Source organism: Petaurus breviceps, unplaced genomic scaffold (genome assembly GCF_028583685.1).
Source record: "Petaurus breviceps papuanus isolate PSGF00001 unplaced genomic scaffold, PetGlider_PUasm1.0 90865, whole genome shotgun sequence".
Lineage (NCBI taxonomy): Eukaryota > Metazoa > Chordata > Mammalia > Diprotodontia > Petauridae > Petaurus > Petaurus breviceps.
The window spans coordinates 2314880-2386968 of NW_027187367.1; the positions used below are offsets into that span (position 1 = coordinate 2314880).

Consider the following 72089-nt stretch of genomic DNA (forward strand, 5'->3'; position numbering starts at 1 on the left):
CCCGTTTTTCCCCTATCTACTGCCCCAAAATAGCAGTCTGACAGGATATCCCCTTCTCCAATCTGCTCTCTCCCATATTTTCTCCCATACTGCTTTCAACTTTTCCAGTAGGGCATGGTGGATCTCTAGGCCCAAGTGCCTGTATATCTTATTTCCCAATTACATGTAAAATGGTATAAATAATAGGATATATATTTAAGCATTTGATTTTGAAACTTTGAATTCCAGATTCATTCCCTTCCTTTCTTATCATCCACCCTTACTGGGAAGATAAGCAGTTCAGTATAGGTTGTACATGTGTAGCTAATGCAAAACAATAACATAGTAGATATATTGTAAAAGACTGACTATATTTCCCTCCCTCCTATCCCACCTCCCACTTGTTCTATTCTCTACTTTGATCCTGTCCCTTTTCAAAAGTGCATGCTTCCAACTTCCCTCCCCCCCAGCCTGCTCTCCCTTCCATCATCCCCCCTCTCATCCCCTTCCCCCCACTGTCCTGTAGTGTGAGATACCTGATTTACTGTGTATTTCATTCTGTCCCCAAGCCAAATTCAATGAGAATAAGGTTGACCCCATTCACTTTTGCCTTCCTATACTTCCCCTCCATTGTGACCATTTTCCTTGCCTCTTCTACATGGGATAGTTTACCCCATTCTGTCTCTCCCCATCTCCTCTCATTATATTCCTCTCTCAACTCTTAATTTCACCTTTTAAGTATCATCCCTTCCTATTAAATTGGCCCTGTGCCCTCTACCTATCTATACCTGTAAACATATATACACACATTCACATATGTATTCATTCGCCCATATACTACCCTCTGATATAGACATGTATATATATATACATACATACACACACACACACACATATATATATTCCCTTCAACTATTTTCATACTGAGAAGTTTCATCAGTTACAATTATCATTTTTCCATGTAGGAATGTTAATAGTTCAACTTCGAGAAGTTCCTTATGATTTCTTTTCCCTGTTTACCTTCTCATGCTTCTCTTGCTTCTTGTATCTGAATGTCAAGTTTTCTATTCAACTCTGTTTTTTTCATCAAGAATGCTTGAAAGTGGGGCGGCCAGGTAGCACAGCGAGTAAGAGCACCGGCTCCAGTGTTGGAATGACCTGGAGACCGAATCCCAGGCTCAGACACTCAGCACCACACCCAGAAATTACTGGACATGTAACCTTGAGCAAGTTACTTAACCCCGATTGCTTAAAAAAAAAAAGAATGCTTGAAAGTCCTCTGTTCCACTGAATGACCATATTTTCCCCTGAAACATGATACTCTTTTTTTTTTTTTTTGCTTTTTGGAGGGCATTTGGGGTTAATTAACTTGCCCAAAGTCACATAGTTAGCAAATGTGTCAAGTGTTAGCAAGTGTGTCAAGTATCTGAGGCTGGATTTGAACTCAGGTCCTCCAGACTCCAGGGCCAGTGCTCTATTAACTGTGCAACCTCGCTGCCCCTGTTAGTCTATTTTTTAAGGTGTTCTTTCTTCAGTATTTTTTGCATCTCCTTCAGCAAATTGTTGACTCATTTTTCATGATTTTTTTTTTTTTGCTTTTTGGAGGGCAATTGGGGTTAAGTGACTTGCCCAAGGTCACATGGTTAGTTTTTGTGTTAAATGTCTGAGGCCAGATTTGAGCTCAGGTCCTCCTGACTCCAGGGCCAGTGCTCTATTCACTGCGCCACCTAGCTGCCCCTTTCATGATCTTTTTGCATCACTCTCATTTCTCTTGTCAATTTTTTCTCTGCTTCTCATGCCTGATTTTCAAAATTCTTTTTGAGGTCCTCTGTGGTCTGTGACCAATTCTTATTTTTCTTGGAGACTTTTCATGCAGGAGTTTTGACTTTTTTGTCTTTTTCTGATTCTATGTTTTGATTTTCTTTGTCACCAAAGAAAGACTCTATAGTTTGATTGTTTTCACTCTGTTTTCTCATTTTCCCAACCAATTACTTGACTTTTGAGCTCTTTGTCAAGGCAGAACTCTATTTTTAGAGTGGAAATTTCTCTGTCCCAAATTTCTGTGGTTTTGCACAGCTTTTGTCAGAGATACTTCTAGGCACCTGACTCAGAACTGTGAGGAAGACTCCCTCTCCACTGTCACCACAAGCTCTGCTGCACCAGTGCTCCTCCTCACCCCAGCACAAACACCCAAGACTGAGACCCAGATCCAAGTGGGTCAAAGTAAGAGGAGAATCCTACCTCAATGCCAGCAAAGAGATCCTGGATATTTCCCTCTGATTGGCAGCTAGATCCTTGTATGTCTTCTTTTGTCCTACACTGTTCAGTGTGTGAACAGCTATGTGCCTAGAGTTCTGGAAACAGCCACTCCTGCTGCTGCTGCTGCCACTAATCTAGGACTGGTCCATGCTCTTCTCTCACCTGGATACAACAGAGTTTACCCACTGACTTTTTATATTGTCTTTGTCATTTATGGGTTGAGAAGTCTGGAAATCACCACAGCTGCCAGTAATTCAGTCCTCTGAGACCTGCTCTGGCCTGTTCTCTGCCAGCACGGCCTACTTGGGACTGCACTATGCCCCCAATCAGGTGCCATAAGCCCTTCCTCTTGGTCTGCCAGGCTGCCTTCAGCTGAAGATGTGTTTCACTCTGTCATTTTGTGGATCTTGTAGCTCTAAAATTTGGTTAGAGTCATTTTTACAGGTGTTTAAAAGTAATCGGGGAAAGAGCTCAAGCAAGTTCCTGCTTTAACTCCATCATCTTGGCTCCACCCTAATTATTTCTTGCATTATTGCATCAAGATTCTTTTTTTTTTAATTATAGCTTTCAGGTAGTTCAAATGCTTTTATGTTTTCTCTTCTTGATCTGTTCTCCAGATCAATTTTTTATAAAATATTTCATATTTTCTTGCATTTTTTCATTCTTTATATTTTATTTTATTACTTCTTGTTCTCTTTTAACTTCAATTGCCTTCCCCTTAACTAGTTCTAATTTTCAAAGAGTTGTTTTCTTCCTTAAGATTCTGGATATTTTTTCCAGTTGGCTGACTTTCTTTTCATAATCATCTTGTCTTTCTTTAGGATTTTTCTTACTTTAAATTTTTTCCCACTTAATCTCTCTTATTTGATTTTGAAGTCTTTTTTTGAATTCTATGAGTCATTTTTGGGCATCTTTTTCAGATCATGATGTTATTAAAATTATATGTAGTAAAGGGCCATGGAAAGATAGACTAAAAACTAATTAGAAAATAAATAATCTAATTCTAAAGAAAGAGTGTGTTGATACTTTCAGGGGGCACAGCCAAGATGGTGGAGTAGAAGCAGGACTTCCCCGCTGCTCTGGCTTCCACCTTCCCCAATCCATGTAAAAAGAGGACTCTAAACAAACTTTGGAGCTGCAGAACCCACAAAATGACACAGAGAAGCTAACCTCCCCCTAAGGACAGCCCAGCAAGCCAGCAGGAATCAGCCACCACAGCGCTCTGGGAGCTGAGCCCAGCCCCACACTGAGGCTTTAGCCCCAGGGTGGGCCTGACCAGCCTCTGCCAGAGGGACTCCACATCAGCAGCAGCTGTGGCCATTTCCAGATTTATCAACACACAGATGTGAAGGACAAAGTGAGAGGTCAGGGCAGTCTGGACTTTGGGACCAGTAAATGGGAGTGCATGGCTTTTGCGCCCAGGGTGAGAAGCCACTGAGACTCTGGCACAACCAGCCAGCACCACCTGGCAGCTTCAGCTCCTGGCCTGCAGAGTGTAGGGGGACTAAGAACGAGTCTGAGGGGTAATTGCTCTTGCTTTAACCTGCTTGGATCTGGATTGCAGTCTAAGGTGGAGGTCCTGGAGTGTATGTCCAGCTTGCCAGAGCATGTGGAGACCTCAGAGAGGGTACCCATCTAATACCTCCAGCAACTGAGAAAACCCCAGCATTTGGGACAAAAGCTCCCTTGTCTGGTGGCAGAGTCCTACTGTGGCAAAAAGCCCAGGGGTCAAGTGACTGAGGAGCAACATGACCAGGTAAAGGAAACAAAGCAGACAGAAGATTCCAACATTACACTCCTGTTTTGGGGACAAAAAGGAGCAAAGCATGGAACAGGAGGAAGACAGTGAAGTCAGAACACCTGCACCAAAAGCTTCAAAGGAAAATACAAGCTAGTTACAGGCCATAGAGGACCTTAAGAAGCAGATAAGAGAAGTGGAGGAAAAATTGGGAAGAGAAATGATAACAATGCAAGAAATTTATGAAATGAGAGTTAACAGCCTGACTGAGGAAAATAACACTTTAAAAAACAGACTGACTCAAATGGCAAAAGAGGCTCAAAAAGGCAATGAGGAGAAGAATGCCTTAAAAAGTCGAATTTGCCAGATGGAAAAAAAAATCTCAAAAGCTAAATGAGGAGAATCGTGGCTTCAGAATTAGACTGGAGCAAATGGAAGCTAATGACTTTATGAGAAATCAAGACGCTGTTAAACAAATCCAAACAAATGAAAGAATAAAAGGCAATGTCAAATATCTCATGGGAAAAACCACTGACCTGGAAAATAGATCCAGGAGAGATAATTAAAAATTATGGGACTACCTAAAAGCCATGATCAAAGTAAGAACATAGAAATCATCCTCCAGGAAGTTCTTGAAAACTGCCCTGATGTTTTAGAATCAGAGGGCAAAATAGAGGTTGAAAGAATCCACTGATTACCTGCTGAAAAAGATGCCAAAAAGAAAACTGCTAGGAATATTATAGCCAGGTTCCAGAATTCCCAGATTAAGGAGAGAATATTACAAGCAGCCAGGAAAAAGCAATTTGAATATTGTGGAAACACAATCAGGATAACCCAGGATCTGGCAGCTTCTACACTGAGGGATCGAAGGGCTTAGAATATGATATTCCAGAGGTCAAAGGAGCTGGGATTAAAACCAAGAGTCACCTACCCAGCAAAACCATGTTTCAGGGGAAAATATGGTCATTCAGTGGAACAGAGGACTTTCAAGTATTCTTGCTGAAAAAACAGAGTTGAACAGAAAATTTGACATTCAGATACAAGAAGCAAGAGAAGCATGAGAGGGTTGTAGCAGCAAGCACCCCAAGCGTCCTCAGGGTTTGCAGCTACCACAGGTTCTTGGATCTGCTTTGTTAAAGGAAAGCAACTCAAAATGGGTTAACAAGCTTACTTTAATCAGTCAGACATATATCGTTTACCTTGTTCAGGAGAAAAGGTCAGCACCCTGAACCTCAAAGTATACAGGCATAATTATCAAGACAGAAACATCAAGTAGACAGATTTCCAAACTGTCCAACCATTACATCCATACCCAGTCAACATCTGGGTTTCCACATTCTGGGTTTTTCAAAGCCGGGGGACTCTCAACAACGGCTTCCCAGAATTCAGATCAAATCACAGAACACTTCTCAAAGTGAGTCCCAAAACAAAGCTACACATCAGGACTTATATAGCCTTCTCCTGGCTCAGAGAATGTAACAACCTTATTGACTCACTGGCCAATCAAAAAGTATCTACTGAAAAACAAGCCTCCCTCCCCAGGCTTCTAGTGCACTTTAGCCTAGGGGCAGGGAAGATCTTTAAAATTTACATTCGCATTACAAGGGTAAACAGGGAAAAGAAATCATAAGGAACTTATCAAAGTTGAACTACCAACATTCCTACAGGGAAAAACAATAATTGTAACTTATGAAACTTTTCTCAGTAGTTTGAAGGGAATATATATGCATGTATATGTATATATATATATACACACACACATATATATACATATATGTCTATATATGCGGGTATATGGTCATATGAACACATATGTGAATGTGTGTATATATGTTTACAGGAATCCATAGATAGAGGGCACAGGACCAATTTAACAGGAAGGGATGATACTTAGAAGGTGAAATTAAGAGGTGAGAGAGGAATATAATGAGAGGAGATGGGGAGAGACAGAATGGAGTTAACTATCTCATGCAGAAGAGGCAAGAGAAAATGGTTACAATGGAGGGGAAGAATAGGAAGGCAAAAGGGAATGGGTTAACCTTATTCCCATTGAATTTGGCTTGAGGAGGGAATGAAATATACACTAAATAGGGTATCTCACCCTACAGGATAGTGGGGGGAAGTAGATGAGACGGGGGAAGATGGAAGGGAGGGAAGGTTGGGGGGAGGGAAGTTGGAAGCACCCACTTTTGAAAAGAGATGGGATCAAAGTAGAGAATAGAACAAGTGGGAGATGGGATAGGAGGGAGGGAAATATAATCAGTCTTTTACAATATATCTATTATGTTATTGTTTTGCATTAGCCACACATGTACATCCTATACTGAACTGCTTATCTTCCCAGTAAGGATGGGTGACAAGGGAGGAAGGGAATGAATCTGGAATTCAAAGTTTTAAAATCAAATATTCAAATATGTATGTGTGTGTGTATATATATATATATATATATATATATATATATATATATATGTGTGTGTGTGTATACTATTCTCAATATTATTTTACATGTAATTGGGAAATAAGATATACAGGCACTGGGGCATAGAGATCCATTGGATAAGTCGAAAGTGGTATGGGAGAAAATATGGGAGAGAGCATATTGGAGGAGGGAATATCCTATTGGGCTGTTATTTTGGGGGGAGTGGGTAGGGAAAAAACGGGGAGAAAATTTGTAACTCAAAATCTGGCAGAAATGAATGATGTAAATCAGAAGTTAATAAAGCATTTGAAAAAAAGAAAGATTGTGTCAAACAACAAATCATAGAAGCAATCAATAACTTCATTCAAAAGAATGACAATAATGAGACAATGTACCAAATTTAAGAGATGCAGCAAAGGAGATTCTTAGGTGAATTTTATATCTCTGAATGCTTACGTGAATGAAATAGAGGAAAAGGAGATCAATGAAATGAGCATTCAACTGAAAAAGCTAGAAAAAGAACAAATTGAAAATCCCCAATTTAGTACCAAATTAGAAATACTGAAAACAAAAGGGAGATTAGCAAAATTTAAATTAAGAAAACTATTTAAGTAATAAATAAACTAAGAACTAATTTTATCAAAAATTAATAAATCGATAAACCTTTGTTAATTGGTTTAAAATAAAAAAGAAGAAAACAAAATTAGCATCTCCCTAAAACCATCAGCAAGTATTATATATGAGGATAAACAATAAGCCAAGAAAAAAGAAAACAAAATTATCATTATCAAAAATGAAAGAGGTGAAATCACCTCCAAGGAAGAAGAAATTGAACAATAATTAGGAATTATTTTATCCATTTGTATGTCAACAAATTTGACAGTCTTAGGGAGATAGATGGATATTTAAAAAAATATAAATTTTCCAGATTAACAGAAGAGGAAGAAAAATACTTAAATGACTCTATCACAGAAAAAGATATTGAACAAGCCATCAATGAATTCCCTAGGAAAAACCTCCAGGATCAGATGGATTTACAAGCAAATTCCATCAAACATTTAAAGAGCAATTAATTTCAACACTTTGTAGACTGTTTTAGAAAATTGGTACAATAAGTACAATAAAATTTTTTATAATACAAATATGATACTGATACATAGTTTAAGAAAAGCCAAAACAGAAAAAGATAATTATAGACATATTTCCCTAATGAATATAGATGCAAAAATTTTAAATGAAATGTTAGCAAAAGATTACAGCAGCTTATCATATGTATAATTCACTTTACTCAGGTAGGATTTATTTCAGAAATGCAAGGGTGTTTCAATATTAGGAAAACTATCAGCATAATCGAGCATGTCAACATATCAAAACTAGCACACACTATATGATTATCTCAAAAGAAGCAGAAAAGCTTTTGACAAAATACAACATCCATTCCCATTAATAACACTAGAATGCATAGGAAAAAACTGAGTCTTCCTTAATATGGGAAGTAGCATCTTCCTAAAACCATCAGCAAGTATTATATGTAATGGGGAGAAGCAAGAAGCATTCCAATAAAATTGGGAGTGAAACAAGGTCCACAATCATCCTGTTATTCAATTTGATACTAGAAATACTAGCTGTAGTTATAAGAGAAGAAAAAGAAATTGAAGGAATTAGAATAGCAAAAGATGAGACTAAGTTATCACCCTTTGCAAATGATGATATGAGAGAAACCTAGGGAAACAAGTAAAAAAACTACTTGAAAAAATAAATAACTTCAGCAAAATTGCAGTATATTAAATAAACCCACATAAATTCTCAACATTCCTATACATTTATAAAGAAGACCAACAGGAAGAAATAGAAACAGAAATTCCATTTAAAGTTACTGTGGACATTTTAAAATATCTGGGAATCCGCCTGCCAAAATAAACCCAGGAATTTAATCAACATAATTACAAAACACTTTTCACACAAATAAAGTCATATCTAAATTATTGGGGAAAATATCAGTTGCTCATGGTTAGGTCATGCTAATATAATAAAAATGACAATCTGGAACTCAAAAGTTTTTTTAAATTAATATCAAAATTGTTTTTATATGTAATTTGGGGAAATAGAATATTATTTTTAAAAAGCATAATAAAAAGAAATACGTCTAGGATCTTTTTTTTTAGTGATGACTTCTAGATAGTCCAATAATTCAGATGTTTTCTCTCCTTGATATATTTTTCAGGTCAGTTGTTTTTCTATGGCACATTAAATATATTCTATTCTTTTGCACTCTTTGACTTCGGTTTGTTGTTTCTTGATGTCTAATGTAGTCATTAATTTCCACTTTAACCAATTCTAATTTTTTAAGATGTTATTTTTCTCTTCAATTTTTGTGGGGTACCTCTTTGTCCATTTGGCCAATTTTGTTTTTAGGAATTTACTTTCTACAGTATTTTGAGTCTCTTTTACAACACTGTTAATTCTCTTTTCATAATTTTCTTACATTACTTTCATTTCTTTTTCCAATTTTTCTATCCCTCTCATTTGATTTTAAAAAACCCTTTTATTTGTTCTTAAAGCATTTTTGTTTGCTCTTCAGGAATCCTTGTTGTGCTTGAGTCCAATATGCAAATTGTTTTTCTTTGAGGCTTTGCTTGTAATTGACTTCTCTTGCTTATTGTATCTGAATGTGAAATTTTCTATTCAATTCTGGTTTTTTCATCAAGAATGCTTGAAAGTCATCTGTTTCATTGAATCAATATATTTTCCCCTGAAACATGATACTCACTTTTGTTGGGCAGGGGATTCTTGGTTTTAATCCTAGCTTTTTTGATCTCCAGAATATCATATTCCAAGCCCTTCAGTCCTTTAATGTAGAAGCTGCTATATCCTGTGTTATCCTGATTTGGTTTCCATAATATTTGAATTGCTTCTTCTTGGCTGCTTGTAATATTTTCTCCTTGATCTGGGAACTCCAGAAACTGGCTATAATATTGCTAGGGGTTTTCTTTTTGGGATCTTTTTTAAGAGGTGATGGGTGAGCTTTCAATCTCTATTTTGCAGTCTGGATCTAAAATATCAGAGCAATTTTCCTTGAGAATTACTTGAAGGATGATTTCTAGGTTCTTTCTTTGATCATGGTTTTCAAGTAGTCCAATAATTTTTAAAATTATCTCCCCTGAATTTTTTCCAGTTCAGTGGTTTTTCCAAGGTGAGATATTTCACATTGCCTTCTAATTTTTCATTTGTTTGGATCTGTTTTATAATATCTTGATTTCTCATAAAGTCATTAACTTCCATTTGGTCCAATCTAATTCTGAAGGGATTTTTCTCTTTAATGAGCTTTTGTTATTCTTTTTCCATCTGGCAAATTCAACTTTTTAAGGCATTCTTCTCCTCATTAGCTTTTTGGGCCTCTTTTGCCATTTGATTTAGTCTATTTGTTTTTTGTTTCAGGGGGGGTTTCTTTTTTATTTTTGGAGGGGGGAAAGGTAGGGGAGTTGGGGTTAAGTGACTTGCCCAAGGTGACATGTCTAGTTATTTTTTTAATGTCTGAGACTGAATTTGAACTCAGGTCCTCCTGACTCCAGGGCCGATGCTCTATTCACTGTGCTGCCTAGCTGGCCCAGAGTTAGTCTATTTTTTAAGGTGTTATTTTCTTCAGTCGTGTTGTTGAGTCACCTTTCATGATTTTCAATAGCATATATATATACATACACACGTGTATGTGTGTATATATATGCTATTGCTCTAAATACTTTTATACATGAGGTTCCTTGTCCTCTTTCCTTGATCTCTTTGAGTCAAAGGCCTATCACTGAATCAAAGGATGCTTATAGGTCATTAACTCTTGGGACATAGCTCCAAATTCCTTTCCAGGATGCCTATATGAATTTAACATCCCCCAAATAGTAAATAAGTGTTCCTATTTTCCTACAACCACTACAACATATATCATTTTCTTTTCTTTTTTTAACATATTTTCCAGTTTGATGGTATACGATCAGCTAAGGACTTCATTTCATACTTCACAAAAAAATACTGAGGTCATAACCTAAAAACTTCATTTTATTCCTTTTCTTACATTATTACATCTTTCCCTCTTTTCTAATCCTTCTGCACATGAAAAAGTGGCACTTCTCCTTCCCAATCCAAACCCTTCCACATGAACAATTGATCTCCTCCCCTCCTATCTTCTGAAGCATACTGACTTTGTTACTACTTCTATTCTCTTTAATCTTCAATATCTCCATATCTACTATTTCTTCCCTTCTACCTAAAGCATACCCAGGTCTCTTTCAACTTAAAAAAAACTATCACACATCTTCTGATCATCCCTTTATCCATCCATCTTTAGTATCTAATTATCCTCTACCTCTTCTTCTCTTCTCTTAGTCTCTTTTTCAAAAACATACACATGTACATCTACTTCATTTCTACTCATTCACTTCACTCCCTATTTTATCATTCAACTAAATTTGCTCTCTCCAAAGTAACCAATCATTTAATAGACAAACCTCAAGACATTTTCTCAGTCTTCACATTTCTTGATCTCTCTGAAGACTTTGACATTGTTGATTGCCCTTTTTCTCTTCAATGCCCTCCTCCCAGATTTTGTGAAACTATTTCTTCTGCCTGTCTGATAACTCCTCACTTGTCATTCATATGATACCTGTTAACATCTTTTTCAGCAGGTGATCAGTGGATTCTTTCAACCTCTATTTTGCCCTCTAGTTCTAAAACATCAGGGCAGTTTTCTTTGAGAACTTCCTGGAGGATGATTTCTAGGTTTTTACTTTGATCATGGCTTTCAGGTAGTCCAATAATTTTTAAATTATCTCTCCTGGATCTATTTTCCAGGTCAGTGGTTTTTCCCATGAGATATTTCACATTGCCTTCTATTGTTTCATTTGTTTGGATCTGTTTAACAGCATCGTGATTTCTCATAAAGTCATTAGCTTCCATTCGCTCCAATTTAATTCTGAAGCAATGAAGAAATGATATTAGAATCACTAGAATACCTGAGTCATAATCAAAAGGAGAACCTGGACAGAATCTTGCAGGTAATTATTAACATTAACTGTACTGGAACCACAGGGCAAAATGAGCATCAAAAGAATCCATCAATCACCTTAGAAAAGACATCGCAAAATAAAAACTCCAAGAAGCATTATAGTCAAATTTCAGAACTATCAGGTCAAGGAAAAACACTGCAAGTGGCCAGAAAGAAACAATTCAAATATCAGGGAGCCATAATCTGGCTGAAAAAGCCATAATCAAGATTTCACAGGACTTAGTAGCTGCAACATTAAATTATCAAAGGTCATGGAACCTGATATTCTGGAAGGCAAAGTCATTAGGACTACAACCAAGAATAACTTACCCAGAGAAATAAAGCATAATACATCAAGAGAAAAAAAAGGTCATTCAATCAAATAGAAGGATTTCAAGCTTTCATGAGTATAAGACCAGAATAAACCAAAAATTTGATCTCCAATATCAAGACCCAAAAGAAACATAACTAGATCTCTTGCAATATCTCAGAGTTTAATGTAATCAGCACAATGTTATCCACAAAAGAATCATCCAAAAGAACTTACCATAAACCAAGAAACCGTTTTGAAATTGGACTTTGTGAAGACTCTCTTCCATTTCTGTGGACAACACCTTTATCCAACAAGCTACCCACCATATCACCTCTCTTCCTTGTGAAAATGGACAGCTGAACTCAAGACTCAGGTTTAAGTAGTATTTCGCTTCTCTGTAGCTCAGGCACTGGGACTGTGAGTATCTAAGGTTCTAAGTTGCCTATCATTTGCCAATCTGCATTGGTATGAAGAGTTCACAGGATCCTAGCTCTTAAGGTGGAATGGACCTCAAAGGTCATCTACTCCAACCTCCTCTTCTGAGAGTTGAGGAAACTAAGGCACAGAGAAGTGATACAAGTGACTTTCCCAACTTCACACAGATAAGTATACATCAGAATCAGGATTTTAATTAAAGTCCTCTGAACACAAACCCAATGCAAACTCATTGGGACACTTTTGGCCCCAAATGCTAGACAATGCTACAATGAAGTTCAAACTCAGCTGCTGTTGTATGCTGCCACACACAGTACACCAACCTCTGCTCTATAGAATAATCTTCCCTTTACTGATGGAATGACAAATCCAGAATTATTTCTAAAAGGTTCTTGAACAGGACATAAAATGTAGACCACTGAAATAGTCTAGATTTCCACTCTACTAAATCAAATACTATATATCTTTCAGCATCCAGGTTAATTCCTAAATCTTCAATTAAACCACCTCCAGTTACTGTATCCCATGCTGATCTCCCCCTTCTTTGAATACCTACCTACTGAACTTTGAAGTTGGCACTAGAATTTAATATTATGGAAGAACAAAATGAGGTCAGACACCTGATGCAGTGACTCTCCCATGGTTACATATTAACAGCATGGCTACATAGTAACTATGGTTACTATGTTAAATAGTTACATAGTAACAATAGTAACATGGTTACATAGTGAGCAGCAGAATGGCACTTTTAACTCAAGCCCTTCTTCTGAAGAACCAATGGACTTTCAAATGCAATGTCAGAAAATATTATTCACTTAATAAACAAAAATACACTTAACTACAAACTTCCCTGAAATACATATGAATAAAAGAGAAAAGAAGTATATGAAATGCTCTTTACCTTGCAGAAATGTGGAGAGATAAAACTAACATATACAAAATTCTCTATAGTTTTTCAATCACTTGTTTCCTTCAAAACTCAGTTCACAACTGTAGCAGCAAGCACCCCAAGCACGTCCTCAGGGTTTGCAGCTACCACAGGTTCTTGGATCTGCTTTGTTAAAGGAAAGCAACTCAAAATGGGTTAACAAGCTTACTTTAATCAGTCAGACATATATCGTTTACCTTGTTCAGGGGAAAAAGGTCAGCACCCCGAACTTCAAAGCATACAGGCAGAATTATCAAGACATTAACAGATCAAGTAGACAGCTTTCCAAATTGTCCAACCATTACATCCATACCCAGTCAACATCTGGGTTTCCACATCTGGGTTTTTCAAAGCCGGGCGAAACTGGGGGACTCTCAACAAAGGCTTCCCAGAATTCAGATCAAATCACAGAACACTTCTCAAAGTGAGTCCCAAAACAAAGCTACACATCAGGGCTTATATAGCCTTCTCCTGGCTCAGAGAATGTAACAACCTTATTGACTCACTGGCCAATCAAGAAGTATCTACTGAAAAACAAGCCTCCCATCCCAGGCTTCAGGTGCACTTTAGCCTAGGGGCAGGGAAGATCTTTAAAATTTACATTTGCATTACAACAACCACTTTTGACCTGAAATGTCTCCTGATCCCCTTACTTCAAGTGTCTTCACACCCAAAATTATCTTGAATTTATTAACATCTAGGTAAATATTATCCCCAGTATCTGAATTTCTTGAGGGAAAAACTTTCAATTTTTTTTCCTCTGTAGATCCTGCAAGTAGCATAGTGCCTGGCATACTATAATAACTAACCAATGTTTATTCATTGAATAAATAGATTTTTTTCAGTTAGTTATTGAACAAATAGTTAGGTGACACAGTGGATAGAGTACTGTGTCTGAAGCCAGGAAGACTCATCTTCCTGAGTTCAAATTTGGCCTTAGACACTTACTAGACACCCTAAGCAAGTCACTTAACCCTGTTTACCTCAGTTTTCTCACCTATAAAATGAACTGGAAAAGGAAATGCAAACCACTCCAATATCTTTACAAAGAAAACCTCAATAGGGTCACAAAGAGTCAGCCACAATTGAAAAAATGACTGAACAACAAAATTGAAAACTATTAACAATTAAATCTGTGGTATAGAATGATATAGCAGAAATAGCAAAGGATTAAGAATCAAAGTATTAGTACTCTTGTTCCCAACTTCTACCATTTACCAGGTGAGTAAGATCTTAATAGTAGAAGTCAAAATACTTGACTGAATACCAGCACCTCTGCTATTTATTTCCAGCATGACATTGGCTAAATCACATATTTTATCCATGACTCACTTTCTCATCTGTAAAGGGAAGATATTTTCCCAATATCTGCCCCATGGCTTTGTTATGAAAAAAAGATGTGTAAAAAAATGTGTAAATGCTATATAAATGTGAATGTGAGCTATTATTGTTATTACTAGTATTATTATCACATATGTTATTAGTGAATTGAGCTATTATTATTACTGAGGCTGTGTTCCATTTGTCAGGGAAATGTATTAACACAAAACATAAGCTAAGAGGCAAAAGCCTTTTAATGCATATAAAATTACTGCTCTCCCCTCAATGAATGTTCATGGACCAAAATAACTACACACCATTAAATAAATAAAAAGCACCTATCTGTCTAGAGTTCAAGATTTAATATTTTGTCTCCTAAAATCATATATGAGTTTCTTTAGGTAGTACAAGAAATTAATGTAAAGTTAGTAGATGTTTATTGGGTCAATGAATATCTTAATAATTGTTAACATTTATACTACAATTTAAAGTAAGGCTTGCAAAGCACTTCACAAGTATTATTTAATCCTCATAACTGTATGAGGTAGATGCTATTATTATCCTTATATTATAGATGAAAAAAGCTGAGCCTGAGAGCAATCATGTGATTTGTCCAGGCATACTCAACTAGTAAGTGTCTGAGGAAGAATTTGAAATTGTCTTCCTAAAATCAAATCCATAGTGTTCTATCCACTTGACCATTCTGCCTCTCATTAAAAAAAAACCTTAATAATTATAAACAAAACATTATAAAATGGAAAAGGCTTTGGATTTGTTACTATTGTTTTATTTATTGTTAACTCAACTGTTTATTTTAAAAGCCTACATTTAACTGAGAAATTTCATCTGGTAAAAGAAGAAAGACTATACTTGCAAAAAAAAAAAAACATTTTATGGGGCAGCTAGGTAGAGCAGTGAATAGAGCACTGGCCCTGGAGTCAGGAGGACCTGAGTTCAAATGTGGCTTCAGACACTTAACACTTACTAGCTGTGTGACCTTGGGCAAGTCACTTAACCCTAATTGCCCCACTTTACCCCTCCAAAAAGACAAAAACCTCTCATTTTAAAAATTGCATAAGAATCAAAAGAGATTGATCTCAACTATTTATGGGTTTGCCATTGTCTCAAAAACTTAACCTAGGATCCCAAGCTTAAGAATACAGCTATGGAAAACTAATCAACCTATATAGGAATCAAACCTATGCTAACTTCATTATCATCACATTCTGACCAAATATGGTTATAATAGTATGTTATAAATTCACAAGATAAAAATCACTATTTTCAGTTAAAATAGAATAACATTTTCTAACAAAAAGATATGGGCATTGCCAATGATACTGTACAACTAGAAAGTTAGTCCTACATATGTAAAATGTATTTATTTCCTTCTTTCTTACATCCTTAATTTGGAGCTTCCATTCTTCATTACTTTTAACCACCCAAATATCTCTCATAATTCAAACTGTTTTGGGACAAAGAAATGTATGTAATTATAATAAAAGATTGACAAGATTTTATCATTTTCTAATATGACTCTAACTGAGGTAGCAAAATATATTTCCATAGAAAAATCTCCCCACAGGGAAAAAAAAACAATTCCTATATATTCCACAATTATTCTTAAAGCATCCATAGAGGGACAGTTATGAGAGAAGGGGAAATTAAAAAAAAATACAACCCTGTCTTCCTTTTTAAATAGATATTATAATAAAACTATAAAATATTAATGGATAAAACAACTTCTCTGACGTATTCATTGCTTTTGATTTTCTGCTATTTTATATAAATGGAAAAACTGTTTTCTTTAAAGCATAGAAAAACAATCTATATTTTAACACATTTTAACTCTACAAAGGTGATTATATCTTTGAAGAAATACTTGTTAAAAATTACATCTTAAATATTCCACAGTGGTAAGTAAGTTAATCTATAAGCCTGATAGAAGTCAGAGAGATAACATAGAATGGACAAATTACACTGTCGTTCTACTTAAATTAAGTTATTTAATTTGACTTGTAGATAGTCTTTTATCTTTTATGATGCATAACTTTTCAATGGGAGACCTTCATTAATGATGATCCTTTAATGGAAGCAAACCCATAGTTTTATCATGTAGAGGGATAAATGAGCCTTTAAGATTTTGCCAGTATCACAAATGATACTGGGACCTGAGGCTGACATCTTTATTTGCTTCTCCAGTGATTCATTTCAGCAGATATTAATCAATTTTATAATCCATGAAAGGCAAAATCAAAGGACACAAACAGAATAATTCCTATCAGCAACAAAGTGATGTGTGCATTATTTATTAAATTGTATGGTGATACAGTATAGTACTGTAATGAAGTAAAGATGTTAATATATAAATGCTTAGGGAAAATGCTAATATGTATTTAATCACAGAGCATGAAGCCATTTGTCCGTACAAGTTGAATGAATGTTTACATAAAATATGAGTCATGTCCTTATTGCCATGCTATAACAGTATCAATTTCATGCTATTATTTCACATAACAATTGGTAGGCTTTTGACATTAGCTAAAACATTCAAACATTGTAACCACAATTGTTAACAGCACCTTTAAGAATAAAAATATTTGCTTTTTCAGTAACTATAATATTTTTACTAAAATTGTTTTGTCATAATTCTGACAACAAGATACAATTATCAAGTTTTCTAAACAAAGGTCTGATAGTTCAGTTATAATAAGATTCACAATCCTTTCTCAGGATGACCAACATTTATGACAGTGGGAGCTGAATTAGTTATGTATGCAGAAGTGTTTTATAAAAAAATGAGGATAGGTTTGTATGTTGCTTTAGCAACTCCAAAACTCTATAACAAATGTCTTAGGAAAAGTGGGTCCTTTTGTGTAAAAATGTTGATTTACAATATTCAAATTGATGTATGTAAAGATTTCAAATTTATGACAATAAATCAAAGTCTGATCTAAAGCAGTGCTTCCTAAACTGGCTCATGACCCCATATGGGATTACATAACTTAATGTGGGGGACACAAAAATTTTGCAATAAAAGAAGTTTGCTAAGTACGCAATGACAAAAAAAATTAATTCAAAATAAAATGCATAATGAATCTGAGGTGCTTCAAGTGGTGCCTATGCTATATCACGCAACTTCACTGCAACTTTGGTTCTGAACACACGGCATACACACTTTCCATTGCACATGCCGTCACACCTTACAATGCCAATGAATGCTGCCAGAAACACCTCAGATCAGCTTTGAGATTATTTTAAACTATGATTTGCAGTGTTTTTACTGTATATACCAAATTGTTATATGAAATTTGGCTTGTGATTAGGATAGAATTTCCAACAATTTCTGAGATGACCCTAAATATATTCCTGCCATTTTGTATTACATATTTATGCAAAGTGACATTCTCAGGATTGACAATTATAAAATCAAAATATCAATCAACTCTGAAAAATGTTGAAGATGCTATAAGTTGTGTAGTATCACATATTCCCCCAAGATTTAATTCTTTATGGAAAAATAACAAGCATATGCATCTGATTAGTATGTAAATTTGCTTTTCTTTTTAATAAATGGTAATATTTTATCTATACCAAAATTGTTTTAAAATAAATTTCTTGATGATTTATTATCCCTAAATGCTTGATTTGTATACCTATTTTATATATCTGTATACCCAGGGTTCCCTTAAGAAGGTTGCAGGTAGAAAATATTTAAGAAGCCCTAATCTAAAGGATGTATGTAATGACATAATAATGAAAGAAATACAGATGTACAGATGTGTGCATGTGTGTATGTACATAATAGAGAGGCTAAAATAAGTTTTAGGGTTTTTTTTAAATCAATTATCAGGTTTCTCAGATTCATGTAATCACCATATAGAAAAAAAGATAACTTACATGAAGGCATAAGAGAACCTTGAACTCAGTGTGTGCTGAGTACAAATAAATCTATGATGTATTCTAACCTGCCAATGTGTTCCCACCTTGCTGTTCAGTGAATATTCATGGATGTTTACTCCCACCCCTGGAATATTTTGTATGCAACTCCCCTAATTGATGAGTATAATGTTGACTAGAACCTTGGTGGTGGAGTTGGAACATGACATATAGGGCCTTTCTCTTAACAGCACTGAATTATCTCACCATCATATATCCATGGGTAAGATCCAGACCTCTCTTGGTTGAATTGGAATATCTCTTTCCCAGAGGAAGATCTCATATGTGTTTCCTAGTATATTCTAATCTATAGAACATCTCTAATTTCTGTTTGTTATTTGTTTAGATATAAATGGGTTTCATTGGGATTCATCAATTATAATGGTCTGTCTGGTCATGAAATCTGCATTTCATGACCAGGGGTAAAGCTAGTAAAAGTAAACCAAGGTCTATTGTTTGCCATTTTAAGGGTCTTTTTGTTCATAAAAACATCTTCTCCTAGAATACTCATCTTGGGCGGGGGGGGCAGGTGGAGATCTAATTCTGAGAAGTATAGATTTATTAGCCTTGTAATCCTCTCTAATCTCCTCATTGGAATAGCTAAAGTATCCCTAATAGAGAGATGGCCAACCTTCCAGAGATAGCTAGCAATGCCACTTGTGAATTGTATGCAGATAACCCATATGGACATAAGTATTTTTTCATGGTTGCATACACTTTACAAAATAAACATGCATAAATTATTGATTTTTTATATTATCACCAAAACCCAGGAAAAAAAGAGATAGGAGATATTTCATTAAAAAAAAACACAAAATATATACAATAGTTAAAATTAGGAGAGAAAAGGATATCTGGGGAAAATATTTGTAGCAAGTTTCTCTGATAAAAGTCTTAACTCTCCAAGATACAATTTAAATTTATAAAAATATGAGTCATTTCTCCTTAAAAATGGTAAAAGAATAAGTATGGGCAGCTTTCAAAGAAAGAAATTCAAAATATTTTCAACGATATGAAAAGATGCAAATTTTCAATCCTTAGTTCTGAGATGATGGCCCTATTTAAGAAGTAAGATTCTTTTATGCATACATATAAGTATAATATATGCATGTAAATCTATAACACATTGTATTGATAAGTGGATAGACATAAAGATAGAAAAAAAAATATCATAGCTGAAGGTAAATTCTACCTGCACTTTAATTCTACCACTAACAATTTCTAGTCATGTCACCATAAGCAACTCATATAACCTAAGTCTGTTTCCTCATCTGTAAAATGTGAATACTGATACTTCACAACATATTTAAGAGGATTAGTTGACCTAATGCATATATATGCATACATTATTGCATATAAAATATATTATATGTATATATAAACATGCAAACATATACACATATAGTTATACACTAAATATTTGCACATATATGTACACATTTGTGTATATGAATATCAGACTCAGTCTGTCCTGGACATTAAGCAGGTGAGAATGGTGTCTAGGATTTAAGTAAAGGTGCCACTTTAGAACTCTTTGATAGCTCAGTTGGTAGAGCAAAGGACTATAGCCATACATAGATGATCTGGATATCCTTAGGTTGTTCCTTCAAATACAGTTCAAAGGATATGATATCATTTGAGTAGCTAAATGGTGCAGTGGATAGAATGCTGACCCTTAAATCAGGAAGACTCATCTTCCTGACTTCAAATCTGGCTTCAGACACTTACTAGCTGTGTAACCTTGGTCAAGTCACTTAACCTAGATTACCTCATTTTACTGATCTAAAGAATGAACTGGAGAAGGAAATGGCAAACCCTTCCAGTATCTTTGCTAAGAAAACCCCAAATGGGTTCATGAAGAATTAGACACAGTTGAATAATGGTAACAACAGCTCTAGAGGATAGACATGGGGGCATGACCATTTTGGAAGAGGAGAATGATGAAAAGGATTAGATCAGTACTAAGCCTGAGAAGATACAAAATTCAAGGGAGTGAGCAAATTAAAACTGATTGGTTGTCTTCTCTTCAATCATTGCTAGCATTGCAATCTCAACCCACTATCTCATTCTTTAGAAATAGATTGGTCATCATGTCAGTTGGTTGCAAAAAGTAGGTTGTTGAGGGATAAGAGGAAAGAAAAAAAGCTAGTATATAAAATGGCAATAATAAAAGAGTCCTTTCTTATATAAAAAGCAAAAATAGAAATAGAATTAAGAGTCAGAGTTGCTTTTGGAGTAGCTTAGAAATAGGAAATAATGCTAAAAATATGGTCTACTAACAGATGTGAAGGAATCAGGTAAAATTAGAGAAAGACCAAATTTTCAGGAGATTTGCTAATGGATGTAGTGAAAAGAGAGAAAATCAGTGTATTTTCTCAACTACTTCAATTTTGAGTTCACCTTCTTTGTTGACTAGAGAGTCCTAAAAATTTGGAGAATTGTACTTTTCTGAAATACTAAAAAAATATCAAAAGGTGCAGTCATCAGCAAGAGGATAATATCTTCCATCACCTCAGAGATTCTCTTTGTGTATGTCTCTTAGGACACATTTTCTCTTGGCACCTCCATTCAGGCATTAATTGGCTATAGGGGACACTAAATCACTGAGCTATACTATTTCTTTTTATGTCAAACCATTCCTGAGTATTTCTTTGTCTAGAACTACCCTTGCAGTGCTTCAAATTCTTCTCTTGAGCCCAAGAATGATTTGGAGTTCTCAATTTGATCTGGATTTGGAAAACTATAGTGAACTCTTAGAGGACTTAAAAACTTGTGCTCTATGATCCCCACAGAGGATGATCATAAGCCTGGATTATTGACAGATTCTGTCAGGATTTGGACTTGATCCTCTCCCCTATATTTCAAATGTTGTCTCTAATTCTCAGGGCACCTCTGGAAAATAGAAAAGGTAAATAATGAAAATGAAGACCCAGAGTAGTCTTGTTCAGTCATATAATAGGCAAACTAAGCCTAGGACCAATGTAACTTGTTACTTGGTCCTAAGATTTATCTACCAAATAATGTCCCTTTTGAAATACGTTTTTAGAAGCAACTTATAGGAATGAAACTAAACCTGAGAAATTGATACCTGGGAAGATTCTACCTGGCTCTTTTATCAAATATCAAGAAGTTTGTCATTGAGGTATTAGACCTTTATCCACTAATAAAAGAGAAAAGTCCTAATAGATTCAAGAAGGACTGGGATAAATTACTGGATGATAAAACATGTTATAATTGAGTACAAAGAGTGATCACTATGGATCCAAGAAGACCTGGGTTTGAGTTTGACCTCTGGCATTTTCCTAGCAAGTCATTCAAACTCTGAATTTATTTCCTCATTAGTACAATGTGGCTACCATTGCCTCACAAGGTTTTCTACAAGGTTTAATTGAGATAATGCATACAAAATTTTTTTGAAAATCTTAAAATACTACATTAATATCATCTATATTAATACTTAGAGGGAAGTTGGGCATTTTCAAAAGATAGCACTAAACTGCAAAAATTTAATACATATTTAATACTAGTATGATCTCTCAAAATATCAGCAGACCAGGCTTGATTAAGTGGATTGCTATATGTGCCAGGTGCTATGCTAAGTGTTTTACAATTATTATCTTATTTGATCCTCTCAACAATCCTGTGAGATAGATGTTACCTTTATTCCCATTTTACAACTGAAGAAACTGAGGTAAATGCTGGTAAGTGACATGGCTAGGGTCCCATAGCTGATGTCAAATTTGAATTCAGGTCTTCCTGAATCTATGTCCCATGTTGTATCCACTGCACCATATAGCTGTTCATTTTTATGGATTCCATAGAGAGGTTGATGAGTTCTTCCTCTTTGAAAGTCTTTAAGCAAAGACTGGATGACCACTTGCCAGGTATGTTATAGTTGCCTAAAATTTCACTGAAAACCTTAGTAAAATTTTATCCCACTAAAAAAAAATCCTTTGGAGTAGATAATACTTTGAAATTTTTAATCATTTACACCTCTGTATGCATGATAGGAGAGTGTATTTTTGAGAGAGTAAAAAGGAGATGAGGGGCACACTAGGCTTTTCAGTGGAGATAGAAAAATAGGCAAAAAGTATGTAGATAAAAATTCATAGCAGTCATTGCTCATGGGAACATTTCCTGTTTATAAATCAATGTTCCTGTAAATTCTTACATATGCATGAAACATAAATATGAGTGATTATAAATGCAGGCAGCCTTTAGAGCAGGGAGACTGGATTTATGAGTCTTATACTATTAAGCAGTGAGATGAGGTGAAGTTTAAGGAAAGGAGAGAAGGAACAGGAGACCATTGAGAAGAAAAATGCTATATTGTATGCTCACTTTTTGATATATTAAATGGATATGAATGCTTAAAATGGCCTATTATGCAATTAAGCAGATGGGGGGAAGTCATCATTCTGCCCCTAGCATCTATTCCATACTTACTGCGCCATGACTCACAAATAGTAAATAATATTCAGGTAGGTAGGGAGCCAGCTGAATGCCTCACAATTAGCAGAAACCTGCCTGTTTATTTCTAAAGCTGAATCTTAATTGATTGTCCCAGGAAAAAGAAGTTTGATTAACAAGAGATCAAAACTCTAAATAGATGCTTGGTTAAGGAATTTCAGGGAATTATGAGAAGAAATAATTTAAGAATGAACACTTTATTGTTGAATATTTCATTCAGTTTGGGTTAAACAGTTTTATATATGCTCCTAAAATAAATCTTAACCTAGAATCGATTGACTTATTTTTAAAACCTTTTGATAATTATGTTTCAATATAATTAATTTCCTTCTATAATCCTATATATTCTATTTTATGCATTTAAAACTTTATTCTGAGGAGTCCATAGGTTTCACCAGACTGACAAAGGATTCTATAGCACACAAAAATATTTAGCACTAGCTGTAATATTCTTAGGCTGAAAAGATTATTTGATACGCAAAATGCCCTTTGACATTACACATAATTCCCAGCCCCTATCTAGTAGACTGCCATGTGTCATACTGCTTCTTCTCCTTGTAACCAGGCTTAAATAAGTATAAATCCCAAACTGGCAAGTGAGGAATGTAGTTTTTGTTTAAAGATGAATTTCTTCAATATAAGGATTTTAGGCAATGGGAATGAGTTATGAAAAAATGTCCTTTTTATAGAACAAGTTTATTTAAGCAGACAAAAATGAATGCCTTATCAGTTATATCATATATTTAACTAAATTCTTGTCTAAAGATAGAAATGACCATGATGGTTCCCTTATATACATCACCAGATGTGGGATGGTATTACCTCTTTTAATCTTCCCACCTATCATAGTCTATCTCAATTTGATGTTAGAATCGTATTTTTTATGCTTTGTTTTTGAGTAAGTTGTTGGCATAGTTCAAAAGGATGAGGAAAGAGACATGAAAAATAGACAGGCAGGGAATAATGAAACATAAGAAAAATATGGTGTAGAAATGGCAAATAATGCAGTTGGAGAGAAAAAGAGTCAAAATAATAAAAAGGGAGATTAAAGAAATATGAACACATATTATATGTCCAACATTGTGATAAATACTCTAATTGTGAATTCAAAAGCAAGACTATATTAGGCATTCTTGTAACAGCAGTGTTACAATAATCTGTAGCCACTAGATTTCATTAAATATTTGTTGATCTGATATTTTTAAGAAAGAAAAGAAGACATACAAATATAGCTGGAAATGAGGGGAGAATGAGCAGAGACATATAGAGGGATACAGATTTTGAGACAAGAAAACAAAGAGATATAAGATAGAGATGTGGTGGTGGGTATCAGAGAATGCTTTCTATTAATCATAACTCAGAAAAGAACCAGTTACTAAGGTTTTTCAGGATTTTAGCAATTGACTCCAACCTTGAAACAGTCTGGTTTTCAAAGAAGCCTTGCTCTAAAAGATCCCATGATAATACTTTGTTTCTGATTCTTTACCATTTTTTTCTTCCCAAAAGAAGATGTCATGATTTTAGGACAGCAAGGAAACTGAAAAGGCCAGCTTTTTTAAATCATGCTTTTAATTGAAGAATTATTGACTAGAAGAGTGTGTTTTTTGTCTCTGAAACAATATTGGAAAAGGATACCCACAGAAAAATGAACAGAATATATAATTTGAGTTCCAGAGGATATTTTATCCTGGTGGGGTTCTCTGACCATCCTCAGCTGGAGAATATACTATTTTGGTTTATACTGTTTTTTTATTGTTTGACCATTGTGGGTAACATGACCATCATCCTTATTTCCTCCCTGGAACCTAGACTCCATACTCCCATGTATTTCTTCCTCTCCAATCTTTCCCTACTAGAGCTCTGTTTCACCACCAGCTGTGTTCCTCAGATGTTGTTCAATCTTTGGGGGCCAGAGAAGACAATCAGTTACATTGGTTGTGCCATTCAACTGTATGTATTCTTGTGGCTTGGAGCCACTGAGTGTATTCTACTTGTTATTATGGCTGTGGATCGTTCTGTGGCAATCTGTCGACCTCTACATTATGTCTCCATCATGCACCCCAGACTCTGTCTTCAGATGGTAATTCTGGCATGGGGAAGTGGCCTGATTCAATCAATTATCCAGATACCATCTACCTTACATTTGCCTTTCTGTCTTCACCACAGAGTGGATGATTTTGTATGTGAGGTACCAGCCATGATTCGTCTATCCTGCGGGGACACTACATATAATGAGATTCAGCTATCTGTATCTAGCGTCATTCTCCTGGTAGTTCCTTTGATCCTCATCCTAATCTCCTATGGTGCCATCACCAAAGCAATCCTGAAGGTGAAGTCAACTGCTGCGCAGAGGAAGGCAATTGGCATCTGTGGCTCCCACCTTCTAGTGGTATCCCTTTTTTATTGTACTGTCACAGTTGTCTACCTTCAACCCAAGGGTCAATATAGCCAGAAACAGGGAAAATTCTTTACTCTCTTCTACACAGTAGTCACCCCGACACTCAATCCCCTAATCTATACTTTAAGAAATAAGGAAGTAAAGATAGCATTAAAGCAGTTAGGAAAGAGAAACTGCATCTCCTGGGAGATCTGTAGATGATAAAATGAAAACATAGAAAATTAATGATAGAAATTCACACACAAATATATTCATGTACAGATATATAATGTATAGATGCACACAAATGTTTACACAATATCTAGCCACAAGGTAATTGCAAAGATAAATAAAAAATAAAGACCACCTCAGAAGGTTCCTGCTCTCAGTTCCTCTTTAACAAGCCATCTTTAATAAGCTCCATATCCTTTTTGGCTTTTACACTTTTAGATATTCAGGTTTAAAATTAAACCCTTTCTAATGCTCCTGGGGAAAGCTTTGTTTTTTTGGAGGGCAATTGGAGTTAAGTAACTTGTCCACTGTTACATGGCTAGTTTTTTTTGTGTGGTTGTTAAGTGTCTGAGGCCAGAACTGAACTTAGGTCCTCCTGACTCTGGGGCCAGCGCTTTACTCACTGGGTCACCTAGCTGCCCCCCTCCTGGGGAAACTTGATTTTAGCTCAAATTGAGACCATGATTCATGATTCACATCAAGCTCAAGAGGACAGAAAGAGATTGTGTACAGAAAAGTATAGAAATTGGAAGTACAAGACTCATTAAGGAGGTACCCTAAAGTGTGTTATTGGTTACTTTTACCACTATTTAATTTTTTTAATAAAAAGAAATAGTAGACAGCACAAAAACATAGTTAAGTTGGACAAAAGATCCAGTTTCAGGGATTCTTAGATTTTATTCTCCATAGTATCAAGAATAAATGTGCAATGGGGTGGCTAGGTGGTGCAGTGAATAGAGCACTGGTTCTGGAATCAGGAGGACCTGAGTTCAAATCCAGCCTTAGACACATAACATTTATTTGTCATGTGACCTTGGACAAGTCACTTAGCCCAAATTGCCCTGCCTTCCCCCCTCCAAAAAAAAAACAACCAAAAAAATAAATAAAAAAGATACATTTTTAAAATATATTTTAAAAAAGAATAAATGTGCACCAGCATTTTTATGTGGTAACTCTTGAATACAACCTTCACTTGGGTTTAACTTAAAGCAATAATTCTGATCTCTCTGTAGCCACATCCCAACTGGTCATTGACACAGACTTCATTCAACCAAGTGATTAATCAAACTGATCATAAAAATTAAAAAAAAATCATAAAAGAAAGTTTCCCAGAAATGTAAGGGAAAATATGATAAAATAACATGAGACAATCCACAGAACACCAATAGAAAGAAAACAAATATTTAATTCATCAAGGAACAATAGAGGCAAACTTTGGAATAACATATCCCAAGAGAACATATTTTAAGGAAAACAAGAAAAAACTGCTCCCATTTCAATAAAAATCTACCATAACAACAGAGGGTTATGCTTGATTTAGAAGAAATCAAAGGGGAAAATAGAAATAGAAAATAGAATATGACCAAAAGCAAAGATAATCTACTTATATCACAAAATAGCACATCTTACAAAGCAAGGCACATTTGTAAAATTAAAGCAGTAAAAAGAAAGAATTCATAATAAAATATTGATTCAGTATTCAGTGGAAGTAAATAATTTAAGTGATTCTTTTAAAAAGATCTGAAGTCATCACGATATTCAACATGTCAACTCATCATGCAGAAAAAAATCAAGCATTTAACAATAGCAATGAAAGACTAAGAAATTATGTGTGTGTGTGCACACACATATATTATTCATGAACATCTTTATTTCTTTTCATTTCTTAATCTTTCATTGCTATGTGAACCTGCTTGACTTTGTTCTTTTTGCTCAGTTTGCTTTTTCAATACTTCTGACTTCTTTCAAAGGAATAATTCAAATTCTTCCCTTTTACTGGACACTTTATAATTATTATTTTATTTTTCAAAATTATGATTATAATGGTTCTCCACTTTGCATGGGGCTGGACAAAGCTACAAGCATTGATGGATAAATCATTTACTTTCTGAATTATATATTGTCTAAGAGACATCGAGAAAAAACTGAGGACAAAAATGGACTAAATATTCTATAGGAAAAATCAGGAAAAGAGTAGAAGTAAGAAATGGATTAATATGCCAGGTACAACCTTATGAGGTACAGTTCCAGAAAGCAATTCTCAGAGGTAAATTACTGTTTCTGCAAAGTAATATTGACAAAATTTTAAGTGAACATTAATAAACTGAGAAATTGAGAAGACTAAAAATTTAAAAAAATCCTTAACCCTAAAATAAGTGCAAAAGAAGAAACCTTGATGGGGGAGAAATATTTGGGGGGTAAAGAATTATACAGTCTGTACACAAAAGCAATAAAGAGACTAACAAATTCAATAAATGTTTAGTTAACTGAAAAAGAAACTGAATAAGGGGGAAATAGAAGAAGATGGTGGAATAGCAGCTTTGTGCAAACTTCTTTAACCTTAAACTTCAAAACAAAGGAATTATGAGAGAATAATAGAACAATTAGAGCTGATTCCACAAGATAGAACACCTCCAAACAAGGTAAAACAAGCATGAATTAATACTAAAAGAATTTTAAAGTTCTCACTCAGCATTCCCACCTCCAGCCCTCAATCTACTCTACAACAATGAATACAAGCTAACTTGTAACCAAGGACATGACAATAGAGATTCCATTCATCTTTTGGTGACTGCCTCTGACCAAACACCCCCCTCCTACTGCACAAGTGGTGTCAAACACTGTCACTTATCCATATAAAAGAAAGTATGATAAGGGACCAAACAATTGAAACACATGTGCTAGAAATCACAACTGTGAAATACCACCTCATACCACACAAATTAGTAATATGACAAGGAAAATGTTGGAGAGAATGTGGGAAAATTGGGACACTTAGCTTTAGCACTATTGGTGAAGGTGAGAAGTGATCCAACCATTCCAGAGAGTGTTGTAACTGTGCCCAATGAGTAACCAAACTATGCATACCCTTTGATTCAGCAATACCACTAGTAGGTCTGTATCCCAAAGAGATCATAAAAAAGGGATAAAAAGGATATACATGTACAAAAATATTTATAATAGTCCTTTTTATGGTGACAAAATTATTTATTTACAAAAATATTTATAATAGTCCTTTTCATGGTGACAAAATTTTAGAAAGTGAGGGCTACCAATTGGGTAATGATTGAACAAGTTGTGATATATGAATATAATAGAATATAATTGTGCAATAAGAAATGATGAACACATTTCAGAAAAAAACTAGAAAGACTTGTACAAACTGATGCAAATGGAAATAATGAGATCTAAGGAAATACCATGTACAACTTCAGCAACATCATGAGATGATCAACTATGAATGACTCAGTTTTCTTCAGCCACATAGAGATTCAAGACAAGTGCCAAGGACTTGTGGCAGTGACAGTGGCTGCAGTGGTTGCTTCCTGAGCTCTTAACCCACGGAGATGGTGGGTCAAGTGGAAGATCAGAGTGGCTGATCAGAGGGGGATTGCAAAAATCTCTTTGCTGCTGCTGAGGCAGGATTTTCTTTCTTTACCTGTACCTGGACATGGGAGGCAGTTCTGAGGCAAGGAACAAAATTGATGTGGTAGATCATGGTGCAACAGTGGAGGATTCCTTCTCACAACTGAAAGGCAAAAAAAAAATGATAGTGATCACTCACAGGCCAGGAGAGGAGTAAACACCTCTCCTTTAATCCTACCACCTTGGAAGAACTGAAAATTTATAGATCTCTAGAAAGATCTCTGAAAACAGCTCCAAAAACCCCTAAAACTTGGGACAATACATGCTCCACACTGGAACCAGAGCCCTACCTTAACAAAGAGGTAAAAAGTCAAGTAATTGGCTGGGAAAATGAGCAAACAGTGGAGAAAATCAGACTACAGAGTATTACTTTGGTTACAAGGAAGATGAAAACATACAACTAGGAAAAGACAACAAAGTCAAAGCTCCTACATCAAAATTCTCCAAGAAAAATTTGAAATGGTCACAAGCCATAGAAGAGCTCAAAAAAAGATTTTGAAAACAAAGAGAAATAAAAATCAAGAGAAATAAAGGAGAAAATGGGAAGATAAATGAGAGTGATGCAAGAACATCATGAAAAACAAGTTGACAGTTTGCTAAAGGAGACCCAAAAATGCTGATGAAAAATAAACACTTTAAAAAAAATAGACTAACCCAAATAGAAAAAGAGATCCAAAAAGCCAATGAGGAGAAGAATGCCTTAAAAAACAGAACTGGTCAAATTTAAAGGAGGTCCAAAAGCCCACTGAAGAAAATAATGCCTTAAAAACTAGAATGGAGCAAATGGAAGCTAATTACTTTATGAGAAACCAAGAAGCAAAAAAAAATAAAAGAATGAAAAAAATAGAAGACAAATGTGAAATATCTCATTAGAAAGCCCACTGACCTGGAAAATAGATCCAAGAGAGATAATTCAAAAATTATTGTACTACCTGAAAGCCATGATAAAAAAAATGAGCCCAGATATTTTCTTTTAAGAAATTACTAAGGAAAACTGCCCTGATGTTCTAGAATCAGAGGATAAAATAGAAACTGAAAGGATTCACCTATCACCTCCTGAAAGAGATCTCAAAAGGAAACAAGAAGGCAAAAAGGAATGGGGTCAACCTTACTTTCATTGAATTTGGCTTAAGGAGGGAATAACATGCAGACTAAATTGGGTATCTTACATACAGGAAAGTAGGGGGAAAGGGGATAAAAGGGGATGATAGAAGGGAGGGCAGATTGGGGGGAAGGTAGTTAGAAGCACACACTTTTGAAAAGAGACAGGGACAAAGTAGAAAATAGAACAAGTCCAGGGCATTTAGGATGGAGGAAAATATAGTCAGTCATTCACAATATATTCACTATGGAAATGTTTTGCATAACTACACATGGACAACCTATATTGAATTGCTTATCTTCCCATTAAGGGTGTGTGATGAGGGAAGAAGGGAAAGAATCTGGAATTCAAAGTTTTAAAATCAAATGTTTTCTTAATATTATTATTATTATTTACATACACTGGGAAATAAGATATACAAGCACTGAGGTATTGAGATCCATCTTGCCCTACTGGAAAGTTGGAGGGGGAATAGGAGAGGATATAGGACAGAGCACATTTGGGGAGGGGCAGATTGAGAGAAATGATGGTCAGAAGCAAAACACATGTGAGAAGGAAAAGGAAGGAAAGAGAATTAAAAATATAAACAGGGAGGAAAATAGGAAGGAAAGAAAGACACAGTTAGGAATCATAACTGTGAATGTGAATGGCATGAACTCTCCCATAAAATGGAAGCAGATAACAGAGTGGATTAAAAACCATTATCCTACAATATGTTGTTTACAAGAAACACATTTGAAGCAGAGAGGTACACAAAGAATAAAGGTAAAAGGCTGGATCAGAATAAATTATGCTTTAGCTGAAGTAGAAAAAGTAGGGATAGTAATCCAGATCTCAGACAAATGAAAAGTAAAAATAGATTGAATTAAATTGATAAGGAAGGAAACTACATCCTGCTAAAAGTTACCATAGATAATGAAGTAATATCAATACTAAACATATATGCACCAGGTAGTATAGCATCCAAATTCTTAGGGGAGAAGTTAAGTGAATTACAAGAAGAAACAGACAACAAAACTATACTGGTGGGGGACCTGAACCTCCCTGTCACAGAACTAGACTAATATAACCACAAAATAAATAAGAAATAAATTAAGGAGGTGAATAGAATCTTAGAAAAGTTAGACATGGTAGACCTCTGGAGAAAATTGAATGGGAATAGAAAGGTACATACCCTTTTTTCAGAGATACATGGTACCTGCATAATCATTGACCATGTACTATGACATAAAAACCTCACAATACAATACAGAAAGGCAAAAATATTAAATATATCCTCTTCAGAAAATAATGAAACAAAAATACATGTAATAAGGACCATGGAAAGATTAATAAAAATTCACTGGAAACTAAATAATCTAATCCTAAAGAGTGAGTGGGTGTAAAACCAATCACAGACAGCTCTCCTGAGGATTGTTGCTGTGAATAACTTTAAGGATCTAATCTCATAGCATAGTGAACTCTCAATTTGTTCAGCAATAAAATAAAGCATAACATTTAAGAAACTAAAGCACAACATTCACAACAATATAGCATAACAATTTATTACTGAGGTGGTCACATAGTCTTAAATATAACATATCATTCAGTAAGTTACAATCTCCTCAGGCAATACAGAGTGTCCAAGTAGTCTTTCATCTTGACTGGAGACTGAATTCCAATCATCTTTAAGTCAATCATCCTTAAGTCAATTATCCTTAAGGGGTAACAGAAAGTACAAACACCAATCCACCTCTAGGTCACAGTAAGTCACAATCTCATCAGTCAATACAGAGTACTCAAGTAAAGTCTTCTTTCATCTGAACTTGAAGTTTCCAAACTCCACAGCTCCTTTTCCACAGACTGACTGCCACTAGCACTTGCCTGGATTCAACTGACTCTTGTCTGGACTCACACATAGGCAGCTCTCCACTCCTGCTGCATACAGCTTATGCTTACAGCTCCAAGGTCTTCAAAGTTTCTGTTTCTAGGAAGACAAAGCTTAACAGAGCTACAACAATATTTACACACATTAAGCTTAACAGAGCTACAATAATATTTACATACATTACTGGCATTATCATCTTATTTCACTTTCTGTCTGACAAAGTAACTAACACAATTCAACAGACAGAATGCTTTTGTCTGATAGAGTAGCACAGATCAACAGACAGAGTGTTTTTGTCTGACAAAGTAGCATAAATCAACAGAGTGTTTCTGTTTGACAAAGTAACACTAACACAGATCATGAGTTGGAGAGGTAATGTTCTTGAAGCAGAGATAGCATTTGGGAAACTTCTGCAATCGCCAAAGCTAGAGGTCCGTGACTTGAACTAACAAGAGAGCTACATGAGTAGAAGATCTATAAAACCTTCAGTAATTTAAGTAAACCTCCTATGCTTCAGCTTATTCCTTTGTAAAAAGAAGTGTTTGGATTGGACAGTTTCTGAAATTCTTTTTCATTCTGGCTCTGTGATGCTATGATCATAAAAAGAAAATGCAATATGTGAGGTGAAGGTAGCTAAAATAAAATCTGGCAACTCCATAGATATGTGGTATGAGAGAAAGTGAGGAGCTGAGGATGATAGCATGTTGAGAAACAGGTAACTCCATGGATATTGTTGCCCTTGATAGTAATCAGGAAGTTTAGGGGAAAAGGGAAATTGAGGGGAAAAATAATGTAATGAGATCTGATATTCAGGTTGCAATACACTCATCTTCTACCAGTCCTGTTAATCATTCCATCCCACTTTAAAAAAGGAGGGGGGAGCAGAGTGGATGGGAGGAAGATTAAGGATTTCTTAGAAAAAACTGAACTGAAAGATAAAGCTCATTGGCTAAGTATAGTCTGCCATAGTCACAATATAAAGGACACAGTGTTTGGGGACACTAGGTATAGGAACCTTCAGGCAGGAGAGTTGTGTGAATTTTGCCTTGGTAATTTCTGTGGATGTCTAGAAGGCAGTTCAGTTTGGTTTAGTCCTGAATTATCAGCAACACCCAGAGTAATAAATCATGGGTGGCAGAGATGGAAGAGTAGTGAGTGACAATGAGCAAAAGACATGATATAACTATTTTGGCAACAAGCTCATTCTTGTTTTCTAGAATAGGGCTTCTTAAACTTTTTCCACTGGTGACCCCTTTTCACTTTTCAGCAGTATTCATTGGTGTTATGTATCTTGACAACATGTGTGCATGCTGTGTGTTCAGAACCAAGGCTGCAGTGAAGTTGTATTATTCAAGATGGGCAAATGTTGCCAGAAATACCTTGGATTCATTATGTCTTTGAATTTTAGTTAATTTTTGGCATTGTGTTAGAAACCCTACACTATTGCCAATTTTTTGCCACCCTGTATGGGATCCTGACCAACAGTTTAAAAAGCACATCAGAAGGTGGAATGTAGCATATTCTTAGCCACTGACCTGTTGATTATACACCTCTTAGAGTCAAACTATAGCCCCTCCACCTCCAACTTTGGAGACTGCTGCTCTAGAGCACTGGGTTTCAAACTCTAGTCAGAAAACACCATTAAAGTCTTTGGTAAAAGAACTTACATGAATCATCCATACTTCTATCTACCCTTCTACATGCACAAACTGTATTGTTGACCAAAACTATCTTCCTTGGTGGACCATGCACTTTCATATGCTTTCCCCTATTTAATTTTACTCTTGACATTTTGTACTTTAGGGAAAGGAAAGGCAGGGGGACAAGGGTAGTTTTTGATGGTGACATTATGGTTTCTTTACTGGGACAATTTGGGGAAGGGAAGTATAATGAAAAAAGAAAATAAGCAGAACTACTCTTTCATTTCAGCTAAGATTTTTATACCTTTTTCCCCCTTCTCCCTTATGCCTATGGGAGGGGATCATCTCCATGCATCCTAATTTATATCTTGCCATTGGACCCAGATGGCTCTGGAGGAGAAAGTGAGGCTAGTGACTTTGTACATCCTGTCCTCACTTTAAATCCAGTTCACTTGAAAGTCATGGCATCACCTTCCTGATGTCATGATCCTCTTTGAGAATGAAGGACAAAAAACAATCTGTGAGTAGTACCACATGCCCTACAGGGTACACAACTGGTCAGTTTCAGTTGGATAACACAGATTCTTCCTTTCTTTCTTCCTTTTTCCTTCCTTCATTCTTTTTTCTTTTTCCTCTCTTCTCCTTTTTTCCTTCCTCTCAAAAGAATGTAAATTTTTGTAGCTGAAACCTCAAAAGATATTTTGGGGTTTATGGGCTAGATTTCCTTCTTTTCTTTTTTTAAGTTTTTTTTTTTTTACATATATACAGTAGAACACAAGAGAGAATTCAATAAAAAGCAATAAATTTCCATTTCATGAAAACAAATATTACACATTGTTTTCAAAGTTGCCCAGCTTTTCTTTGATTCCTTGTAGGTTTTCTTTTGTTTTCTGATGTGCACTTTTTAATTTTTGTCCTCTCATTCCACAAAGGCTACAATTAAGCCCAGATAGATATAGACATGTATGTATGTATATACACATATACTTGTATGCATACACATATGTGGATATCTATAATCACACATACATTCATACATGTATATGTAAGACTATACTATGCTTATTTCCACTTGTCATCTGTTTCTCTGAAGGTGGATGAAATCTTATTTCTTAAATCCAAGTCTTTATGTTTTTTCTAAATCAACCAGTTCATCATTTCCTACACCATGGCAATATTCTAACCCAATAACATTCTATCTCAGAGATTGTCTATGAAAGTTTTTTTTCTCCCAATTATCTGCATTCCTTCTATTCTTTACTTCATAAGTTTCATTTATACAAGGAAAATTTTTAGTTAAAAGTATTCAACATTATCCATTTTATGCATCAATAGTACTCTCATCTTATAATATAGTTTAAGTTCTGATACTACTGAATCTGTTTCCTTTACATCTCTTTTCCCCTGGTTTCTTTGAAGTTCCTGACCTTGTGAACTTTGTTATTACTTTTTCTAACTCAGTAATTTTTTTTTAATAATCTGATGGGTATAGCCTTAGTGGCATGAACAATAAATGTTACTTCAATTATTTAGATCTAACTTTATTTGAATAAAAAGTGTGTATCTCATTGTTATAGCATTTCTTGAAAGGAACAGGCTTCTCCTACTCTGCAATGAAACCCCCCACACTGTCAGTGAGATGAAAGTTTCTAAGGTGGAGGTTGCCTCCCAACCCCAGTTGCCCCCAAGACATGTTGATTGTCGCTTCTTCAAAATTGACCTGGAAGTATTTGTACTTCATTTGGGCAGCACTTCTGCCTAAGGTCAGGTGTTAGATTTCTTTCTTAAATACATGCATTAAGCAAATTCAAATCTCTCTGGCTTTCGTTGATTGGCCAACAATAGCCCCAACCCCACACCCCACTTGATCACTTTTTGGGCCCTGATGGCTCAGAGTAAATGTAAATAATGATTGTTTCTGCTTTAGCATGAAACCGTTTAGAGCATCTTTCCCTCCCAGGAAGATTTTTTTAACTAGGTAAAAGAGGCCATTCCTTGCCTCATTTCTTATCTTGTCTTAATCACCGAATGGGAATTGCCTCAGTTAAACTGAGACCTGGGAAAGATTTTAACTTAAAAGGGTCAAGGCCTCCCACTGCATCCCAGGCCATCTTCAGTTGTCTGATATATATCTTGCCCCCAGACCCAGATGACTTAAGAGGAGAAAGTAAAGCTGGTGAATTTGTACAGCCCTCTGTCACTTAAATCCAATTCCATGCAATTCCATGGCATCACTTTCCTGATGTAATGGTCCTCTTTGAGAACAAAGAATTAATGAGATGCCTCTGGGAAATCTTCCCATACTTTATTCCACAATTGAGAAGAAGATGGACTGACTCATATCACTCTCTGCCCAAATTTGGATGTTTTATCACATCAATATGACCTTACTGTCCCAATCTTGCATCTATTAATTGCTAAATGTGAAATATTTCTAAGTTAGCACCCCCACCCACTTCACACTTTCCTCTGAGTGCTGACTTTGAATCTTTCCAAAATACCTTGATTTAGACTTTCAAATATCAAATAAAAGAATCTTTAGAGAAAGCATCTTTTTTTAAAAAAAGGTAAATAGTTAATAATTGTGATGAGGTTCAGGCTCTGGGAACACCCCTTGAACTCTGATTGGAATATCCCATTTTGAGGAGGCATTTACATGAGGCCATAAGCCTTACATTGTGTCTGGGCCTAGACCTCTGTTATTAGCCTAGCCTTACACTATCCATCTACTTCCCACCCTTGAGCCTATCAAAATATCAATCCATCCTTGAACTGGCCTAGCCCCACCATTGTCTGTAGTCTCCAAGTAGCCTCCAGCTCTACACCCCTTCCCAGCAGGAAGCACTTTCAGAAGCTGAAATCTTTGCCATTTACCCCAAAGGAATTTGGGTCCCATTTGTTTGAGGGGGAATGATGAGGTGCAGTCTCTGGGAACCCCCAGAGTTGAACTCTGGTTGAATCATCCCATTTTGATGAGGCATTTGCATGAAGTCATAAGCCTTACATTGTGTCTGGGCCTAGACCTCTGTTACTAGCCTAGCCCTCCACTGTCCATCTACTTCCCACCCTTGAGCCTATCAAAATATCAATCCATCCTTGAACTGGCCTAGCCCACCATTGTCTGTAGTTTCCAGGTAGCCTCCAGCAACTTCCCACCTTTAATCACTCATTTACCTCATTAACCCCTTCTGAAGACCCTCCCCAAACTCTTGCTCTAGACCACCCCAAATTCCTCCCACAACCTTCTGTATAAAAGACCCCATCTCACACCATGTGGTGTGAGAGCACCACAGAATATTCTAGCACAGACTTACTCCGTGTCAAATACAAGCGAATTATTAACAAACTTTACTTTTCTTTGGTTAAGAGAAGACTCGAGTCAATTCATTTGGCAAGACCCAGAATGTTGATATTTTTGGGTCTTGAGCATCCTTAACCCTAAACATCATCATTTTATGATGCCCTCTTCAGTTGTAATAATAATATTATTATTTAAGAAACTAAAACAGATGTTATTTAGGCAATGAGCATTTATTAAGGGTATAATGTGTGTCAGGTACTTGGCTAAGTACTCAGAATAAAAGAAAGGCAAAAATCATCCCTGCTCTCAAGGAGTCTAATGGATAACTTATAGCCCCAGGAAACCATTGGGAGACATAATTGAGAGAGAGAAATTGTCCAAAGTGGAAGATGAAATTAAAGAGTTGGAGAAAATGCGCCATCTTTTTCTAAAGAATCAAAATTTATTTTCCTTCATCCAGAAGAGAATAAAAGAAACAACCCATTTTATTATGAAATCTTGTGGTGAAGATAGAAAGCACTCAGTAAATTCTGGTCGACCCTTCTAAAGTGAGTCCTGACCATATCACAAACATAACATTACCTCCCAATCATTTTCTTTTTTTTTTCAAATGCTTTATTAACTTCTGATTTACATCATTCATTTCTGCCAGATTTTGAGTTATACATTTTTTCCCCATTTTTCCCCTACCCACTGCCCCAAAATAGGGATCTCACAGGATATCCCCTCCTCCAATCTGTTCTCTCCCATATCTTCTCCCATACACCCTTTGACTTTTCCAGTAGGACATGGCAGATCTCTATGCCCCAGGCCCTGTATATCTTATTTCTGAATTACAGGTAAAATATTTTTAATAATTATATGTATGTATGTATGTATATATTTAAACATTTGATTTTAAACCTTTGAATTCCAGATACATTCCCTTCCTCCCTTGTCACCTGCTCTTACTGGCAAGATAATCAATTCAGTATAGGTTGTACATGTGTAGCTAATGCAAAACATTACAATAGTTGATATATTGTAAAAAACTGACTATATTTCCATCCCTCCTTTCCCACCTCCCACTTGTTTTATTCTCTACTTTGATCTTGTCCTTTTTCAAAAGTGAGTGCTTCTAACTTCCCTCCCCACCAGCATGCCCACCCTTCCATCATCCACCCTCTCATACCCTTCCCCCCTACTCTCTTGTAGGGTGAGATACCCTATTTAGTGTGTATGTCATTTCCTCCCCAAGCCAAATTTAATGAGAATAAGGTTGACCCATTCCTTTTGTCTTCTTATTCTTCTCCTCCATTGTAACCATTTTCCCTTGCCTCTTCTATATGAGATAGTTTGCCCCATTCTGTCTCTCCCCATCTCCTCTCATTATATTCCTCTCTCACCTCTTAATTTCACCTTTTAAGTATCATCCCTTCCTATTGAATTGGTCCTGTGCCCCTATTTATGTATACCTGTAAACATATATACACACATTCACATATGTATTCATACACCCATATACCATCCAATATAGACACACATATACATATATGTGCATATGCATATATATGTATGTGTGTGTGTATATATATATATGTGTGTGTGTGTGTGTGTGTGTATATATATATATATATATCCCCTTCAACTATTTTCATACTGAGAAAAGCTTCACCAGTTACAATTATAATTTTTCCATGTAGGAATGTTAACAGTTCAACTTGGATAAGTTCCTTATGATTTCTTTTTCCTGTTTACCTTCTCATGCTTCTCTTGCTTCTTGTATCTGAATGTCAAATTTTCTATTCAACTCTTTTTTTTTTCATCAAGAATGCTTGAAAGTACTCTATTCCACTGAATGACCATATTTTCCTCTGAAACATGATACTAAGTTTTGCTGGGTAGGTGATTCTTGGTTTTAATCCCAGCTCCTTTGACCTCTGGAATATCATATTCCATGACTTTCAATCCCTCAGTGTAGAAACTGCCAGATCCTGTGTTATCCTGATTGTTTTCACAATATTCAAATTGTTTCTTCTTGGCTACTTGTAATATTCTCCCCTTGATCTGGGAATTTTGAAACCTGACTATAGTATTCCTAGGAGTTTTCTTTTTGGGATCTTTTTCAGGAGATGATCAGTGGATTCTTTCAACCTCTATTTTGCCCTCTGCTTTTAAAACATCAGGGCAGTTTTCCTTGAGAATTTCTTGGAGGTTGATTTCTAGGTTCTTGTTTTGATCATGACTTTCAGGTAGTCCAATGATTTTTAAATTATCTCTCCTGGATCTATTTTCCAGGTCAGTGGTTTTTCCAATGAGATATTTCACTTTGACTTGCATTCTTTTATTTCTTTGGATCTGTTTAACAGCATCTTGATTTCTCATAAAGTCACTAGCTTCCATTTTCTCCAATATAATTCTGAAGGAGTGATTCTCCTCACTGAGCTTTTGAGATTCTTTTTCCATCTGGCAAATTTAGCTTTTTAAGGCATTCTTCTCCTCATTTGGCTTTTTGAGTCTATTTTGCCATTTGAGTTAGTCTATTTTTTAAGGTGCTATTTTCCTAAGTCAGGCTGTTGACTCTCATTTCATAATTTTCTTGCATCATTCTCATTTCATTTCCCAATTTTTCTTCCACTTGTCTTATCTGCTCCTTAAGGTCCTCTATGGCCTGTAACTAGCTTTTATTTATCTTGGAAGCTTTTGGTGTAGGAGTTCTGACTTCTCTGTCTTCTTCCTCTTCTATGTTTTGATCAAATTTGTCCCCAAAATAGGAGTGTAAAGTTGGGCTGCTCTGCTTGGTGGTTAGTCAGGTCTGTCCTGGGGCTAAAACCTCTGCCTTACTCAGGGATGTGGTCTGCTCCCAGAGCACTGCTCTGGCTGATTCTTGCCAGCCTGCCAGGCTGTACTCAGTGGAAGGTTAACTTCTCTGTGTCATTTTGTGGGTTCCGTAGCTCCAAAGTTTGTTCAGAGTCCCCTTTTACATGAATTGGAGGTGGTGGGAGCCAGAGCTGCATGGAGGTCCTGTTTCTACTCTGCCATCTTTACTCCCCCCATCATTTTCAATAAGCTCCAGTGGCTCTATATTGCCCTAGGATGAAATACAAAATCCTCTCCTTCTTTATCAAAGCCTTTCATAACATGGATTCCTCTTTCTTTCCTTGTCTTCTTACATTTTACACATACCTGGTGATACATTAATACAGGCCTCACAGTATTGCATCTCCCAAATCCAAGCAATTTCAATGACTGTCCTATGAACCATATCCCTCTTCATCTGTACCTACTAACTTCCTTATCTCCCTAAAGGCCCCTTTTGCAGGATTCCTCTATAAAGTACTCTGGCTGGTCTGAGCCACTGGTCTGGGCTGTGCTGGCTCATGCAGGACTGTGCTCCTCCCCCAGCCTGATGTAATAGACCTTCCTGTCAGCCTGCCAGGCTACCTTCAATGGGAAATTTGTTTCTCTTTTTCATTTTGTGTGTTCTGTAGCACTAAAATTTGTTTAGAGTCATATTTTACAGGTATCGGAGGTAGTTGGAGCAAGAGGTCAAGCAAGTTTCTGCTTTTCTCTGCTATCTTGGCTCTGCCCTCCCAGGACATGTTCTTGAAAGAGATGCCAGCAGACCCTTGTGCCAGCACTAGGCACAGGATAGGCACCATTTAGCAGAGCTATCATCTCTTACCCAGTTATACTATGCAGTTCCAAGTCAGAGAGAAGTTGTTGAAGTAATAAGGGAGCAGGGGCACTACTTAGGTAAGGCCCAGAGCATAAACCTATAGAATGGTGGCTATAATTATATCTGATGGGGGTGCTTGGGTGCTTGTGCTTGAATCCCCATTTGTAAAATCACATCAGTTTTCAAAATCACATTTCTCCCTAGCCTCAAATCTCCCCAGCCTTAGATCATTATTTCTGCTCCTTCCCCCAGCACTCTGCCTAGCAACCATTCATGAACTGTTCATCTCCTCTTTGTATACTAACCAGCTTCACCTATGAATCCTTCACTGGATTATCTATAAGTAACCCCCTAGACCATCATACATATCCTGGATCCTTTGTTAGCTTGGGACATATGTATACTCCCAACATCCATTTTGATTTTGATGTTTGGCAGCTTGGTCAGCCCTGACCACTAGTTGACTTAGTGATGTTTCAAGCCTAAAACCACACCTCCATGCAACACCGCACCCCCCCCCCCCCAGATAGTTCCCAGTGAATTATGAGCAATACATTTTCACAGTAGATGTTAAAAGGGCATGTTATTTTAAGCATTGACCACTCCTTAACTCCTCCCTAATCCCACCCTTACTCACCTAGTTAGCATAATTGACACAGGTTATACTATGGATTATCCTACAAAACCTTTAACTCTACCTCTTTAAGGTTGCAGGTTGACTAAGACCTCCTGCCTTCTGTATAGCGTAACAATAAACTTTTACCAATTTGATTCAGAATGCTTGAGCCTGTGAATTCAGTCCAGACTGCCCACCAAAGGACTCTGGTTATTGGGATTCCTGAATTCCTGAAACACCCACCCCCCTGTCATATCCATATCATATAATCTTGGAAGCACAGAAAACTTACAGATTCTCAAACCTAACTCTGAAAGTAAAATAACGTAAATGTCAGAAGATCAGGTCAAATATCAACCCTATTCCCAGAGGTTTGCAGACCCAAACTATAAAAAAAAAAAAAGTACAAAATAAAGAAATCAGTTGGAAAAAAATGAGCAAACAAAAAAAATTCTGACCATGAAAAGTTTCTGTGGAGGCTGGGAAGCTGAAGAAGCAAAGTCAGAAGACAATTATTTTAATACATCTACATGCAAAACTTGAAAGAAAAATGCAGATTGGACACAAGCCCAACAAAAATCACTAGAAAATCTAATGAAAGAGATTTTTTATTGTTGATTGTTGATTCCTCAGAGTTGGCCTGGAGGTGTTTGCACTTCACTCAGGCTGAACCTCTGCCGTGGTGGGCAGTAAGAGGAAATAAACTCCTCAAACCCAAATCACTCTGCTTCTAATTGATTAGTCAACAATTGTTTGATTTCTCCTTTGTTCTCAGAGAGAACCATGACATCAAGGAGATGATGATATGTTTTGCAATTTAGTTTTATTTTAATGAAGGAGAACTGTGCAAAGTCAAGCATCCTCACTTTCTCTTTCAAAGTCCTCTGGGTCCAGTGAGTAGATATCTACAGGATGACTGGAGATGACTCAGGATGCAATGGGAAACCGTGGCCTTTTTAGGCTAAGGTTTTTCCAAGTACTCACTTTGAGTGACACAATGCCCATTCAGAGAACAAGCCTCTTTAAGAAGTGAATTAAAGAATTGCCTCCAATAAGTCCCAACCAGTCACTGTTTAGACTCTGATGGCTCAGAGTGGATGCAAATATCAATTGTTTCTGTTCTGGTCAGAAACCCTGAGGGTCTTTCCATTCTAAGATGATTTTTTTTTTTTACTAACTAAAAGTGGAAATTCTCTGCTTCATTTCTTGCCTAGCTTTAATCACTTAATGGGAGTCACCTCAGTTAAAGTGAGACTTAGGAAAGACTTTAGCTTAAAAAGACAATGGTCTCTGGGGAGGCCAGGTGGCAGTGAGTAAGAGCCCCAGCCCTGGTGTTGGGAGACCTGAGGTCGGTTCTGGCCTCAGGCACTTGGCTCCTACACAAAAAATAACTGGCCTTGTAACCTTGAGCAAGTTACTTAACCCCAATTGCTTAAAAAAAAAAAAGACAATGGTCTCACCTTGCATCCCAGGCCATCTCCAGTCATCCTCATATATGTCTTGCCACTGGACCCAGATGACTTCAAAGGAGAAAATGAAGCAGGTAATTTTGCACAGCTCTCCCTCACTTAAATCCAGTTATAGTACAAGTCATGGCATTACCTTCCTGATCTCACGGTCCTTTTTGAGAATAAATGACAAATAATAACATGCGTATGGGAAATCTTCCCTACTCTATTTGACAAATGAGAGGACAATGGACTGACTCATATTATTCTCTACCCAAGTACAGTTATTTATCACATCAATATGACTTTATTGTCAGAATATAGGATTTATTAATGGCAAAATGTGAAATATATCAAATTAAACAACCCCACCCACTTCACTACTTCTTCTAAGCTGCGAATTTCCCCAGAATATCTTGATTTTGATTTTTAAATACCAAATAACCTTTGGAGAGAAAATCTTTGAAAAACAGGTAAATGGCTAATAATTATCAACAACAATAATAATACTGTCAAAGAACCTAAAATAGATGTTAGTTAGGCAATAAATATTTATTAAAGGCCGATTATGTGCTAGGCATTGTGCTAAGTACTCAGAATACAAGAAAAATAAAGACCATTCCTGCTCTCAAGGAGCTTACTGTCTATTAGATAACTTATAGCCTCAGGAAATTGTTGGGAGACAAAATCAAGAGAGAGATTGTACAAACTGGGAGATCAACAAAAGAGTTTGAAAAATCATGCTATGTTTTCCTAAAGAATCAGAACTTGTTTTCCCTCACACAGATGTTAATTAAAAATGACCTATTTTATTATGCAAGTATAAAGTTAAGCATGAGCAGCTCTCAAGAGGACTGCTGCTATAAATAGCGCTAAGATTCTGATCACATAATATAGTGAACTCTCTATTTATTGCCCTTTGATCTAGCAATACCAAGAATAGGTTTGTATGCCTAAGAGATAATAAAAAAGGGGTAAGGACCCATATGTACAAAAATATTTATAGCAGCTCTTATTTTAGTGGCCCAGAATTGGAAATTGAGGGGATGTCCATCAATTGGGAAATGGATGAACAAATTGTGGCATATGAATGTAATAGAATGCTAATCAGAATCAGGTAGGTTGACTTCAGTCTCATGGGAATCTGACCTCAGAGAGAGGGAATTAGTATTTTCTTATACTTTCTAGCTCTCTCTGCTCTTCGCTGAGATAACACTCTGAGAAAAATATGGAGCAAAAATTAAAACTGGTTCATTTTAAGGGTCTTCCAAAAGGGAATTAACAAAGTCCCTTTTAGAAATATGATCACTATATGAAAAATAGTCTGGTATAAAATCACTATTTATTTTCATCTACACAGAAGATTCAAAGGAGTATACTGACAAATATAAATCATGAAATAGTACCTCTTAATTCTTATTTTACTTTCTCACAAGATTTATGAAAATGTGGAACAGTCCTTTCACTCTATTATGCAAGCATAACATACTGAAAGTATGATATTGTTCAAAGTAAGCACTATATTATTCAATGCCTGGGAAGGCACGCCATGGCTTAGGCTTTCTTCATTTTATTATTTACATTATCTTTCTGGTAGACATTACTTTCCTCTCTGAGAAGTCATTGAGTGTGTCATTTCCTTCTGGGCAACCTGTACAAGACCCACAAATTCCTGACCTCTCAAATTCACAAGGTCAACACAACAACAACCAAGACATTCATCTCAGGATCACTGTTCAGTCACCTGTGCCACAATCAAGAAGCAAAAATGCCAGGACAACAAATTGGGCCATGTGATCCAGTCTCAAATTCACCTATGTAAGCATTACTTACATGTGCATTACTCTTACTCATATGTACAAAGTTACCACAGTACTGAGGAAAACAAGAAGATAAAAGATTCACAACCCTACTTTCTTGAACTCTGAGGAATGAGTTGGAAGAATCTCTATGCTTGATAGATGGGAAGAGAAAGCAAAAAAAAAAAAGTTGATTTTCTTTTTAAACCTGTTGAATGAGTGACTATTCAGTGGAAAATTCAGTTCTATACCATCTCCATGTCAAGACAATCATTCAGACCAAAAGGTGAACAAGAAGCCCTTGGTCATGTTTTCTCTTCAGCAAGAGGCCAGTACACATATTTTTCACCAGAATTGACTCAGCTCCCAGGACCCACGGTCCATTGTATAGCTCTCCAAAGCTTCTGATCCAGAATGTCAGGTAGACATTCCTTAGTCATCTCCAATTAAACTGAGAACCAAGAATTTTTGAGACATTTCCTTTCACTCTTTCTTAGAAGTCCTACTCCTACAATATTTTTGTTGTAGACTTGCTTCATGTAGTGTCCAATGACCTGCTGAGTAGGATAAGTAGTTCCTTCAGGATGTAAATACAATTCTTATTCTGGTAATATGAGGAAGATACTAGATTATATGATTATTATGTATGAGCATAAAAATAGAATTGGTCTTGGAGATGTCATCTAGTCATAGTTAATATATTTTCTGAAGCCATGAAATAACACTTAAAACAGTTTTACAAAAATGTTCATTGCTTAATTTTGTAAATAAGAATAATGTTTCATGTAGAATTCCATATATTTTTAAGTGGAAACCTTTTTGAGGATTTAAAATTGTTATTATCTCTCGCTCTGCCATCCCATAAAAATATTAAAAATAAAAAAAAACCTTACAGCAAACATGCATAGTAGTAAAAAAAAAATCAATATTGGCTGTATCTAAATACGGACGTCTCAGTCTGAATTTTAAATTATTTTTTCAGTTAATAAACATCTCTCTTATCACCTTCTCACCTTTCCTAACCACGGAAGAAAAAGGAAAAAAACAAAAATTTTAGAACAAATGCACAGTCAAGCAAAACACATTTGATGGGGTCGAGCATGAGTGTCTCACTCCGTATATCTAGAACTGCTTCTAAACCATGACCACTCTGTTAGAAGGTGAACAACATTCAAAATTACGGTTTCTCTGGAATTGTGGTTGATTATTGTGTTGATCAGAATTCTTAAGTCTTTCTAAACTTTTCATTTTTATAATGTTGTTATAGCATAAATTGTTCTCCTTTTTCTGCTTACTTAATTTTGCATCATTTCAAAGTGTGGCTCAAGTGATGCCTGTTCTCACACACACACCTTTTCCTCTTTTTTATGGACTTCAGTTTCTGTACTCTGATTACATGATAAATGATTTCTCTCTAAGGTCCCCCCACCACTTTTTGTTTTACTTCCTCCATGACTTATGGAGATAATCTTGCCTATGGGAGGCTTGTCATCATTTCCCATATCCATTGAAATGAAAACACTTCTCTCTTATAAAGTCTTTCCCATCTAATCACTTGTATTTACATAGTTCTCTTTCTCTGTAAAGTATTCTTGATTGCAAGTCCAGGTCTTTCACTTTCATGCACTTCTGTGCTTTATGATGATAGTTGTTAAATCTTATGTGATACTGATTATGATTTTCTTTTCAAAACTACTTTTTGGAGAGTTTTAATTTTGAAGTTTCTGGAGAAGACTGTTGGATTATTTCTATTTTCATTTTATTTTCTGATTTCAAGAGACCTGGGCATTCTTCTTTCATGATTTCTGATAATAGGATATACAAACTATTGTGTCATGGCTTTAAGGTTCAGTGATTCTTGCTTTTTTTGGGGGGGGCAATTGGGCTTAAGTTACTTGCTCAAGACCACACAGATAGGTTTGTGTGTGTGTGTGTGTGTGTGTGTGTGTGTGTGTGTGCGTGTTAAGTGTCTGAGGCTGGATCCGAACTCAGGTCCTCCTGACTCTGGGGCCAGCACTCTACTCACTGCGCACCTAGTCACCCCCAAGGTTCAGTGATTCTTGAATTGTGTTTCCTACATATGTTTTCCAAGTCAATTGCTTTTGAAAAATGAGACGACTTACATATTCTTCTATTTTTAAATTTTGTGACTATGTTTTAATTTTTTGTTGTTGTTGAAATGGAGTCCTAGAAATAGAGACAAGAATTAAATTGTAAAGGATATTAATTGCAGGTTAAGAAATGTGCTCTCTAGGGGCGGCCAGGTAGCACAGCAAGTAAGAGCACCGGCTCCAGTGTTGAGAAGACCTGGAGATCGAATCCCAGGCTTGGACACTTAGCACCCACCCAGAAACACCTGGCCATGTAACCTTGAGCAAGTTACTTAACCCCAATTGCTTAGGGGCGGCCAGGTGGCTCAGCGAGTAAGAGCACCGGCTCCAGTGTTGGGACGACCTGGAGATCGAATCCCGGGCTCAGACACTCAGCACCACACCCAGAAAAAACTGGCCGTGTTACCTTGAGCAAGTTACTTAACCCCAATTGCTTAATAAAAAAAAAAAAAAGAAATGTGCTCTCTAGTGTGGAGCCAAAGTGGCAAAGTAGAAAGAGGCCTTCCTCACAGCTATGGCTCCTACCTCCTCTAATACATGTAAAAAATGACAATTAGCAAACTTTAGAGCTACAGAATCCGAAAAGAGACAGAGAGAAACAAATCTCCCACTGAACAAAGCCTGGCAGGCTGGCAGGAAGGGTTCATCACAGCACACTGGGAGGCATGTGCAGTCCCACCTGAGCCACAGTTTTAGCCACAGAGGTGGCTACAGCAGACTTTGGAAGAGTGGATCACCAGCAGCTATAGAGGTTTCCAGACTTTTGAATCTATAAATACCAAAGACAAAGTAAAAGGCCTGTGAGGAACTTCGTTGGTCCAGGGGAGGATAGAAGAGTGCAGTCCAGATGCTACCCCAGGAGTGAGAAGCAGAGGAGGTGTGGTGGCTACAGTTGCTGCTGTATGGCTTCTTCCAGAGCTCCTGGCCTGAAGATTGTAGGGGGACTAAGAGACCATTCAGAGGAGAATTGATCTAGCTTTCACCTGCTTGGATCCGGAACACTGTTTTGGGTGGTGGTCCTGGGGTGTGTGACCAGTGAGCCAGAGTGTATGAGGTCTGTAGAGAGGGCACTCATCTAATAGCTCTGGCAGCTGCAAAACCCCCAGCAATTTGGGACATAGCTCTCTCCATTCTACAAGCAGAGTTCTACTGCGGCAAAGAGCTCAAAAGTCAAGTAATTGGCTAGCAATATGAGTAAGCAGAGGAAGCACAAATAGATCATAGAATCCTTTTTGGGGGACAAAAAGGATCAAGGCATGGAGTGGGAGGAATACAGTGAAGTCAGAACCCCTGCATCAAAAGCCTCCAAGAAAAATAAGAATTGATTACAGGCCATGGAGGAACTCAAGAAAGATTTTGAAAATCAAGTAAGAGAAGTGGAGGAAAAATTGGGAAGAGAAATGAGAATTATACAAGAAAAATCATGAAAAGTGAGTCAACAACCTGCTAAAGGAGACCCAAAACATACACTGAAGAAAATAACACCTTAAAAAATAGACTAACTCTAATGGCAAAAGAGGCCCAAAAAGCCAATGAGGAAAAGAATGCCTTAAAAGCCAAATTTGCCAGATGGAAAAGGAAATTCAAAAAATGACTGAAGAGAATAACTCTTCAAAATTAGATTGGAGAAATTTGAAGCTAAGGACTTCCAAACAAATGAAAAAACTAGGAGGCAATATGAAATATCTCATTGGAAAAAACAACTGACCTGGCAAATAGATTCAGGAGAGATAATTTAAAAATCATTGGACTATCTGAAAGCCATGATCAAAAAAGGAGCCTAAAAACCATCTTTCAAGAAATTATCAAGCACAATTTCCCTGATATTCTAGAACCAGAAGGCAAAAGAGAAATTGAAAGAATTCATTTATCGCCTCTTGGAAAAGATCCCAAAAAGAAAGCCCCTAGGAATATTATAGCCAAATTCCAGAGTTTCCATGTCAAGAGAAAAATACTGCAAGCAGTCAGGAAGAAACAATTTGAGTATTGTGGAAACACAATCAGTATAACACAAGACCTAGCACCTTCTACATTAAGGGATCTAAGGGCTTGGAATAGGATATTCTGGAGGTCAAAGAAGCTAGGACTAAAACCAAGAACCATCTACCCAGCAAAATTGATTATAATGCTACAGGGGAAAATATGATCTACCAATGAAATAGAGGAATTTCAAGCATTCTTGATGAAAAAACCAGAGCTGAACAGAAAATTTGACTTTAAGATACAAGAAGTAAAAGAAGGTAAACAGGAAAAAGAAATCATAAGGAACTTATTAAAGTTGAACTATTTACATTCCTACATGGAAAAACAATAATTGTAACTCTTAAGACTTTTCTCAGTATGAATATTGTTGAAGGGATTATATATGTATACATACATATATATGTATGTATAGGAGGATATATGTATATATATGGGCATTTGTATGTTCATATATACATAGACAGAGGGCACAAGATGAGCTGAATATGAAATAACGATATCTAAAAATAGAATTAAGAGTTGAGAGAGGAATTTATTTGGAGAAGAAGAAAGGAAGTGATAGATTAGGGTAAATTATTTCATATAAAAGAGGCAAGAGAAAACTTGCAATGGAGGGGTAGAGCAGGAAGGTGAAAGGGAATGGGACAACCTGTTTCCCATTGAATTTGGGCTAAGGAGGGAATAACATACACATTCAATAGGGTATCTTATCCTACAGAAACGGGGGGGGGGGGAGAAGAAGGGGGAGGATAGAAGAGAGGACAGATTGGGTGAGAGAATAGTTAGAAACAAACATTTTTGAAAAGGGATAGGGTCAAAGGAGAAAATAGATTAAGTAGGGGCCAGGATAGGATGGAGGGAAATATAGTTAGTCTTTCACAATATAACTACTATGGAAATGATGTGGGTAACTACACATGTACAATCTATATTGAATTGCTTATCTTCCCAGTGGGGGTGGGTGAGGAGAGAAGAAAGGTAAAAAATTTGTAACTCAAAGTTTTAAAAAAATGCTTTAAAAAAATTTTACATGCATCTGGGAAATAAGAAATACTGGTACTAGGATATAGAAACCCATCTTGCCCTACTAGAAAGTTAAGAGGGTGAAGGGGGAGGCTATAAGTGAGAACAGATTGGGGGAAGGGGTATTCAGTAGGCTTGCTCTTTTGGGGTGGGTGGTAGGGGAAAGTCAGGGAGAGAAAAAATGTTAATCAAAATCTTGTGGAAATGAATGTTGAAAACTAAAAGTAAATAAATTTAAAAAAAAGAAATGTGCTCTCTATTCATGTGATAATAGGAAGCAAGATTTAAACATATTTAATCAGGACAATGCTGTGGATACAGATATACATTAGTAACATTAATATCATTGTTGCAGTTTGTAAAAGAATAAACATGATCCCCATAAACCTCAACATGTGGTAAGATTTAATGTGTCTAAGGTTTGTGATAAGATTTAACAGATTTTGCTCTATATTTAATTTTATCCTCCAAAAATTTGTAGCAATCTAGGCATATGCTGAAGTAATTTATTTCTCATTAATAGACCATAAATCTACTGTAATTAATTAGTTTGAGCCCCAACTGCCGTTTATTAAAAAGTATTTATTAACAATATAGTGAAAACATCTTTCCCATTAATAATTCTTCATTTTTTATATTCAAATAATTACAGAGAATTTAAATAAATAAAATTTATTTCACAGATGTAGTAAATAATAAATATAAAATACATTTTGTGTAATATATGATTGTCATAGTCCAAGTGATCTCAAACTCTTAATATATTATAATAATAGTTGAATTCTTTTCAGTTCTCTGTAAGCTTATTCTTAATCTATTTAATTCCTTCCTGATACTGATCAAAATCTTTTATTAAACTTCTTAATTTGTGCATAGCAGTGTTTTCATTTTCTTCTGTAATTAGAGGAAACAAAAACTCCAAAAACATACAGTACTTGTCACATACTCACAGAACTTTCACATAATTCTAAAATATAGAATGCTTGACTTAGGGTAAGAGAGATTTTAATTTGAATTCTGATTGAGACACTTACCCTCTGTGCGACCCTGGGCAAGTCTTTTAAATTCTCTCTGCCTCAGTTTCCTCATTTGTAAAATGGGGACAATAATAAGTAACTATCTCAAATGGTTATTGTCAGGATGGGGACAATAATAAGTAACTATCTCAAATGGTTATTGTCAGGATACAATAAAATAATGTTTATAAAATATGTTGCAAACTCTAAAGTGCTAAATAAATGCTACCTACTGTTATTATCATTTACAATACAAGAGTGAGAATAGTTCTAACACAGAAGTTTCTTCTCATCTCCTTCCAATCTGTCTTACACATAGCCTTTACACAGATCTCTCTGGATGACTAAAGGAGTTCACTGGTAAACATTTAGCAAATAGATCTCAAAAAAATGTATACACAACACACTTTTAACTTTAGTCTATATTATTAACATTTTTCTCCATCACTTTCTTTAAGTCTACACAAATCAACAAAATAAAAAAAATGAAGTCTTTGCCTGTAGCATTCACTGATATCCAAAGTGTAAGTGCTCACACTAGAAATTTAACAATAAGTTTTCAAGAACTAGTAAGAGCCAACTCCAGCACACCATAATATAAAATGTATATGTTGTCCATGGTTCTGTAGCAAGAAATACTTCACAATTTTCCACGTTCTTGATGGACTCTTTTAACTGCTGGCATACATTGCTCTTCTCAACAGTTTATCTGCTTCTATGTTCTTAAAATTTTAGTGAGTTGGCAAGAGTTCCTAAAGCCTCTGAAAGAAAACTATTGAAAAGATGGTTTCCAAAGAAACAAAGTGGTGAATCTAATCTAAGAATGGAGAGAAAGGCATTATCCAGAGGCATTCTAGTAGTCTAGCTGAGAGATGATAAAGCCTCAGTTAGGTGTTAGCAATGTGAATAGAGAGGAAGGGATGAATTGAAAAATATTGTAGAGTTACAATTAACTGATAAATATTTAATTGGATGTGTTGAGACCTAGGGAGGAGTACAAGATGGTTCTCAGATTTTAAACCTCAGGTATTAGGAAAATAAGAATGTCATTGCCAAAAATAGGGCATCTTATGTTACTACTGAGTAAATTAATGAAAATTTAATTCTTTTCCTAGTATCTATCATTATTAGTATCACTAATATTACTTATATTAATACTTTTATTAATAGTAAATTCATTATTCATATAATTCTAACTGTGCTATATCTCTCATATATGTGTATATATATATGTGTGTGTGTGTGTGTGTATGTGTGTGTATTTGCATCTACTTTCTCATTCATTCTTTCAGTTCTCTCCATCACTCATCTCTTCTCTTTGTGTGCCCACTATCCCCAAATATCCAGTAATAAATACATCATTACTATTCTGTCTGCTCCACTCTTTTTCTAGTCAATAAAGATATCGGTTTTTCAGAAGCTCACATTTGCATCATGCAAACATTTGTATGACACAATTGCATCTACCACGTGAAAGGGATATATGAGACAAAAGAGACAAAATTACATATGGAATATTCTCCTTATATGCATACTTCAAAGATGAGTAAAACTGAGAAATGAAGGAGTGAATGAGTTGCTTCAGAAACCAAAGCTAGTTTATGAATAAGGTCTATAACCCTGGTCTCCTAAATTCCAGAATCATTGAATATAGCATACTGCCTACCTACCACTATAGTCAAGAGAAGGAACTAGATGTCTACCTTTGCATATGTTATACTACATAGCTCTCAGGTCTCTGTCAACACAGCCACAGTAATATATTAGTTGGACCTCCTGTTTTCCTCACCACTCTTGACAAGCATCCCTGTCCCCTATCTCTTTGTTTCATAAAGTCCTATAGTATGATGATCCAACTTTGATTATTGGGGGAAGTAGGGAACCATCATAGTAATCGTCCAATCCTTTATTCCTCCTGGAAATCACAATATTACCAGGACTCATTTAACTCTTAAAGATAGATATAAGGATCATTTGAACTACATGTTTCCAGGTCAGCAGTTGTTGCAAAGGTGTTATCAGAGGGAGCTAGTGACATTGTTTTGCCTTGTTGACAATAAACACTTATAATTAAATAGTACTACATTTTTTCCAATGCATTTTCACTTTTATGACATCCTGTTTGAGGTAGAGTGGCATCATGGTTAGAAGACTGGCCTTGGAGACAGAAAGATCTAAGTTCAATTCCTGCCTCTGAAACCATGGACAAATTGCTTTACCTTTCTGCTGCTCAAAAACATTGTGTAAGATTATATGTCAGCAAATGAGTTGTCAATCTGATCTGGTGGAGGGGATTTTTACAACAGATGTTACTAACATAAATAAAATTAAGTCTCTTTCAAAATAAAAGTGGAAAAAACATTGAATTTGATCTTCACAAGGGGCTTTAAATCAAAACAACAAATATTATTATTCCAATTTTACAGATCAGTAAACTGAGCTACTTAGATACTGATTTGTTAGAGATTTCACAGCTAATTGCTTTAGCAAATGGGATTTCCTGACTCTGTGTTTTTGTTAGTTTGTTTTATTTTTATAATAGATGCAGTATTAATGACTGTAATGGAAAAACAGATAAACTTTCATCAGAGAATAATTTTTAATAGAAAATAAAGTACATTTACCAAGAACAGACTTAGAATGAAGAATATTAACATATAAAAGGAAATTTTAGGGTTGCCTTGTAAGAAAAAAGAAAGTAATAAATGAAGGAAAGAAGGAAGGAATGAAGGATAGAAGGTTTAATGGCAATCAAAGAAGTATGTATGCAACACTTGTTTCAGCTATTTAATTATTTAGCACCTTGTTCAGTCCAAGTTTCTTTTAAGCCTTTCCCATGATTATATCAAGTCTTTAAGAAACAGAACTTGGGAACCCCACAACTTGGGAAACCCTGTTGATGATACAACAGGAAGGAGAGGAGTTAATGATCATATATAAGGAGAAGCCCAAGCTTGGAGAGAGCAGAATTAAGAACTCTTGAGGTGGCAGAGTTGAGAAAGAGAAAACTTGTGGTATCTGGGCACTCTGTTCGTCTGTTCTTGCTGTGTTGATTTTTGTTTGTGATACTTTGTACAGAAGCCTTGGGACGTTACTGGAAATCCTAAAAGAGGATTTTCTGGCTGTCTGTGTACAAAAGTCCTGGAGGAGGGTTTTAGAGGTCCAGGGACTTGACTGATGATTTGTGTTGACCTCTTGGACCTTGTTAATGGGTCTATATCAATTTCTATGCTGATAATTTGTGTTGACTTTTAGGACCTTGTTCGTGTGTCTCTCTTGATTTCCCAGGCAGATACTGAATTGATGATGGTGCCAGCAACATGTATGAATAGCATTGTGGCTCTGTTAAGCTTTGTCTTCCAGAAACAGGAACTGTGAAGGACTTGAGGTGAACCAGAAACTGTGAGCTTCAATATGGAATGGGAACTGGACAAGGAAATAGATGAGGAACTGGTTGAGGGGCAGGACAATGAACTGAGAGGTGCCATTGAATTCAGGTGACAATTGGGTATATTTGTGCAGGAGGTGGGACCCTGGAAGAGGAACCATGGAATTTGGGAGCCAGCCTCAAATCAAGATGAAAAATACCTCTCCTTGGGGACTTCATGCTGCCTGAGAAGACCATGATTTACTGGTCCTAGAGGTGGAGAACTTTGAGCTTTGTACTTTGTGTTCCTTAAGGAGGTTTGCTAAATAAGGATGATTGAGTTAAGGACTTGCTGAATGAAATCTTTTGCTTAAAACTATGTAGCTACTTTGGTGAAAACTTCATGACCACTTTAGTGATAAATTGTTATGTCACAACATTGTGAATGTTGTACTTTGGTTTCTCTGAATGTTTTGCTTTATTTTACTGCTAAATAAACAGAAAGTTCACTATACTATGTAATCAGAACCTTAAAGCTGTTCACACCAGCAGTCCTCTGTAAAGCTGATCATTCTTGGCTTTACAGAAGTAAGGAAGCATAGAACAGAGGAAGGAAAGAAGCAAGGAAAGATGAATAGAGGAAGAGAACAAAAGGGGGAAGGAGAGAGGAAATGAAGAGAGGTACGTGACAAAGAGAGACAGAGAAACAAAGACAAACAGCAGAGACAGAGACAGAGATAAACAAAACCAGACAGAGAGAGAGAGAGAGAGAGAGAGAGAGAGAGAGAGAGAGAGAGAGAGAGAGAGAGAGAGAGAGAGAGAGAGAGAGAGAGAACCTAGGTTAAGTGCTAAGAAGATAATTTCTGGCTTGAAGGAGCTTATATTCTAATGGTATCCTGGAAAAAAAGGAAGAAGATGGTACCCATCACAGGGTATGTGGGGAGAGGGTACAGTGAGAAAATTGTATGAAATGTTAAGGGCAAGTATATCTAATTCATGACAAGATTAGGAAAGGACCATCTATCATAGTGGGTGGGGTCTGAGAGAACAATCCCAATTTCTTGTATGAAGGAGCTAAATTGCTCCTCTTTTGCCTTCAGATTGCACAACAGCCTACAGAAAGCATTACTATAGCCACAAAATGCAAGAATTTTCTCTTTTTGTTACTATATAGTCATATTTTACACATATGACTAAATCCCTTAAATAATTCATTAAAACTTTCCTTTCCGCATATTGATGACAACTCGATGTCTTCTAATCAAAGGAGAGGAAGGATAATTATTAGCAATGGAGGTTTTGTCACAAATTCAGTGCCTTTAAGCTAAACATTCTAGCTTATCTTAAAGAAGCAATGCAATTCCTTAATTGAATGGATATAAAATCAGAATGTACTGTCTTTTCTTGGTGGTCCTAGAGACATAGAAATGTATACCAAAGTACAGAAACAAAGGTTTATGTTTCTCCAGAACCTTGGTTTTGACACAGCAACCTTCTCACTGACCCCTTAACATCTTTGTTCCCAAGGTGTATATCATAGGGTTGAGAGTGGAAGTTATGTCAGTACAAAAGAGGGTAGGGAATTTTCTTTGATTGTGAATATACTTATTTTTGGGTTGGATATACACAGCAATTATAGTTCCAAAGAATAAGGCAACTACAACCAAATGAGAACCACAGGTACCCAAAACTTTCTGACACCCTTGAGCTTACTTAATCCTCAATGTGGTTTTAGCTATGCATCCATAGGATATCAGGATGAGGCCCAGAGGTATCACAACATAGAGGATACTGGCTATACAGAAGACATTTTCCATGAAGGTGGTGTCTATAGTTGCAATTTTAATCAAGGCTGGCTCCTCACATATAAAATCATCCACCCTGTGGTGACTGCAGAGAGGCAATTGAAAAGTCAATACAGACTGAACCAAGGACTCTATGAAGCCACTGGCCCCGATTACAACTATCAACTTTTTGAGAAGCCTTGGGAGCATGATAATGGCATAGTGAAGGGGCCTGTAGATAGCAATGTAGTGATCATAAGCCATGACAGTCAGACGAACACACTCAGTGGAACCCAGTCCCAGAGCCACATGGAACTGAATCACACAGCCAATGTAAGTGATGCTCTTATCAGGATCCCCAAAGTTCCATAACATCTGGGGGATAACACTGGTTGTGAAGCAGAGATCCAGGAAGGAAAGATTGGAGAGGAAAAAATACATGGGGGTGTGGAGTTTAGGTTCCAGGTAAGATTCCAGGATGATGGCTGTGTTCACCAATAGGGTCAAGATGTAAAAGATGGAGATGATAAAAAGAAGGACCATTTCCAGTTGGGGCTGGTCAAAGAAACCCGATAGGATGAGCCCTACTGAGCTGCTCTCATTGGTCCTTTTCATTGCTTCTTAACTGTTGGTCTCCTCCCATTCATCATTCCCATATGTCAACCTGTGGGAAGACTGCCAGAAAGTTTCAGTGATAAGTTGTAAGTATACCTGTATGTTAATGGAATGGTGACTACATAAGCAGATAGGTGATTAGAAATCAATATTTTACACACAGACCCCAAAGTAGATCAAAACCCAATACATCACTAAACAGTTAGGATGCATAGAGTTGTTAGACAGAGTGAGTTGTGTAGAAAGAGATTCCTAGGCAAAGGGAAAACTTAATTGAACTTTTTTTTTATCATTAAGCCTTTTCTATATCTCATAATAAAGAGGTAAAAAAGAAAGGAGAAAAGGAGGGAAAGCACTGTAGCATAAAATGCTAGATAAGATAATTGACATAATCATATACAAAATGAAAGGTAGAGTGAGATACTTAGGGATAGAGAGTAAGCCTGGGGTTTCTTTGGCAATGCAGAGTAAAGAAATTCCCTCTATCTCTGTGAGTCTCCAGTTTCTTTTCAACTTAAACAGTCTAGAACCTTACAGAATAATTGACTTGATATAGGTCACACAACCTATATGTGTCAGATGCAGGATATCAACATATGTCTTTCTAGTTTTGAAGCTATGCTACCCTATAAATCATAGTTGCTGCAGAAAATAGACATGACAACCAAAAGATAAATTCATAAAGATACAGATGCTTGTTATGATTTATGCAGAGAGTGGTAAACAAAGAGATTGGTGTAAAAATTATAAAGCTATGGAGTCAGAGAGAGAACGTAATGACAAGCAAAGTAGTACTTTGATGCTTTGTTTCAGCTATTCAAGTGCCTTTGGGTCTCAATTTTGATTGTATCAAGAGTCTTTGTTGGAAACAGTATACATTGTGTTGCCCTTAATAGGCCTAGGAGAGCATGAAGACCTTAGCTGTGCTTAATAGGACAGATGTCATCAAGTGGAGCCCACAGTGGGAGGAACTTGAGCAGAACATTAAGGGCAAAACGAGAAGGACAGAACAAGAAGGAGCAGAACATAGAATGGCTCCTGCAGAGCTTGGAGTAAGCAGAGTTAAGAGAGTGTTTGATGTTGGCAGTCTGTCTATTGTTCAGTCTGTGTTGATGTTACACTGCTAACCAGAAGCATTCTTTCTGTTGAAAGACAAATTTATTGCTGTTACAGAAGTCCTGAAAGAAGATTTTACTATTGTTACAGTAGCCCTGAAAGGGGAATTTACTTTTGATTTGTGTTTGATTTCTCAGATAGAAGCCTTGTCTGTTGATTTGTATTACTTTGTCAGACAGAAAGTGAATTGGATGAAAGTGCCAGTAATGTGTATAAATATTGTTATATCTCTGTTAAGCTTAATGTGTGCAAATACTGCTGTCAATCTGTTAAGCTTGGTCTTCCTAAAAACAGAAACTGGGAAGGCTTGGAGTGGAGCAGTCCTTGTGAACTGAGATCTAGAACAGGAATAGAGAGCTGCCTACACTACATGTAAATCCAGGTAAGCTGGGAGCAAGTTCCCCATGGAAGAAGAGTCATAGGGTTTGGAAGTCAGCCTCAAGTCAAGATGAAAGAATACTTTACTTGCATGCTCTGTATTGACTGATGAGACTTTGACTTACTGTGACCTAGGAGTAGATGGTGCTTGTATTTTCGGCTAACCCTTAAATTTGATTGGCTTAAGGATGACTGGAAGTCATCCAGGATTCAAGATGAAAGAGGACTTTACTTGGATACTGTGTATTGATTGAGGAGATTGTGACTTACTCAGTGATATGTTTTGTTTAAGACTATATGACCACCTTTTTTCTCTCTCCCTTTGGCCTCTTCCGGTAGGTGGAGTGCCTGTTAGCGCAGGCTGCGGTGTAAAGATGGCTAAGTCTAAGAACCATACCACTCACAACCAATCATGAAAATGGCACAGAAATGGCATCAAGAAACCTAGGTCACAGAGATACGAGTCTCTGAAAGGGGTTGACCCCAAGTTTCTGAGAAACATGCACTTTGCCAAGAAACACAATAAGAAGGGGCTGAAGAAGATGCAGGCCAACAACACCAAAGCCATCAAGGCCTGAGCAGAGGCCATCAAGGCCCTGAGCACCAACGCCTCCAAAGCCAAGCTCCTCAGGCACAAGATCCCCAAGGCCAGCGCCTGGCGTGCTGGCCACAAGATGGCTACCAAGTGTCCAGGTCCTAGAATCGGCATCAAAGTCCAGGCTCCAGGATCACAAAGCCTGACTCTAAGGTTGCCAGAACCACTGACCCCAAGTCTACCAAGCCCACTGACCCCAAGGCTGCCAAGTCTGCCGCCAAGGTCAGTAAGTCAGATCCCAAGGCTACCAAATCTGGCCCCAAGGCCACCAAATCTGATGCTAAGGCCACCAAGTCTGACCCCAAGGTCACCAAGTCTGATTCCAAGGCTGCCAAGTCCGATCCCAAGGCAGCCAAGTCTGATTCTAAGGCTGCTAAGCCTGCCAAGTCCAAACCCAAAGATGCTGGGGCTAAAGCTGCTGGTCCCAAGCCTTCAAAATAGATGCTTCAGAACAGAAGGACTTGTTTAAAGCTAAAACTCCCTTTTTTCCCAGCCAGGGTATGATATTCACTATTTTGTACAAATAAAGAAAATGGTGAGTCATAAAAAAAGACTATATGACCACCTTAGTAATAAGTTGTTATGTTGTGAATGTTGTGTCTTAGTTTCTTGAATGTTTGCTTTACTTTGTTACTGAATAAATATAGTTCACTATACTATGAGATTACATCCTTAAAGTTATTCACAGCAGCAGTCCTCAGGAGAGTTGCTCATGATTGATTTTGCAGAGAAATAGAGGAAAAATAAAAGAGGGTCATAGACAAAGGCATTATAAACATCACTATTATTACTAAAATGACAGACTCTAATGAGTGGAAGGTATCTCAGAAATAATTTAATATAATTCATAGCTTGAAAAATGAAATTTGTCTAACATACAGTCAATAAGTACTTTATATATTTACCTGACCTCCACTTGAAGACTTTCAGTAATGGGAAACCCATTACCCACTGAGGTTAGCCATTTCACCAATAAATGACTGTCAATACTTGCAAGTTTTTCTTTTTGGAACATAAATCCATCTCTCCAGTTTTCTCTCATTGCTCTTAATTCTGTTGTCTAAGACCAAACAGACTAAGTCTCATCTCTCTTCCAAATGACGTCTCTCCCAATACTGGAGTAAGTTATCATGTCCTCTAACATCTATTTTCCAAACCAAAAGTCCATCATTCTCTTAAATGGTCCTCTTATGTTCTGATTTCTATTCTGTTTACCATCTGGTCACTTTTCTCTGGGCACATATTAATCTGTTAATTCCTTCCCTATAGTGTAAACCTAGAACTAAACTCACTCTTCTAGGAATGTTTTGGACAAGTTCGAGTATGGTGGGAAGGAAGGAAGGAAGGAAGGAAGGAAGGAAGGAAGGAAGGAAGGAAGGAAGGAAGGAAGGAAGGAAGGAAGGAGACAGGGAGGGAAGGAAAGAAGGAAGGGAGGAAAAAAAGGAGGAAGGGATCTCCCACTTTCTGTAACTGATTTTGGTGATTAAATTTGATAATTCAGATGCTTATACTTATGTAACATTTTATGTTTACAAATGCATTTTCACATGGAATTTGTTTAAAATAAACTGAAATAATGAAAACAAAATTTAAGTCTGACCACATGAAAATGAGGTATTTTCTATGAAGCATAACAAGTGCTAAAAGTAGCACTGAGGAGCAACTGACCTGTTATGAGCTACTTCTCCCCCTTTATATTCATCTCTTTACCAACCATAACCAGTCAATCTTTCTTCTCCATCAAGAAACGAGTTCAAATAGTCATAGATCCAAAGAATTTCTGAGCTAGAATAGACCTTAAATATCACTCACTTTACAGATGAGGATACAGAGTTCAACGGCAATTATGGAACACCTGCAGTTTCACACCTAATTTGATTGCAATCTGTCCTATATGAACCCTCTTCTCCTTTCACTGTTTCTGTGAGGACTACAGACATACAGTTTCTCTCCCAGCTGAAACTCTGGTATTTTGCTGACTCTTCCCTCTCCCTCACTTCTTACATCTATTCATTTTTAATGTCTTGTCAATTCTGTTACAATAAAATCTTTCATATTCTCATGGCTAAAAACAAAGTGAAGACCATATTGCTATCTTTTTTCGTTTTTCATTCAGAGTTTTTAGTCCAGTATTCTGTCTTCTTTTTCTCTTAATTCATCCTAAAATGCTGCCATAATAAATATATGTACTCATAAATTCAGCTATTTCACTCCTCTGATGAAAACCTTATGTAAGAAATGATGTAACATTATGAGTCTACTATAATGAATGATCAGAGGGTTTAGAATAGACCTGCAAAAGTTTTCTTTCTGTCACTTTGTCAAATAAGGACTTCTATAATCTCCTAAGTTTATTCAACTTCATTTCTGTGGTCTAGTTTAGCCAATCAAGACTACTTTCCCACCTCCCTGTATGCCTTATATTTCACTGCCTCTAAAACCTTGCCTATACTGCTTTCTAATCCTAAAATGCCTCCTTCTACCTTTAACCTTTAGATTCTACTTGTCCTTTAGATCCCACGAGGAAGGCCACTTCCTTCTTGAATTCTTACATAATTCCAACACCGACCTCATTGTACACTTCCTTTGTACTTCTCATAAACTTATGTATTATTCTGTACTATAATCAGGAATATATATATATATATATATATATACTATATATATATATATATATATATGTCATTCCCCCGCTAATTTACATCTTCATCAAAGTAGGGCATGGTTTTATCTAATTCTTATAACCCCTATGGGACCGATAGCAGCATTTGACACAAGAAGGTACTTAACAATTACATATTGAACTAAAATAAAATGATATGAAATACAAGATGGAGAGAGAATGCTGTGATAGCAGTTTCACTCAAAAAACATGGAGTCTGTAGTGGATGACAATTTCCAAATGAGTGAGTTAGGCATTTGGAGAGTCAGATAACCAAGCAATGCCATCATAGGCTTCATTAGATATAGCTTTGAGAAACAAAGATGTGCTTTGATGCTACTTTTGTATTTTACCTTTATCATATGACATCAAGAGTATTATGTTCCATTCTAGGCACCAAAGTTTAGGGGAAAAAAAACCATCAATAACATAGACAGCAAGCAAAGGAAGGCAACCAAGATGGTGGAGGGCCCCAAGACTATGTCACACAAGTATTGGTTTATAGGACTGGGAATGTTTGTCCTTGATAAGAGAAGGCTTGGAGATGAACACAATAGATTCCTCGAAATATTTGAAGGGAATGTCACCTGGAAGATGGGTTCAAATGAATGTTTGATCTTAGAAGACAGGTACTCTTTTGGAGTTCATGCACATTTTCCTTCACCCAAAACCAGCTAAGGAGAATTTTCTCTAAAGAACAAACAAAGCAATGATAAAACCCAAACTCATAGTTAAAGCTGGCTTTTAAACCTTTTTCAGTGACCACTGGCCAACATAAAACATATATACATAGTTATTGTACTCACACAGTATCTCATCGCCAATTATTATAATGTTATGACCGTCCAATGCTTGGTCTCACTGACAAAAGTCTCTCCCCACTCCTGTCTATCATCTACTTAGCTATTAACCTGATCATCTTACAATACATATCTAGCTATATCAGCCTTACCCCCATGTAATAAATTTCCCTGCCTGCCCAGTACCTCCAGAATCAAATATAAAATCCTGTTTGGCATTCAAAACCCTATACAACATGACCCCCTCCTGTCTTTTTGGTCTTCTTATATCTTTGTTATTGTTCAGTCATTCAGTCATGCTTAAGTCTTTGTGACCTAATGGACATTGTGCATGGGGTTTTCTTGGGAAAAATTTGCCAAGAAAGCAATTTGTCATTTCCTTCTCCAGTGCGTTTCACATTTTACAGATGAGGAACTGAGGCAAATTGGGGATAATTGACTTGCCCAGGATGACACAGTTAGTAAGTATTCGGGGCTGGATTTGAATTCATATCTTACTGATTCCAAGTCCAGTGTTCTACCTCCTAAGGCACCTAGCTGCCCCTCTTATACCTTACTGATCTCTGTGTACTCTGAAATCCAATGACACTACCCCGTTTGCTGTTTCTCACACAAGACCATTCATCTCATGTCTACCTTCATTTTCACCAGATGTCTCTCATGCTTGGAAATCTCTCCTTTCTAATCTCTGTATCTTGCTTTCCTTTACTTCAAATCCTAGCTAAAATTCCATATTCTATAAGAAACCTGTCCCATTTCCCTTATTTATAGAGTTTTCCTTCATTGATTATTTCCAATTTATCTTATATATAACTTGTTTATATATAATTGTTTTCAGTTTTTCTCCCTCATTAATCTATTAATTTTTTGAGAGTTATTTTTTGCATCACCAGTGGTTAGCAAAGTGCTTGGCACATTGCTGTTCAGTTGTTCAGCTGTATCCATCTCTTTTGTGACCTCATAGACACTATCCATCAGGTTTTCTGGCAAAGATAGTTGAGTTTATGATTTCCTTCTCCACTGTGTCCCCATTTGGCAGATGTGAAACTGAGACATATAGGGGTTAAATGACTTGCCCAGGGTCACACAGCTACTGTCTGAGGCCAGATAAGATTTCCCTGACTCCAGAACTCATGCTTTGTCCACTGAACTACCTAGCTGATCTACCTGGCATACAGTGGTCACTTAAAATGCTTATTGATTAATAAATAGTGATAGTGGTACTTTCTTACCTAGTACCCAAAGGAAACAAAATCCTACCCCCTCAGTCACTCAGCATTAGTCTTGACTGCTAGAACATACTGCAGGCTCATTAAGGCGCAGATACTCTCTCACTAATTAGAGATCTAGGATCCAAGGCCTGTAGTAAAACTGCTGGTAAGTCTAACTGTTGATACCTGTTCTTGTTTATTATTCCAACAGAGTTTATTTCATTCCATTACAACGTGTCTCTCCTGCAGTCATTTTCTTCACCTCTCATTTAGAATGCAGGCTCTGATTGACTAGTCCAACAGACTTTCACACAGCTAGCAAGTGCTTTGGGCTCCATGGAATCAGCCTGCTAAGTGCGTTGTACTGGTCTACACAACTAGAAATCTGCTCACCCTCAGATTGTTAAAAACATGACAGTTTCATGTCTGAAAAGACTGAAATGTTCTTCTCCGTGCAGGCCAAGGTGACTCATGAGTTGACTTCTTCTGGGCCTCAATCTTTCTAAACATCCTTAGTCTCTGATTCCTTTTTATGTCTATATTGCAGACAACAATTTCTCAGACTACTTTACAACATTCTCTACTATTTACTACTGATTTTTACTTTGGTCAGTGTGATAGTAATGGAATGTAAAGATTCCCCTGTATTGGCTTGGTTTTCAAATTGATTGTATTAAAACCCAGAGTTTGTTAATCCCACCTGTGGGATGGGCTTGTTGATGTGAAAAGAAAGTCCTGAAGTGGGAGGAGCTGGTGACGTAGATTTGGAGAGACAAGAGAGAGGCGGAAGTTCTTTTTGGAAGCAGCACCTCGTGGAGAGAGAGAGACTAAGAGATTGCTGGTGGCCGCTTTGAATTGCCCTGGACTTTTGAGACCTGCCCCCTGAGCTGCCAAGGACTGAGGAGACATGGCTGTTTTGCTGGTACTTTGTCTGTCTGTTTTGATGTTATTTTGCCAGATTTGTCCACTGGTGAAAGACTGTCCTGTTGAAGAAGTCCTGGAACCTGGCATTTGGTTAAGAAGGCCTGAGACTGTCCTGCAGACAGAGAGTGAATACTGTCCCCTGGTGAGGGACAGTACTGTTGTTGCAGGGGTCTGGAGACTGTCCGGCAGACAGAATGAATACTGTCCACTGGTGAAGGACAGTGCTGTTGTTGCAGGGGTCTGGGAGCCTTTCTGTTGGTTCAGAAGCCCTGAAGAAGGATTTTCTTGTTGTATGTTTACAGAAATCCTGGGAGAGGGCTTTGCTAATGTGTTCAGGGGTTCTAGGGCTGTTCTACAGACAGAGGATAAATTCATGAAGGGACTGGCAATGTATCTTATGGCCTTGCTAAGCCTTGTCTCTCCAGGAACTAAGATTGCTGAGAACTTGCCTCGTGTCAAGATGAAGAAAAGACCTCCATTTGGGTATTAAGTGCTGTGTTTAAACTTGATGTAACTCTGGGGTAGATTCAATTGTGATCCAGGGGTGGGGAACTTTTGACCTTTTTGTGTTCTATGGTTGAGCAAATGAATGTATTTTACTTATGTTTGGAAACTAATCTCCATTTGAGAAGAGGGGCTTTGTGGTGGACTTAATTAAGGTATAGCCTAGGGGTGGAGAAGTATTTGGAACAGAGACTTTGTAATTGATTGAATGATTGGAAAGTCCTGGGGTGGGGTAGGCCTTGGAGATTATTTAATCACATTTAGTAAATGCTGTATTTTGAATGATGTCATGTTTTGATCTTCTCTGTTCTGAGTTTGTTACTGAATAAAATAGAGAGCACCTATGCTGGTATTTTGAACCTGGGAAGTTGCCTTTCCTTGGCATTACATTACAGTCAGTAAATAATGTTGCCAAGCTTCATGTTTTTTTAGGTGTGAAAGAGAGAGACATATTAAGATCTTATATAGGAGGAGGCATAAATAATAACAATCACTGTAGTAAAAAAGAGGGTCATGACCTTGCTTTTTACTGTAGGGATATACTTTATTTGGAAAACTGATGACAACTGAGTTTGTCCTTTATGAGCAATAGTCATCTTCATATTCCTTCATGTTGCCCTAATAATCCATCTCCAATTGAGAGTTAGTAATCAAAATCATAGAATTTCACAGTTGGAGGGAAATATCAAAAGCCATTGAACATTCAACTAAAGCATCAATAATATTTAAAACATCCTCAACAAGTAACCAGTTTTATTCCTGCCTATTTCCCCCTTCATATCAAAAAGACACAGTATATCTACAGTCCTGGGAAAATTCCAACTTCATTTACTGTATGTATAAGTCACTAATGTACTCCTTGTACACCCTCTGTTTGTGTTTCCAGTACAATTCAGGCACTTGCAAAGCTGCCTATGGGAAAAGCAAGAACTGTAACTTGCTACTTAAATTTGCTCAATGAAAATTTAGGTGTTGGTTGCTTTACTAAAGTCTCTGGAGACTGTATCTCAAAGAATTCCTTTGTACTACCTTGGGAGAAATACCTCTGGCTAAACAGAAGTAGCAGGGATTTCTGTCTTGGTCTTTTCAGATAAACAATGATCTCTGACTTTTCTATGAAATACTATTATGTATCAAAAACTGTAGGAACAATTATGGTCAAAGAGAAGGAGTGCATTCCCTAATATACTCAGAAAATAAAAGCAGAGAATAACTTTTTTTTTTTAAGTCCAGACCTGTGATTTCGGTGGTGTATGGAACTTCTAGTGAGAAAACTTCCTCTATCAGTATAGATTAGCAGCTGTCCTGTCATTTATATAGAGTTACTGAATGGCTAAATGAGAAGTGAGTTGTCCAGAATCTTATAGACGGTATGTGTAAGAGGTAGACTTCAACCCAAATCCAAGGCATGGTCCCTTAGAGACTTTGATAGATCAACTTTTATCTCCCTTAATGATATCACCTAAAATATTCAAAATACATAAACTACCAATAGTTTGAAATATCACTAAAATAATAATTATTATTAAAACATTTTAAGATTTACAAGCCCTTTATTTCACAACAATTGATATCAGTGAATTAAGATGGATGTTACATCAAACTGGTTTACTACTAAACAGAACATAGTGGAGAAAAAAATAAAATTTGATGATTATAAACAAACAAAAAAGGGAAAAATTATTTTCAAAGCAAAAAATATCATAATTTATTTAGAAAAATGAAAAGGTCCTACAAAAAGGACATTTAAAAAGTAAAGCCCATCATAGAAATAACATTTTTCATGGTTCCACACCACTGTCAATTCCAGGTAATTACCTCTTCCATACCCCTCACTGGTAACAAAGCAAAATAATTTAGCCAAGCTTTGGTGTCCACATCTGACACTGCATTCAAGTTTCAGTATGTCCTCTAAAACCTCTGTGCTGAGAAAATTAAATGCAATTCATCATCAGTTCTTTGGGTGATTTCTAATGCTACTTAATATAGCTTTCATTCATATCATTATGCTAATTATGTATATTATTCTTTTTGTGCCGTTTCTTTCGGATTTTCATGTATTTTCAAATTTCCCTAAGTTCTTCATATTCGCTTTTTATTCTACAATAATATTCCCTTATATTTGTATGGCACAAATTGTACAACCATTCCTTAATATATGGGTTTATAATATACACAAAACATTTTGATGTTTGTCCTTCATTCTCAAAGATGACCATGACATCAGGGAGGTGATGTCAGGGCATGCAAGTGAATTGGATTTAAGTGAGGGAGGGTTGTATAAAGTCATAAACCTCATTTTTCCTCCACAGCCATCTGAGTTCAGTGGCCAGATATAGATCAGGACAACTGGAGATGACCCAGGATGCAGTGGAGACCTTGATTTTTTTTTTTTAAATAATGACTTTAAAAGGTCTCAGTTTGATTTAAATAAAATAAGGTTTTAAAAAAGACACATCTAAATCAATCTGGGAGGAGAAGACGCTCAGGGTTTCTGGACAAAACAAAAACAATTGCTCTACATGCATTCTGAACCAATCAGGGCCCAAACTATGACCAAGGTCCTACATAATCCTGACTGTTGCTCCACGAATGTTAAATTGTTTCTTTCTGGCTGCTTGCAGTATTTTCTCTTTGACTCAATAATTTTGGAATTTGGCTACAATATTCATTGGTGTTTTCAAATTGGATCTCTCTCAGGGGGTGATGGGCGGATCATTTTGATGACTATTTTGCCACCTGGTTCTAGGACCTCACAATAGTTTTTCTAGATGATTTCTTGAAAGATGCTGTCTGGGCTTTTTTGGATTATTATGGCTTTCATATAGACCAATATTTTAAAAATCATCTCTCCTGGATATTTCCAGGTCAGCCTTTTTTCAAATGAAGTATTTTATTTTTTCTTCTATTTATCAAACTTTTCATCCTTTTTGAGTGATTCTTATTTTTTTTTGTTTCTTTTTTTTTTCAAGTGCTTTATCAACTTCTGGTTTACATTATTCATTTCTGCTGGATTGTGAGTTATACATTTTTTCCCCTACCCACTGACCAAAAATAGTGGTCCCACAGGATATTGCCTCCTCCAATCTGCTTTCTCCCATGTCTTCTCCAATACCCTCTTTGACTTTTCCAGTAGGGCATGGTAGATCTCTATGCCCCAGTGCCTGTAAATCTTATTTCCCAGTTACATGTAAAATAGTATTGATAATAGTTATATATATATTTTAAACATTTGATTTTAAAACCTTGAATTCCAGATTCATTCCCTTATTCCCTTGTCACCCACCCTTTCTGGAAAAATGAGCAATTCAATATAGGTTGTACACGTGTAGCTATGCAAAACATTACCATAGTAGATATATTGTAAAGACTAACTATATTTTCCTCCCTCCTATCCCACCTCCCACTTGCTCAATTCTCTACTTTGATCCTGTCCCTTTTCAAAACTGGGTGCTTCTAACTTCCCTCCCCCCCCAGCTTGCCCTCCCTCCCATCATCCTCCCTCTCATCCCCTTCCCCCCACCCCACTCTCCTGTAGGGTGAGATACCCTATTTAGTGTGTATGTAATTCCCTCCCTGAGCCAAATTCAATGGGAATAAGGTTTTGCCTTTTTACCTTCCTGTTCTTCCCCTCCATTGTAACTATTTTCCCTTGCCTTTTCCATATGAGATAGTTTACCTCATTCTGTCTTTCCCCATCTCCTCTCATTATATTCATCTCTCACCTCTTAATTTCCCCGTTTAAGTATTATCCCTTCCTATTAAATTGGTCCTGTGCCCTCTATCTATGTATACCTGTAAGCATATATACACATATTCACACATGCATTCATACACCCATATACCCTCCGATATAGACATATATATTCCCTTCAACTATTTTCATGCTGAGAAAAGTTTCATCAATTACAATGATCGTTTTGACATGTAGGGATGTAAATAGCTCAACTTTGATAAGTTCCTTATGATTATTTTTCCCTGTTTACCTTCTCATGGTTCTCTTGCTTCTTGTATCTGAATGTCAAATTTTCTATTCAATTCTGTTTTTTCATCAAAACTACTTGAAAGTTCTCTGTTTCACTGAATGACCATATTTCTCCCTGAAACATGATACTCAGTTTTGCTGGGTAGGTAATTCTTGGCTTGTATCCCAGCTCCTTTGACCTCCAGAATATCATATTCGAAGCCCTTTGATCCCTCAGTGTAGAAGCCGCCAGATTGTGTGTTATCCTGATTGTGTTTCCACAATATTCAAATCGTTTCTTCCTGGATGCTTGTAATATTCTCTTCTTGATCTGGGAATTTCTGAACCTGGGTATAATATTCCTAGGAGTTTTCTTTTTGGGATCTTTTTCACGAGGTGATTGGTGGATTCTTTCAACATCTATTTTGCCCTCTGGTTCTAAAACATCAGCACAATTTTCCTTGAGAATTTCTTGGAGGATGATTTCTAGGTTCTTCCTTTGATCATGGCTTTCAGGTAGTCCAATAATTTTTAAATGATCTCTCCTGGATCTATTTTCCAGGTCAGTGGTTTTTCCCATGAGATATTTGACATTGCCTTCTATGCTTTCATTTGTTTGGATCTGTTTAACAGCATCTTGATTTCTCATAAAGTCATTAGCTTCCAGTTTCTCCAGTCTAATTTTGAAGGAGTTATTATATTCTTCAGTGAGTTTTAGAAATTCCTTTTCCATTTGGCAAATTCAGCTTTTTAAGGCATTTTTCTATTCACTGGCTTTTTGGTCCTCTTTTGCCATTTGAGTTAGTCTATTTTTTTAGGTGTTATTTTCCTTAGTGTATGTTTTGGGTCTCCTTTAGCAGGCTGTTGGCTCATTTTTCATTATTTTCTTGCATCAGTCTCATTTTTCTTCCCAATTTTTCCTCTACTTCACTTACTTGATTTTCAAAATCCTTTTGAGCTGCTCCATGGCCTTTAATCAATTCATATTTTTCTTAGAGGATTTTGATGCAAGAGTTCTGACTTCACTGTCTTCCTTCAACTCCTTACCTTGATTCTTTTTGTCACCAAAAAAGGATTCTATGGTCTGTTTGTGCTTCCTCTGCTTGCTCATATTGCCAGTCAATTACTTGACTTTTGAGCTTTTTGCCACAGTAGAACTCTGCTTCCAGAACAGAGAGAGCTTTTCCCCAAATTGCTGGGGATTTTGTAGCTGCTGAAGCTATTAGGAGGGTGCCATCTCTACAGCCCCCACAAACTCTGGCTCACTGGCCACACACACCAATACCACCACCCAAGACCATGATCCAGATCCAAACAGGTCAAAGCAGGAGCAATTACCCTCTGAATGGTCTCTTGGTCCCCCTACAATCTGCAGTCCAGGAACTCCTGAGGCAGCTATGTGACATCAGCTGCATAGCCGCCATGCCTCCACCACTTCTCCCTGCCAGGGCAGGGGCTGGTGCACAGTCTTCCATCCCCCAGTTCCAACAGAGTTCCACACTGACCTTTTCCTTTGTCTTTGGTGTTTATGGATTGGAAAGTCTGGAAAACTCCACATCTGCTGGTGATTCACTCTCCTGAAGTTTTCTCTGGCCTCTGCTAGTGGGGACTGCCCTGGGGCCATAACCACATGGCTCACAGGAGACTGCACTCAGCTCCCAGCTCGATGTGATAGACCCTTCCTGTCAGTCTGCTGGGATGTCTTCAGAGGAAGATTTGTTTCTCTCTGTCATTTTGTGGGTTCTGTAGCTCTAAAATTTGTGTAGAGTCATTTTTTTACATTTATTGGAAGTAATTGGAGCGGGTTTGTGCTTCTACTCCACCATCTTGGCTCTGCCCCCTCTTTAATTTTAAATTATTCTTGATCACACTTGGACCAATTCAAAATATTAACAACACTTAATTACAGTTCTGATTGTTCCACATCCTCTCCAGTATTTGTCATTTTCTTTTTCTGCCATGTTAACCAATCTGATATATGTAAGGTAATACCTCAAAGTTGTTTTCATTTGCATTTCTTTAATCAATAGTTATTTACACATATTTTTCACATGCATACAATCAGCTTTGATTTCTTCTGAAAATTTATCTGTCCATATCCTTTGAATTATTTATTAATTGCAGAATGATTTGTATTCTTATAAATTTGACTCAGTGGGACAGCTAGGTGATGCAGTGAATAGAGCACTGGTCCTTGAATCAGGAGAACCTGAGTTCAGATCTGGCCTCAGACATTTGACCCACTTAGTAGTTGTGTGACCTTAAACTAGTCTCTTAACCCCAAATGCCTTGCTTTCCCCACTCCAAAATAAATATATTTTATTCAGTTTCCTCTATATTTTACAATTTAGGTGCTTCTGCTCTATGTTCTGGAGGATTCCTGTTCCCCTCTAGTCACAAGTCCCAGAATTCCTCTTAGTCCTATGATCTGCTTCCCTGCTCCCTTGTGACCCCAAGCACTAGGGCTTCTCTCTGTCTTGGAACTGAGACCAGGCACCCTCATCCTTTGTGAGTGACAGTAGATACTCTTTTCCACCCTGGAACTATAATATTGGTTCCTACAGCTGTGAATAGGTTCCCTACTCTCCTGAGATTTCAAACACTACTGCCCTTCTTTACCATGGAACTACAATCCATAACTGTATATGAGAAACATATCAGAGTCCTGAAACTAGTGACACTAATAGATCCTTTGTAATTTCTTTTTAAGGCATTCTTCTCCTCATTGACTTTTTGGACCTCTTTTGGCATTTCAATTAGTCTATTTTTCAAGGTGTTATTTTCTTCAGTATTTTTTTGGTCTCCTTTAGCAAGCTATTGACTTATATTTCATGATTTTCTTTTTTTTTTTTTTTGCCTTTTGTTTTTGGAGGGCACTTGGGGTTAAGTGATTTGCCCAGGGTCACGTGGCTAGTTTTTGTCTTAAGTGTCTGAGGACAGATCCAAACCCAGGTCCTCCTGACTCCAGAGCCAGTGCTCTATTCACTTGTGCCACCTAGCTTCCCCTCATGATTTCCTTGAATCAGTCTCATTTCTCTTTCCAATTTTTCCTCTACTTCTCATATTTGATTTTCAAAATCCTTTTTGATGTCTTCCATGGCCTATGACCAATTCATATTTTTCTTGGAGGCTTTTGATACAGGAGCTTTGACTCTTTTTTTTTCTGGTTGTATGTTTTGATCTTTGTCATCAAAGTAAGAATCTATAGTTTATTTTTTTCCTCTGTTTGCTTATTTTCCCAGGCAATTACTTGACTTTTAAGCTCTTTGCCAAGGTAGAACTCTGCCTTCAGAGTGGAGAGTGCTCTGTCCTGAGTTTCTGGAGTTTTGTGCAGATGTTGTTAGAGCTACTTCTAGGCACCTGTACATTTTCAGTTCTTCTAAAGTGATATGATCAAAGGAGAGATGTTTACTCCTCTCCTGGACTGTGGTCTGGTCTGTGATTGACCACAAGCATTATTTTCTGCCTAGGAACTGTGAGGAGAATTCCATCTCTACAGCCACAACAAGCTCTGCCACACCAAAACTCTTCCTTACCCCAGGACCACCACCCAAGATTGCCACAGAGATCAAAGCAGGGCAAAGCAAGAGATTCCTGCAATTCCCCTCTGATCAGTCACCTTCTCCCCCCACCATCTGTGGACCTGGAGTTCTGGAAGCAACCACTGCTGCTGCTGCTGCTGCTGCCACCACCTCTGCCACCCTGTGGTTGGGGTCATGCTCTGATCTCACCCAGG

The 72089-nt window shown here is 36.8% G+C and overlaps 1 protein-coding gene and 2 pseudogenes across 1 annotated transcript; 2 read left to right on the plus strand and 1 right to left on the minus strand.

The window, feature by feature from the left end:
* Positions 1–24181: 24181 nt before the first annotated feature.
* Positions 24182–25452, plus strand: LOC138150272 (olfactory receptor 2H2-like). The gene has a single exon (XM_069073691.1). The coding sequence runs from the start codon at positions 24481–24483 to the stop codon at positions 25432–25434; it is 954 nt and encodes a 317-aa protein (XP_068929792.1). The 5' UTR covers positions 24182–24480; the 3' UTR covers positions 25435–25452.
* Positions 25453–55170: 29718 nt separating this feature from the next.
* Positions 55171–56199, minus strand: LOC138150273 (olfactory receptor 2G3-like; annotated as a pseudogene).
* Positions 56200–58005: 1806 nt separating this feature from the next.
* Positions 58006–58839, plus strand: LOC138150274 (large ribosomal subunit protein eL29 pseudogene; annotated as a pseudogene).
* Positions 58840–72089: the final 13250 nt, after the last annotated feature.

Bases quoted from the DNA above. Each gene is read 5' to 3' on its own strand.
- LOC138150272 (XM_069073691.1), top strand. From the start codon at position 24,481: ATGAACAGAATATATAATTTGAGTTCCAGAGGATATTTTATCCTGGTG.